Raw genomic sequence first — 71,779 nt, 5'->3', positions numbered from 1 at the left:
TATTGCAACTAAAAATAACAAAATGTGACACCAACCAATAAATTTGGTATTTAGAAATCAGCATATGATCAGTGATCTTGCTGATTGCTTCTTTGAGTTAGCAAATTCCAAGTGAATAGTGAATACAAATGCAAAATGGCAAAGCTTGAGCTAGCAACATCATTTTTAGAAATAAATATGACGATGGTCGAATTCAGTTTACATATATAGATGCTCCAGGCTAACCTGCAGTCACAGCCATCGGAAATCATAACCATGTCTATTTTATATGCCAAAGTAGTGGTGATAATCATAAATCACAAAACAAACTTCTCATGCATTTGTTATTTCAGTGCTCAAGGTGCCCAATGCATAAAACAGGGATATTTCTTCAACAAGAAAAAATGCTGGAAATTTTGACATGACCAATGATAATTATTTAGACATTCCAGTCACATATATATATAATACATAATGACAAGTTTAATAACTATAGACATATGCCAGCCAGCACCGAAAAAATTACAATTAGCTAGTTACACCGTCATGACTTCTGAATACTATAAGAAATTCAGTACTTAAACACTGGAAACACTATTTGTATAACTACATAACCACAGCAGCCTCAATGCCTCCCGTCGCGCGGAGCCAGAATGGCAAGGTCACGCAACACCCAAGCAGCTGGAGGGTGGCACTAGCTGATGCTTGATGCAGCCTCGCTCTGTGCAGCACGGCTGCACACCGCCAGGACACGCACAAACACTCGGTCGCTCCTCCAAGTCATTTATCTTCTCTTAGTCTCTCTCGCATTATTTTTCTCTCCAACTCTCTCACCTGACATAAAAAATAAACTAAGCACAGTTTAACGAAATCAAGGTTCCTCAATCCTCATAATACAATCTTCAAGAAACAACAAACTGTGCAAAAGAAAAATCCTTCTCTACGTGGACGTAAGCAAGCAAAGAAAAAGGCCTAACGTAGATAATGATTTTAAATTTTATTCTAATATCATTCTTCGCCTCATTTACTTCACACCAAAAATATTGAGTACACAAGATGTCTCACTTTGAGAGATAGTCCAAGCGTAATGAGCCATTAATAACTCAAGCCCACCTTACGAATAGCAGCATCAATAGGTGATGATTTTTCACTTCAAAATGATTTGCTCTACTTTCTGAGTGTTGCTTACAAAGGAAATTCAAGTAAGAAAAACACAGTATTCAATGCACATTCTAGCTACAAAACTGCGCAATTCCTGACTGTCAAACACTTGTGAAGGCTTCGTATTGGTAAAAGGAGCAATGATATTCGTGCTCCCAATTGGTTAGAGAGATGAAGTCTCTAGGGTTTTTCTATTAATTTTGTAAAAAAAAAGAGAACCGAATAAGGCAACACATGCTTGTGCTCGTGTTGCTCTCTCTTTAGTTGGTTATGTAGTCTCTTATAACAATAATATCCCTAGACTTCTAGCTGAGGTTGTTTAGCTATATAATATGTTGCCAATTGAATATATGTCAATGGTCGAATTCTTTAAAAAGAAGCTACAAATTTTGGCAAGTCCTATGCTTTTTTTCGGACAACCATGAACAGGAGACAATATGCTTAAAAATGTATGGTGCAGATAGAACTACTCAGGGGTCATTAACCATATAATCCAACGCAGGGCAGTACGGAAATATATGAACTAACGCTGTGCATCAACCAAAGAACATCACTTATTACATCAATGAAACTGCCAAACCTAAACCTAAACCAGCATCACAGGCCAAACCGCACATCAACCAAACCTTGAGATAGGCATGGATACTGACCTAAACCACTCAGACTTAGAGGAAGAAGGGCACTGCTAGCTCCGCTTCTCCGTCCTACAAATAGAATATGCACCGTTAGTGCATCAATCACATGTTCACCACAATTGCGCAAAATAGAAATGGATCTTGAATTTAGAAAAAAAAAGCTCATTAATACATGCTTCACTTGAACTAGAAGTAAACTAACAAAAACGATGCAGCAAGCAATATTGGCATATTCTATTTTTCTAGAATCTATCAGTGAGAACTAAAATTGCTTTGCTCTATTTTCAGCGTGTTATTTATCATAAAAATTCAAGTAAGAAAATAAGAGTACTCATTACATATTTCAGATAGAAAATTCGGCACGTCCTATGCTATTTTTTGGATCTCCACATCACACATGATATATATACTTAAAATAGGAACAAGGTGCACACAGTTCTACGCAGGGCACAGTCAACCATACCATAAATCAGGATTATTTAATAGCTTCTCATTACAAATTTGCTAGAAGAAAAAAAAGTTATATCCATCTTTCACGAGTAAATATGGCAAGCAAAACAAATAAGACACTACAGTAGGAATGCAATGAAACCTGCATTACAATGGGTCTACTTGGACATCACATGGAGAGATCCAAGTGTCTGTTGTAAATTTAAAGAATAATTGCGCACCCATGCTGATGCATGCTAACATGTAGGAGTATAACACAACCTAGCTAGGATCAAAATGACATGGCCACCATAAGGCAATATGTGTTACATGAATATTCTAGTCAAAGTGAAAGTGACATGATTAGTACCTATACTGCCTTGGACGAGCGGCACTACTCCTCCCGTCCAGCTCCAGCAGCTCTTGCTCCGAACTGCGGTTAAAACTTTTAAGACGAGCTAGATGACCTCCCTACGCATAACCAGAGTTTAAAAAACAAGAAATTTTCTTCAACTTCAGGAAGCAATAGTCAAAATCATTCAGGAAACAAAGATAGACCACATCAACATCATGCTTCCAAACAAAAATATGCATCACATGGTAATGCTTGTGAGTATTGCCCAAAATATTTCATATGCAAACTAGCCAGCCAACTATATTTCAGAGACACCATTAAACTTTGTTGGTAAGGGGCCAAAAAGAAGAAAATGATGAGATCAAGCTTCCATTGAACCAGCCTCTCTTTGAGAAAATATGTACCACAAATTCATCGAAGCAAGAATACTAGCTTGCAAGATAAATAAGCAAAGATTTAATCTAGTAATATTTTTTTCTCTTATCCATGTTAGCAATAGAGCAAAACCAAAGCAGCACCGACCATAACGTCTAGGAATAACAAGAAAAATACCATAATAGAAATTTCTTTGATTACAATGACTAGTATCCCTCGTAGATCATAGATCAACATCCCAGTAAGTTAAAACCTACCATCTAGGACTACGACTCCTTGATACCCTTCTTGGTTCCTAACAAATAGTGTTCGCAATTAATCAGTTAGCATTAAATATTTAAATAGCATGATGAAAAAATACAAGCAAATATTCAAGAAATGTTTGCCTTGACAGGCTACAAAAAGCACAAGCGATGTTGGACTCACCTTTCTTGAAAGACTGGGTGATGCAGAATAAGATGAATCTGACCTTCCATGCCTCATGGGGATTAGGAATATAATAGTTTGATTGAAGAAGTTGCACAAAAGTGCAATGATACAATAGCCAAACAGCTAATGTTAGTATTACCAAAAAGACACCTGAATGAAAACACACAGTGAAGTGGGCAACTAGAATGTTCCTTCCAACCAGTAGTTCAGCCTTAAGAACAAACCAACAGGAAGTACGAATCAATTCACTGGAAGCTATCACCAGCATAATCTCTGTGTTTTGCATCAAAGATATATTGATGCATGACTACAGTAACTTCTCTCTTGATTCTCATGCAGGGAAGACATCTTCCACATCAAAGATATCATCAAATTTAACTAGTGTATAGATTCTAGTTTGACAAGTACTCAAATTTAACTAGTGTACTTTTCCAATTGGAGTCAAATCACACATAAAATATTAAATTTGGAAATCAAAACAATTGAATTATTGATGGGTTCTTGGTTTGCTTAACCCAGTTAATTGACATAAAAGCTTGTACTGATCTAATCTATGAATAAACTAGTCCTAGATAATGTGCTGACACCCAAAGAGGTGTGATTGCTAAACTTTGCACATGTATCATCCGTGGGATGAGCCACAACGCCATGAACCCAGCTAATTTTCTTCTCACACACATTGACACCCAAAACTCCCTAATTCTCATGTACAAATATAATCTTAACCACATCCGCACCGATCTTGAGTTCCTAGCACACCCGCACTGCAAATCCTAGTCTTAACCAATCAAACTCAGATTAGAATAAATTATCATATCTCATTCTAGGAGGAAGAGAGAAGAGGAGAGGAGCCTCACCGAACACACGACAGCGAAATTGTTCCGGCAAGGTCGATGGAGGAGACCGTTATGACGAAGCACATCATAGTCGTGTTGCGGCGGAACGACCTGGAGGACACCCGGGGAGAAGGGATCCCATTGGCATGAGTTTCCAAGATCGGCAACGACCACTTAGTGTGGCCATCCTATTAACTTCCTGAACCCAAATCCAGCATGCGCAAACACATAGTTAGGCATGGACGGTTCTACGATCCGCAAAATATGCAAAATTTTGGTCAGCGAACTAAAGAATGGTGTCAACTTAATTACATATTATTTGTTTACATTGATATTTTGCATCAAACACAGTTGTGGCAGGGACTGAAACATCTTCCAAAAAAACAAATAACTCCCAGCCGAACCAGTTTGCGATAATATGAGACGTTGAAGGATGAATCCATAGCACAAACACAACATGGGATACCACCTTAAAATAAAATAACAAATAACACAATACAATCAGTTGACATGCCTTACAAAATATAAGCATAACACCTAACTGAACAAGCAAAACAATCGAGTATCACAATGTAAGTTTCAACCCTTTTGGGTAATGATACATGGTTTAATTGCATCTGCACCCATTGACAAAATAATTTTAAATGACTCACAAGGCTTCGGCGATTTACCACCACAAGTCATCCGAGATGATATCTCATTAATCATAAAGATATCCATAGTTTAATATATAACATTGTATTATTTTTCTCAATCAAGCACAAAACTTACAAATAAAGGTAGCTGTCATGATAAAAGACCTACCAAAATCCATAGAGCAAAAAGAGAGCGACTTAGAACACAGTTTTTGAATGTTGTAACATTCATGCAAGCAAGACACCAAAAAAATTAAACAATGATTTCCAATCAATGATAGCCAAACAAGAAACAAAAAGAGCTACGAATCTGCGGAGAAGTAAAATGAGATAAATAAGTGGCAAAGTTTTAGCTCAATGGGGATTGCAAACAAATATGAACATCACCACCATAGCAGATTTATGCTTGCAAAGTAAATATAGATTATTATTTCTAGGTTTTAATTGTTTCTTGGAGAGAAATTATGACCAACTTGGCAGGAAATGTCAACATGCAAGTTAATTAAACTGAGCGTGGATATTAGAAGAGCCTGCATGGAAGGTAATCCAATATTGTCACAATATTTTTTCGAGCGAGGAACCAACAGTTTACACAATTAATAATCCAGTCAAAGTCTACTTGTCCTACATGATAACTTATTAGAAATGGGAAATACATAACTCGTATCATGATCCCCGTAAAATAACTCCTATCACGAACTATGGAACAAAACTAAAATACAAAAACATCCAAGCAAGAAACATATAACTTGTTTTATCAGAGAAAGCTACAACTTGACTTCATGTACTTTAATATATAATGGTAATAATTATCACAAAAATATCAAGAATACCCAAGAACTCAAGAATACCCAAGTACTTTAATGCATGTTGGAGAAGACCAGAAGCAAAGGGGCTCTAAGAATTTTGAAACAATAAAAAACTTTGGGCAGTCAACAAAAGAAGAGACAAATATGTCTCATTGCTCGTTAGTAAAACGTACACAAAGAGGAATCGGGTTCATATAAAAAACAGAAGAATATTAACCAATAAATAGAGGAAAAGACAGAAAACAATGTTTAATGTTTTAACGATTAAAGGATTTATAAATAGAACTAGGCATGTTCCAGAGTAAAGATTATTATACCACTAGCTAAGAGAGTAACTTGATGATCACTTAATCAAGCTAGATGACCTAGCAGACTTTATGCGCGGAAAATGAGAGCTCGCTTACAAAATAAGCTACATTGTAGCATGCCATCACCATCTATTATTAGATAGAACGATGCATATTTACATAGCATTGGCACCTAAAGCGAAATTGCCACCTGATGACATTTCTTTTGCAACAGAAAGATAGCAACCACAACAATGATGCGGATACCCACAACAACTAGAGCACCAGTCATGCACCATTAATATCAAGCTTATGATCCGATCATGCACAAGTGCATGGACATGAACATAATTCATTATCCTGAACTTGATACATTTTGTCAATCAACCCTCCAAACAAGAAAGGGCATAATACATTTTGTCAATCAACCCTCCAAACTTTCTAGACACCAACCCTCCAAAAAAAATTGCTCAATGGAAACTTTCTAGAAACCAACCCTCCAAACAACAAAAAATGCTCAATGCAACAATAACCAAACAATCCCTAATTAGAGAAGATGAGCTATACTAGCCTTGTCAATGTCTTGACCAAATCCTATTCATACCACCACCACCAAACCTAAACAAAACATCATCGGCTCGAGGACCAGAGAACCGAGGAGCTCACCATAGAGTGCTAGCCAAGGCCAAACATCACACCACTACGACTGCCGCACGACATGAGCCAAGGAGGTACTTGAAGCTTGTGGCCAACTGAGACCACCACCCGTGTGGCACGGGAGGCCCCAGCCAGCCCAACTGCAGAAGCACCGCTGGAGTTGGACCATAACATGTACACACAATTGACAATGGCAACATACTCGAATAGAACATGAACACACAAAATTGACAAGTTAGGTACATGTGATTCACTAACTTTAGAGTTTTTTTATCAAACTACAGCTCACCAATCTCCATCTTCTCATCGACAAGTTCCACGCTTTCATCTCTTACACTCAAGCGAAGAAGGTTCCCTGGCCACATGTTTCACTACAAAAAAAACACCAAATATAAGAGTGTTGATGATTAAAACATGTCCTCATGAGGAAAATATAGAGGGAATGTTTAGGAATGCACGCAAAACAAGAAATCACACACGCCACTTTAACAATATGTTTGCATATACTAGGTTCATAACCGCAAGGATATCATGAATCAGTTATTACGGTCATAATGAATAATTAAGATGCATGATGCTTTGAGCACCATCTCATAGGTCCTATACATATGCATAATTAATATTTACACCCTAGCAACTAACAAGAAGGGAAACACTGAGACATGAATCATGGATGATAATTACAAGAATTTGGGGAAATATAAGCAGCATTCGAAACAATACATTTTAGTACTACATTTCCTCAACAAGCACACATCCATATAAAGCAACTGCAACTAAGCAAACTATAAAAGACCCATTGTGGCCACTTAAACATATATGTGCATTCTACTCCTACATGATCACAATTGAATGCTTACCATGACAATGCAACCTGCAGTCATGCTGGATATAGTTGAAAGCACAGATCTTAAAAAACAAAAGATATCTGATGGGATTTGAAGAATTATATGATAATCTCAAGACAAGACAACTAGCACCTGATGAACAACACGACAAACACCACATTTTAGTATCAAAAAAGAACCACACATTCCGGACCTGGTCTTCATGCTCTGCGCTGCAGCTCTCCTCGGACACCTCCACCCTGCCAAAGTAGAGTCTCGACATTTCAGTCCACTCTGGTCCAACAACGTACGTAGAAACGAAAGTAGATTGAAGTTCTACAACTAAGAAAATGATTTGGAATTATACCGATAATCTACATTGAGAAGTGAAAGGGTAATTTTTTACCACTAGCTAACTACACAAAATATTTTTTTTAAGTTACCAAGAAAAACCAAGCGTAGTCATGTAAATTGCAGTAAGATGTAGAGAGTAGGGTGCAATGAAGTGATTCCGATTTAAGCTACAGATGAGTACACTTAGATTCTATTACTGCTATCTTAGCACAAATCCAACAACTTTGATAATTAGTCCCTTACTTACATGTTTGTCTGAATAAATTGCGAACTTTAGAAATTACTCAAGCATCTCTAAGACCAAAGCGCACAAAAGTGTGGGTCTAAGACCAAAGCGCAGAAAATATTGTATATACATCAATAACAATTAGATCATCGCACAAATGTCAGGTTCAGGCCATATTTACATAGCAGGTTAATATATATAAGGTGTTCCAAAGTTAAATCGAACTTTGATGGTTAACTTTTATTGGTACACCGTTAGTAGCTACAAATCAATATTACCCAAAAGAACTTTCAAATAAAGTACAGTAGCATGATGTCGCCTTAGTGTCACTAAACCAGAAAGTGTTTCACATACAGTACGGTAATAAGTATTAGATCTAATTAACTGAGCAACAATGCTTATATGTATGTAGTGCATACAACATAAAACTATGTAAAAGAAATCATAGTGATTTTATTACCACTGAACGACAAGTGTTTGTCTCATTTTGTTTATGCTGAAATGTTATGTTGTATCGTTTTCATGTAGTACAAAACAGACAACTTATAGCCATCACATGAGCATCATAAGCAATAATAGACCACAAACTGAGCCATCCTTTATATTTCCTAGCGATAGAAATAGCAGCAAAGAAGAACCAAATGCAATGCAGCTACGAAACTTTAGGCCTTCAAATTTCTTTTGACCTTAAAACCGTAGGGTTTCTCCTACATTATTTTTTCAATTAAATGAAAGAATGAGTACTACTGAACATAATTATATGGGGAGGGGTATGTAAAAAGCAAGAAAAAGAACTAGTCTATATAGAGGCTGAAAGAAACAATAGAAACAGACAATCCATTCTGAAAGTGTTTATTTACGCCTGGGTTTAAACCTATGAGCAATCAAAGATATATCTTTCTTAAAAAAGAAAACTCCATGCTTGCATGGAAGGCTGAAAATTTTCAAATATAATACCATTGCGCTGTTTCCAAATACCACCAAAGAGCTGTAGTAGCCACCTCAAAAATTCCTGGTACTATAAAGTGTATTTTTGCTTGTTCAAACCTATCCAGAGAGCCTTGCCTCGAGTCCCATGTGATGCCAACTTTCCTCTCACACTTACGAGCAAAACCGCAGTTGAAAAAATGGTCTCTTTGTCTCTCCTTGAGCTCAGCTGCACATCACACAATTCACCGAGTATCCAGGGTCCAATGCCTTCTTTCCGGGGCCTTCAATTTTCTCGCAATCTCTTCTTTTGAACTGAAGATCTTTTCATGATAATCCAAAACTATGCAAAATATTAAAATTACTTTTCTCAAATAAATGTATGTTTCTATCTCTAAAACGCCATGCTACATTGGCAATAGTACACACAAAATTTGCATCGGTTGATGCATGGTTTATTAGCTGCTTACACAATTGACACGGCAAAGAAACATTCATTTGCACGAATACATGCAGGAGGATAGGGAGCTCACCGGCCGGGCAGCAACTGGTTCAGGGACGCTGCTGCCAGCAACATGGCGGCGGGAGCCCGGGCACGTGGCCCTTGGGATTTGGCAACCGGTAGCAGCACCTCCGGGCAGGCGACCGGCAGTTCGTGAATCATTAAACCCCACTGCCAGTCACACACCACGGCGAGCTCCTCCCGCTATGCTGCGGCAGTAACCGAGCGCCACCGTGGCACTGTCGGCCTCCTTGTCCTTGTCCCTGATGAGCGTCGGAGCCGGAACTACGGGTCTGCGCCGCGTACGAGGTTGGTGAGGGAGGCAAAGGTCTTGGAGAAGCCACTCGTGGCCGGGACGCGTCGCCCTCGACGATAGCCGGCAAGTGATCCGTTAGGGTTTGCTCGGCGGTGCGATTTGATGCGTGGGATGGCAGCTTGGTTGCTTGATTCGAACGGGAGAGTGCAGAGCGGAGGTTGCGCCGGCGATGGAGGGTGGCGGGGATGCGCCGGCGAGGTGCTAGGATGGGGTGGCTGCGGGAGAGAGGTGGAGATCCAGAAAGGAGAACCAGCGATGGTGGATGCGAGAGAATGCGAGAAGGCGCCGCTCCTAGTTGGGACTTGGGAGTTTTCAACGGGTGATACAAGCGAGGTTTGCTCGACCTATTGGCCTGATTTTGTGTGCGTGGTTGTTCCGAATTCCGATACAAAGGTGGTGTGCTCCAATCCCTGCTGTGATGCTTTTGGTAAGCATACCAGACGACGGAGATAATCTCGTTATTAATTGTTGCATGCTCGCTTCAGACTTCCTCCCGTTAATTAAACTTCCTCCCGTTAATTGATGCGCGATAACTAATCCCATCAATTACGGGTTGCATGGTTGCTGGAGTAGTGATAGTAGATCTGGATCCAGTCTCGCGTTTGGTCCGGCCGGTCTGTCTCAAATATTTCTCCCGCGCAGCTGTGCCAAAAAAATCTTGTCTAAATAATTGGTGTCGTTTATACAATCTTTTGGATAAAAGGCTATAAACTATAAAACCTGATTTTTTAAATTAATAAAGCTAGTTAGACCGAACGATACAAGGTGTTGAGCAGAACCTCTAACAAGCACAAAAGCGACCAAGTTACAACTAGAGAAAGCAGAGCACATCTACACTAAGACGAGGAGGAGGTCCTCGCCACTGGGACGACGCTGAAGAAGAACGTAAGCTTGGAGGGCTTAACGACCAAGACCTACGCTACACCATCGAGCACGACCCTTAGGGAGAAGGATTCAGCCCCGAACTAGCCAAGAAGGCACCACCACGAAACGACCAAGCTTGGTACCCAAGATGAACGCGGGAGAAGAAAGATCATGGGTCCCGAGAAGACTACGAGAATGAAGGAAAGGGTGCCCAACATCACAAGGTTGTGTAGAGGCCACCAGTCATGGTCGAACACCATGTCAGGAAACGGTGGTGACAACGCCGTCAGACATGCCCGTGTGTGGATGAACCCTAGCCCACCGCAACACCGACAACGACATTGGATGACATCCCTCCGAATCTCCGATCGTGGGCGCGTCGCTTGGCGAGGCATAGCACCAAGGTGTGTGGCGCCTCCATGTGCAAGGCCGGCCTCCCACGATACACCGGGGCTAGGCATCCACCATATCGTCTCTCTAACTATAGAAAGACATCATATTTGCCACCAAAACAAACATGTCGAAGCTAGAAGAATCTAATCTCCTCAACAGTGCCTCCAAGGAGGGCATGACGCAACAACAACAATGCCGCCACTGCCTGGTCCGGCAAAGCAGACCAAAGTTTTCACCTAAAGCATAACCGAGGAGGGGAGAGTTGGATCCACGACATCGCATGCAAGGCACCAGAATCAACATCGTTGGCCTAAGGTTTCACTCAGCTCCAACACCCACCCACCCCACACCGACAAACACTAGCTTTAGCCCCCACCCACCCCACGCCGACAAACACTAGCTTTAGCCCCCACCCACCCCACACCGACAAACACTAGCTTTAGTCCCCACCCACCCCACACCGACAAACACTAGCTTTAGTCCCCACCCGAGATGGTAGTTTTGCACTATAGGTTTAGAATTTCATGTATGACTGTGAAGAAAATTCCACTCCAAAGTTTTGGATTTTTTATTTTCTTTACACCACGCTTATATACCCCATATTAGAGCATCTCCAATAGGCTCTGTAACCGGCGTGGTATCTAAAAAATACTAGTTTAGCGCGCGAGAGGCGCAAATTGATGCTCCAACAGGTGCTGCAATCGGCGTTGTAAGATAGAGCACGAGGCAAAAGCGCTATCTCAAGCACTATATCTACCACGCCGGAAAGTGCGCGCGGTACAAATCGCGCGCATGAACAACTACCCATTTTTACAGCTCCAAAATTTAGACCTTCTGTTGGAGGTGAATATGGCCTTGGAGGTGAATATGGCCTCACGCGCGAAATACGGATGGAGCATGCTGCAAAGTGCTTTTACATCGCCAGAATTTAGCGCGACTGTTGGAGAGGACCCCATGCAGAATGGGGAGGGTTTTCTACACTACCTCGCGCGATTTTAGGCGTCTCGTTGGGTAAATTTTGATACCCAATTTTGTCCTATAGATGTCATCCGTCGGAGAGTAGGGGAGAAGCGGCCACACCATCAAAACCATCTTCACTGGCCTCCTCGCCGCGGCCAGCACGCTTTCGTGACGCCTCGTTCGCCACCCGGCCCAACCATCGCACTAAGCTTCGCTGCCACCACGTGGCTCGACCATGCATGGTGAAAACACTTTGACATCCTCATTCTCGTGCCTTGGAACATATCAGCTCTGTAGGTCATCCACCATTCTCGTGCCATGGTGCTTCCCTCGAGGTGTCCACGCATACCCTATAACCTCCATCAGAGTCGTTGTGCCTTATTGGAATTATCTTGATGCATATGGATCTTATTCGAAAACAATCAACTGGAAGCTATCTCTAGCGTGACAAGTGTAACGACGTGCACGTATGTGTAATACGTATGTGCATGAGTAGAAATTTCTCATGCACACATTGAGCAAAGCTACTAGCACATTCATCCATACATCTGTTGAATGGTACGTACAATCAGTACGCAAGCATATAAATTCATGCGCTGACTAAACAGGCCGGCACGACCATTTCATTTTGGGGCCACAATTTTAGTTTCGGGCCTAGCGGAAACTTTGGCCCGAAATAATGAGACGGAAATTTTGGCCTGCTCCCACCCAACCCATCCTTCATCTCAAAAGAACCCATTTGCGACTCCTCTGTCACCGGGCAGACCCCGGCCGGCTCCGGCGAGCCCTCGCGCCGCCGCCCACCGTCCCCGAACCAGCTTCCCCTCCTCTCTCTGTTGCACCCCGTAGAACCTCTGAATCGCCGCTCCACCACAAACCCTAGCCGCCCAACATCCCCTCCGGCGCCGGCGTGTCCCCTCCGCCGTTGCCTCGTCTCCCACGCCATCACCCCCTCCTTCCGCCCACCGTCCTTTCTTGCCTCCGCCCCCCGTTCCTCCCGTCCTCCCCTTCCGCATACGATAGATCGCTTAGCCCCAGCCTCGCCGATTCGAGATGCGTCGCCGGCCGGGAACCACGGCGCCGCGGCGGGTTGTTCGCCGGCGCGCCCGTGCACCGGTAGGACGGTGCGCGACGCTCCGCCGAACTCCCTGCCCGCGTCGCGCGTGTGGCCGACGGGTGCTGCTGCACTCCGGCGTGGCGTTGCTGGCCAGTAGGACGCGACGGCGCCGCCCGTCGCCCGTCTCCAGCAGCAGAAGGTATGATGTGCCCGAACCCCAGCCCCCAATCCTATTCTCCCCTATGTGAAAATTCGAAATTTTCTTGAGCAGCCAGAAACGAAATTTGAGCAAATAAATTGACCTGTAAACGAAATTCAGGACACTTGGTTCTGATGCAGAGTAATGGAGTTTTCGTCTGATGTAAAACAACAAAGGACAATTTTTTAGCGCTTGTTGTTATTTGAAGACCATGTGTTCGGATTTTAGCAGTACACATATGGTGCATTCCCAGATCCTGTGTCTCGATGGTCACGATGTACGTCATGAGCTATTTCTGTTTGGGCAAACATACTAGCACATGTGTTATTGGTATCTTGCAGTTTTGCTACGGAGACTGACATTGTGAATAGATATAGGATTGTTTTCTGTGCAATGCCAGCAAAACGCTCCTAGTAGAAAATGAAAATGTTTTTTTGATGATTGAAAATGGAATATAACAGGTAGACTTTCTTCCAAGTAGATTCTTTGATGGACCTTGCTACCGGGCGGCGCCGCATATTCGTCGATCCGTGCGGCGGCACCTAATCTCGTCCCGCTTTCGTCTGAAAAAGCGCATCAGCCCCTGATGTCTCTTCCACGTGCCCCTACCCGCTGCCCCGCGCATCAATTGGTACTAGGCATGCGTCCTCGAAACGAGCCATTTGCATGCCCTAGCACATCGATACTAGAAAGGCGTGCATGCAACAGTACTACCACTACACAGACCGACATTGTGAATAGAGATTGGATTGTTTTCTTTCTGCACAATGCCAGCAAAACGCTCTTCTAGTAGAAAATGAAAATGTGTTTTGATGACTGAAACTGCAATATAACAGGTAGACTTTCTTCTTCCAAGCAGATTCTTTGATTCACCAGTTCAGGGTAGTTGCTGATCTGAACTTTGAAAATTTTCTGGGTGCCATAGCTGAATTTCTTTAGATCAACGATTACGTGTCGACGTGTCGCAACTTGTCGCTGGGGTACCGATAAGCAGACAAGTCGTGACAAGTCTAGACAAGTGCTAGACTTGTCGATGTGTTGTCGACAAGGAACTACTAAATTTTTTGGTATACTGGAATATATATTGATGGCATAGGGAGTGAAGACAAACCTGATACTGTGACAATTGCGTCCAGTGACCAGGGACTCCACTTCTCCATGAGCCAAAAGGCTACAATCAAATGAAAACCAATCAGATTTGTGCCTTCAAACTGGCTAAACGCTCCAGCAGATCAGCAAGTTACATGAACACTTGAACAGAGCAAACAAATTGAGTCCACACTCCACACCACCCAGGTCCAGCATAAGTTACATAATAGATAGAATAGGTTCAGAACTGCCACACAACCACAAGGCCCCAAGGCCACACAACCACAAGTCCACAAGAATATAAATAAGTTCAACAAAACAAATAAGGAAACATGTGCAGATTGCTCAGATCAATCAAAATCCACTTCAAACTCTTGATCTTTGTCCTGTGTGTCATCATTTCCATCAACATCGCTCTCCAGTTTAGATTGCTTGAAGGGGAGAAAGCTTGTAGCGAGTACGCCTTCTGCTGGTGTAGTCGGAGTAGTATTATTTACTTTTGAAGTCCTTACCTAGAAACATTTGCTTGGTTAATTTCTTCTTGTTGTGAGTTGCACTGCACCAAATGAATATATGTTGAGCTACTGTTACAAGTATATAGCTGACTCGGGAATATACATACCTTTTTATGGCCGATGCATCAGCTGGTCCTGATTTCTTCATTCCCCTGTAGTCAGTTCTTGAATTTGTTAATCTAGTCGCACAAGCATAAAAAGTAGCCAATTTGGATAGTCGTGATTAGTATTTGGAACTGTTTTTTTTTTATCTGGCACTCTGTTGCAATTCGCATAGAAGAAACACTGGATGGTGAGCTCATGGGTGTTGCATCTTGATTGAATTTCAATATTTCCATTAAAGCGGCAAACAACATGAGATGGTCAAATAATGTGGATCATCAGCAAGGCCTAGTGCTAGTGATCAGTGGTTTGTTGTGTAGAGCAATGAGTAATGATGCATACCATATCAAAGAAACAGCAGTGTTTCTGTTTCGATACGATTTCTTGAGTGTAGTAGTAGTTTTTTTTTTTGCTGTCAATACTTTTGTTGGCCAAATTAAGATGGTTTTGCTTGCTGCATTATCCTGATGTTGAGCTTTGCAATCTACTACCTCTCCAGGGAAGTGGGAGTGTGAGATATGGTAGAAGCTGCTGCCGCTGCTGCTGCTTTTCTAGAGGAGGAGGGGAGGGGGAAATAGTTAAGCCTAGGAGGAGGGGGGAAACACTATGTGCGTATTTGCAAGCCAAGTGTGGTTCCAATTCCATGAGGGAAAAAAGGCGAGCGCAGGTACTGTAGTATTTGCGTACGGTGGGTGAATTAACATGTACGGCCAGGCCGTTTAGGAGCGAATTAAAAGCGACGAGGCTCGCAAAAAAAAAGGAATTAAAAGCGACGAGGGAAAGAAGGACGCGCTTCGTCGCTCGCCCGCCTGCCACAGCGAGCGCATCCTCTCGAACGTCGTACGGAGGGAGAAAAAAAAAAGGATCGACGGAGGGAAGGTGGTGGATGGGTCGATCGCTTGCGTACGTGTCACACGCGGGCATCAGCAAAGCAGATTTTGGACACCCATCAGCAGCTACTGACTTCTACACGCGGGCATGCAATTGAAGTACGGTACCTGGTATGCCTCCGCCTCCTGCACGGAACCAAAGCACCCATCAGCCGTACGTGGCGGAGAAGGATTCTTCAAAGTTTCGTAATTTAGTTATAAACCACATCCATCGTGGCTAAGAAATTAAATCCATGTTAATCAGCCTATTTTTTCTGTTAATAATAACTGTACCAAACCATAATAGCAATCCAGATCAGATCAACCCGGGGTTCCAATCATGGAGTCACGGCCGTCCAAAGTCGGGCAAGATAGAGATCGAATCAGCGCATTACCGGACGATCTCCTCCTCGGAATCCTTGGACGCCTCAGCCTGCATGAGGCGGTCCGCGCCGGCGCGGTCTCCACGCGGTGGCGGCACCTCCCGCACCAGCTCTCGCGCGTGGACCTCGACTCGACGACTTCCAGTTCAAGGGCAGAGCGCCGCTCGAGACCATGGGCGCCTTCACGGGTGCGGTGTGCAGGTTGCTGCCAACGTCGTGTCCTCCGGCGGAGTGCAAGTGCGACTGCAACAGCAGGCGTTCCGTCAAGACCCTCCGCCTCCGCTTCCACCTGTCGGCCCCTAACCTGAGCTCCATCGGCCGCGCCGTCGAGGACACCGTGAGCCGTGGCCACACCGAATGCCTCGAGTTCGAGGTAATACCGCCTACATCTGACTCTGACCTGACAGCCGTCGGGCGCACTGAGCTTGGCCAGCAATTCATGTCGTTCTCTCATGCCTGCCCCATCGCCTTCCGGTGGCTCACGGACCTATCGCTCACGAGCCTCGACCTCGGGGACGCCGACCTGCCCAGCCTCATGGGCGCTTGCGATAAGCTCCAGCACCTGTCCTTAACATCCTGCAGATTCGGTTGGCACTCTGCGCTCGAGATCGACGTGCCCAACTCTGCAATTCAGAGCCTCGACTTCGTCCGCTGTAGTTGCATGCGGATCGAGCTTGTTTCTCTGCCAAAGCTGACGCATCTCATGTGCGAGTCTTGGAACTCCGAGAACGCCCCGCTGCGCCTCGGCTATGTACCTCAACTTCGCTCCGTGATCCTCTGTTCTCATGCAGGGGTGGGGCAGGCGCCCTTCGCGCTCAGCGAGTGCCTCACAACGGATGTCACCAGCCTGTCGCAGCTGCATCTTAATTTTAGCTGCCAAATGGTAGTCTCTTTAATTTCTACTGCACCCTACATACAGTATGTTATGTTCTTCTCTACCGATTTAATCTATGCGTTTGTCTTCTTCCTGCAGATTTGGATTAAGCCTGAACATCCGAAACTGCTCACTCCTATATTCCGCAATCTCAAGGATTTGTGGCTTTGGCATATCTTTCCTGAGTGTGATCTGAACTGGACTCTGTTTATCCTTGAAGCTGCACCTGCCCTGCAAATGTTTATAGTAAGTCTGCTAGCTCACCTTCCTGTAAATCTGTTACCTTATATTTTTACTTTTATTTGAAAAAGAGCAAATCCGTGCGATCTGCTTCGAGTAATAGTGTAGTACACATCACCCGCATTATTACAAAGTATCATGGTCGAAGCGAACAGCTTAACACTTACCTGTAATATATACAGCTGTAACTTGATAGGAATCCCTGAAGCATATGCATTTGCCTTGGTGTATATGGGGTTTTGTTCATGCAAATTCCTCCAAACACTCTACAGGGAATCTCAAACTTTAATACTAGTGTTGATCGATGATGCGATTCTTTTTTTGGCAAAGATATACTTGACTCAACTTTTGCTACATTCTTTTCTCTTCGGTGGGTGTCCATGCGTGAAGTTAAGCCGGGCCCGTCATTCCTGCGTCAAAACGACCGAGTTCAGTGCCGAGAAGGTCAACGTGGTGTGGGAACCATCCAAGGATCTGAAGCACCTGAACTTAAGGTTGCTGGTGATGATAGGGTTCGAGGAGGAAGACAAGGCGACAAACTATATAAGATTTGTCATGGAACGAGCTGTGGGGTTGTGTGGAATCATGTTGTGTGGTAGTAAAACTTGCGAGGCATGCGATGCCATCGACCTCGAGTCCCCGACAAGATACGAGGCGGATAAAGCCTGCAGGCGTCGCATTAAGGAGCGACTCACACATGGATCCTCTTCGTCCGTGAAGATAATTAACTGCGATCGAGATGGAAATGAACTGGTAATAATTAATCTCATAGATGAAGTGCTCAAAAGTCACAGCTGTTGGTGGAGTGATAGCGTATGAGGGTCAATCAGTCGCAATTTACTTTTATCTTACTTATATATAGGTAGCCAGGAAATACTTTAATTCATGTGGTGTGTTGACTGCAGTCGTCTCTTAGGAAACATTTATGAAAACATGTAGATACAGAAAAACATTAGCATGGCCCTGATGGAACTTTAGTCGTGCCGATTCGGACTTACCTTCAGATTATAAGCCATTTTTATAAATCTTAGGCTCACTTTTCGTTTGTTCAATTAATGATCTGTTGTGAGAATAGGAAAAGGATCATCAGACGAAATCTGATTACTAAATGGTGCTACCATATTTAAGTCTGCAATGTCGAAAACAATCTGGTACAATGTCACGTCAATCTGAGTTCTGAGAGACTGGATTTAGCTCCCTGCCATATCCAAACAGGCAGGTACTTGCTTTAGCTATTTTGTGCTGAAGTGGCCCAAAGAATCAATGTATGTACTCTAGGAATCTAGTACTTCCTCGGATTCATATTACTTAACACTAATATAGATGTATCTAGACACATTTTAATTATAGATACATCTATTTTAGTGGCAAGTAATATGGATCAGAGGGAATATATATCTCCACAGATTCAAATAACACATTTTGTAGGAGCTGGTACACAGTACAGAACAACAATGAATACAAAAGAACAAGTTAATGCAGGCGGTTTCTTTTGTTTACTTCATACTTGTGCATTTGAGGTGAAACTGCCACATACACTGTACATACAGGTGTTCACACAAGTCAAATCAATTCTATTTGGACCATGATGAGTCACTATATTAACAAGAGGATAAACAGCCATAGAACCCAATAACATCAGCTACTCTTCAGCTATCACTTCCACATCATTCATTCATCCTCATCCTCGTTTTCACCAATTCCTACCCAGCGAGTGAATGCAAACAGAAATTCCTTGAAGGTAACCATCCCATTCTTGTCCCAATCCATCTCCTCTAGTACCATGTGAAAAATGGACATATATTAGCTAAGGAGAAGAAAAAAATAGAAAACTTGCAGAATAACAGTGCAGATCATCCACTTTAAGGTACAAGATCTAGCAGCTGAGTAAAAGGCAAGGAATTCAAGAATACAAAGTATGTTTACAGCTAATGCTGTTAAAAAGGCGGCGTCACGTAGCTACATTTAGTGGACATTTAGTTTGCTTCATCTGTGGGAACGGTAGAAAGTGAGCATGAGAAAAGGCCAACATTAGAGAGCTAGTCATTTTCCTGAGTAGGCGTGTCTGCCTTTGGAAACAACTCAAGGGAACTAACTCATTAAAAAACGTGGCTAAAGGGGGACCGATCCCACCCTTCACTGTAAATTACTATTTAGGTAGGCGATGAGAACTATCCACAATTTTTTCACGAGGGTAACACCCCTGGATTCAAATGCGGGTGGGCAAGTTCACCACCATCAGCTCTACCCACCAAGCCAGCGCTTGGTTCTCAGGGAATTAACTCATTTGAAGAGCTCTTTTGTACCACATAACGTTTTTTTCTTTCATTGAACAACACAACATAAGGGGAAAAATTATGGTGGCTCACAAGTGCCTTGATAGTGGTTCAATGAAAAGGACACACGTACGTATGTACATGCCAAATTTCGCACTGAAATCAAAAATATGTAGCGTAGGGAAAAATGACAAGTTTACAATGAACGGAATGCCGTAAGTTTCAGACAAGCCTGTAACTTACTGCACGGACATCATGTAACTTAAAAAACACTGTAAGTATAATCGACTTCGGAACTGTAACTGTTCTAATCAGGTTCAGCAGTACCTAGATTCTAAAAATTCCTTTATTTTCATCGTACCCGTCATGGTGGTGTTCCAGAGCTCTCAGTGTCAAGCTCTGCAGTTTGGGAGGAAATGATCATTTCAGCTATTTGTTCTCTTCGAAATATAAACTTACTAATTTGAATCCAGCTATTTGTTTCAGCAGTAAGCAAACATAAAAAAATGCAATTGACTCCATCCTATTTGACCCTATCATAAGCTTTACCTTCTAAACAGATCTTGTCTTCCTGCTGCCATAAGCTGAAAAGAAGGGATGCTTAACGGGATTGTACAGAAAAAAAAAATACTAGTAAGACCTTGTTAAGTTGTAACATGTGATGTGCCACTTTAATCCTTGGTTCATAGCAATTACGTGAGTAACTAAAAGACATGTAAACTGAAGAAATAAATTTACCTTATGCTTATGATCAGAAACCCCTGGACGCTCGCCTGAGGATAATCCATTACTTGCTGCCCCCAAGGAAGGACGCCTTCCCCAACTCTCTCTATTTGAACTTGTGTGCTTCTTCTTCTTCTGCAGGGTGCTACTCATCTTCAAATGTCGCTATATAACTAGTGTCTAGTTTGCTGGTAGGGAAAACGACTCTTGCTCGCGATCGCCCAACACCTCGCATCTGACTTGATTTGAACTAAGATATGTTGTAAAGGATTATACTTATTTTCTAAGACCCTCCCATTCCTCTCCCGTCAGATACTCCACACCGTCAGCATAACGACCGTGTTTAGACTCTTTTGTTGAGTTGTGCAGAACGAGCTCCATCATATTCTGAACTAGATCTGTCACAGGCTCTGTTTCGGTGCTTCAGCCCAGGTGGTACGCACTCCTGGCGGAGCATACCTCATTCTTCTCCAAGTGCCAGGCGACACAATCATCGACGGCGGGAGGCGGAGAGGCGGAGGAGCGGATGGGGTTTGGCCAACCACACGCGACGCACGCGTTAGATACACCCCTTCTAGTATATATAGACTGGTGAGGCCAAGGTTGGAGTTCAAAATTTCGAGGGACAAGGGAGTGCTATGGCGGGAAGATGAGGTTGGAGGTAAATTTTCGCCCCTCTCTCTCTCTCTCTCTCTCTCTGGGCTGTTGTTAGGCGCATTGACGCATGGATACAATCAACCGCCGAGATTGGATGCATCGTGCACTATCCAGATCGGTGACGTGGAGGTATGTGAGTCTAAACAACGGGGCCTGGCTAGTGGTTGCGATTGATTCTTTGCTAGTAATCACGGATTGATTGTTTCCTACTAACTGTTTCTCTAGTAATCACAACACGTATTCTACGGAGCTATCAAACGGAGTCTCACATCAGCTCCGATATAAGCGGAAGCCAATCAGTGCCGATGTTAGCGGAAGCCCATGCGTAGAAAACTGCATTTGGCTGACCGATTCAACGTTTCCGTGGTATCTTTAGTTGCCTTTAGTGTAAAATGGAGCCAGATTAAGCTACGGTTGATAGGTTCCAGATCGTCCAGGGATTTAGATCTCCCAAATAAAAATGGAGCCAAATTGAATAGATTTTTAGTAAGTGCATTTGATCAGATCTCCTGATGATAACTAGTATCCAGGAAATTTGTACTGTCACAACTATAAAAAAGAAAATGAGAAAAACAACCGATAAATTGGGTATACTCAGAAATCAGCTCACGTATGCCTGGCATGCGTAGCTAGAATATGATCAGTGATCTTGCTGATTGTTGCTTTGAGTTGGCAAATGCCAGGTGAATAGTGAATACAAATGCAAAACAGCAAAGTTTGAGCTAGCCATTTTCAGCCACGTTTCTTATTTCAGTGCTCAAGCTGACCGATGCATAAAACAGGAAGATTTCTTTAACAAAAAAAAAAGTGCTGAAAATTTTGACATGACCAATGATAATTATTTGGCCATTTCGTTCACATATATAGCAAATACACTGTGACAAGTTTAATAAGTATAGAGATTTGCCAGCCAGCAAACAAAAAACTACAATTAATTAGGTAGACAGTCATGACTTGTGAATACTACAAGAATTAATACTTACAATCTGCAAACACTATTTGTATTATTACTACATAAACCCAACAGCCGCCTCCCGTCCCCGGAACCAGGATAGCAAGGTCATGCAGCGCCCAAGCAGACGAAGAAGAGGGCACTGCATCTTCGGGGCACACGCCACACGGACGGTGCTTGCTGCAGCCTCGCTCCGTGGAGGCTGCAAGGTAGCACACCGCCAGGACACGCGGCACCACCCGGACGCTCCTCCAAGTCTCGCATTCATCTTTTCTCCGTCTCCCTCGCATTCTTTTTGTTTCTAACTCTCTCATCTGACCTAAAAAACAAATTGTGCACAGCTTAGCGAAACCAAGCTAGGTTCCTCAATCCTCATTATACAATTTGCAACAAGCAAACTGTGCAAAAGAAACAAAATAAAATCCTTCTCTATGGTACATCATACTACGGTACATGGAGAGATCCAAGGCTCTCTTGTCAAATTATAGAATAATTGCACACCCATGCTGAGGCATATATCACAAGCTAGCTAAGATCAAAATGGCATTGCCATCGGAAGGAACAACAATATGTGTTACATGAATATTCTAGTCAAAGTGACAGTGACATGAATATTAGTACCTTCCCCGCCTTGGACCAGCATATTACTACTACTCCCGTCCAGCTCCAACAGCTCCTTGCTTGGAACTGTGGTTAAAAAAATTAAGACGAGCTTGATGACCTCCCTACACATAACCATATTTAGAAACAACAAATTCTCTTCAACTTCAGGAAGCAACTAGGGAGCATTGGCGCGGCGGCACGCCGCGCCCGTGATGCTTATATGTTGGCATAAATGGTTAGTGTTATCTATTTTGGAGTCTACAGAGTAATGCTTGATACGTGTAGTAGAGCAGATTGTTTTTCTTGTCGGCACTACAATGTTTACCTCTGATAAGCAGGGTGACTCATGAGCAGAGGGTAGTGTAGCTTTAATACGCAGCAGATGCTCCGTGTTGGGACATGCTGAAGGCTCATGCTAGCTGAAAGCTTGGAACAGTAATTAGGTCAATAATATACATAACATTCAGAGTGGTCAACTCTAGCAAGCAGACTATTACAGGAGAAGAGTGCATCTGAGAGAATTATACATAGTTAATTAGCAACTATTTAACTTGCAGTACGTCGAGAGCACTTGCTGGCTAGGACGGTAGGCAAGTTCGCAGTACTACTTTTTTGCTTTGGGTTCTCAAGCTGAATTGATCTGTTCTTGTAGATAGATCTCCGGTGTGCTGTGAGCAAAAATAAAAAAAGATAAATCTAGCATGTTTTGCAAAAATGATGATTGATGTGTTCAACTTGTGGTTAACTGTAGTGTTTACCTCGGAGTGCTAACAACTTTATTTGTGTGGGAAGAGTTACTCGTTGATCTGCTTCTTGGTTGGTGTAGCAGCTGATGACTTGGCCTTTCTCTTCTTATTTTCAGTCGTGGAGTCCTTCAGAAGAGATAATCATTGTTGTAGATGTGTTTATGTAGAAATTGTATGGTGAGAAAGTTTTGGTCCAAGAAAATCCAAGTCATAAATAACCCAGTAATCTTTACTTATTTCTACATCCGAGGCTGCTGTCTCCATGATATCTCTGGCCGGCTGATGCCTTGGCCTTCCTCTTCTTTTTTCCAATCGTGGAGCTGACATCCTTCAGAAAAAAAAAATTGTTGTTTAGTAGATGTGTTTATGTATATGCTGGGCAAATTTTATTCCTAGAAAATCCAAGTAATAAATAACCCAGTAATCTTCATTTACTTCTACATCCAAGGCTACTGTCTCCATGATATCTCTGGCCGGCGCAGCTCCTCAAGCTTTGCTATCTTCTGGTGCATTTGGCATTTCTTCAGGCGGAGAGAGTACTGCAGATTTTTTCTGGGTCTGCTGGGGTTTGTGTGCTGCTTCATGATGCTACTGCTAGAGAAGTAGTTCCGATTAGTTCAGATACTGAAACACGAAATGTTCGGTATGCGCAACTGCTATGATACGAATAGTTCATTAGATGCAAGATGCAAATAGGGAAGCTAACTTTCTGAATATGCCAAGATCAGTGTTTATTTCCTGCAAAACATTAAAGCAAATGCATATATCATACTGTAGGCATTGCTTTAAGGATCAGTTCAATTTTTCAAGAGGAAAAATGTATGCACAAATAGGCATTGAAGGGAACCTTGTACATCAGAAAGTATAAATAATTTTTTTCTGGCCCTGTCAATCTTCACTTCTTCAGATTTCCGTTCATCTGCATAGACCAACAAAGTCTTGAACTCGGTTCATGTCAACCACAGCCAACTCAGCATTGAATATTCTACATGAAGCAAAATGACAGCCTAACAAAACTAACCTCTAAACAGGAAAAAGAACATGTATCTGAAATGATAACCAACCTACGCAGCAGCCATTGCTCCATGAAACAGAGCATTACAAAATTAAAACAGTAGCACACACACAAGCATATATATAGTAACTCAACAAACCAATCTTACAAATGTATCTTATAATTCCTCACCTCCATAGCCAAAATAAAACAGCAAAATGAATGCCAAGTTGAGACATGCAGGCAGAAGCTTACCTTGTCTTATAAGATGAACACAATAATACAGCAGCAGGAAATAATAGGCATGCACAGAGGTTGACATGGCATCATTTATAAAATCCAATAGCTGAGAAAAAAATTCGATTATGATGCATAACTGTGAAGCATAAGCTAACAAAAGAAAAAGTATGCCAGAACATACTAAGAACAGATCAAAGTTACTCCAAATAATCATTCTGAAGCTAGGTATGTCCGTTGTCATTCAGTTCAAGTGAACTAAAAACCAACAAATATATTACTGTGGAGTTATAGTTAATCATAGTTCTAAACAACATATCCTAGACTGTTATGAGATTAGTGAAAATGACACATAATCCATTCCTTGATCTATATGCACTTAGTTCTTTTATTCATGTTAAGCAATACAATGATTTGAACTTCTAAGCTTTACCGAAACAGCCTCTATGCCCAAACAGCTGTTCGAAACAACCTTATGACAATGCAAACTATTTGCTACAAATAGTGCGGGTGCAGCGTATTAATTTCCAAGGAACTACGCAGTACAGTATACATCGAAGCATTAAACCAACTTTGCCCCTGCAGCTTTTATCCGTTTTCCCCTCTATATGGACCTCCTGGCTTTAGGTCTAAGTTTGATCCTCCATATCTCCTCATTGTTCCCAACCATCCTACAATACAAATTAATCCAAATAATACCACCAGGTGCAGCTACAACCATGGTATGACATTTGCTCACAGTAAGAACACACTCACAGACTACAATATCTGATGATGATAATTCGAGGAAAACATATAACTTGGTATTGAAAAGTTTCAGTAAGAAGGTTGGCAAGTGCACACAGGTTTCAGCTGACCTTCTGAAGTGGTATTCTAGAGGAGGCAGCACATCATCCTTCAGGACGTAGTCGACGACTACCTAACGCTGTAGTCCGACTGCCGATCTCGACGCCCAACAGCAGACCTTACAGCCTTAGTCGACGACAACCTGCTGCTGTATCCCAACGAATATATCAAGGCTCACACTGGTGTCTTCCCACAGATAGCAAACTTGCATCTACTCCACTGAAGAAAAAACTTGACGCTGTATCAGTTGAACAGACAGTCAATCATTGATTTGCACCATCCATCATGTAATCATTGCTGGACCAAACAACTCTAATTCATCGAACAATCACATATTCAATTGAAAAAAGAGGAAGACAATGAGAAACCGAAAATACTGGAGCACCGTGATTCTCTCTGCCTCTCGAGATTGTTCAACAGCCCTGCTGACATTGGCGGTCACCTCTCAAAGGTGTTCTCCACACTTACAGCGCGCCGGCCGTCCAGCGTTGTCCCGCGAGATGGAAGTCCTGAACCTCCCGCTGTATCCAAGGAACTACCTCGACACGCCCAAGAGCGCGAGCCCACTGGACGAAGATGAAACCTGGCGGACGCAACCGCGCAGCCAGGATGAGGAAGAACAGACAGTGACGCACTGCGCTACCGTCCACACTGATTCAATTGTAGAAAAAGGAAGAAAATGGATTCAGTTCCAAAAGGATATGGAAAGGAGATGAGAAATTAAGACCAACCTTTTTCTCCAATTTGCTGCCGGCACAGCCAATGTCAGCCACCCCCTCTACCTCTACATGAGGAAGCCGCGACACCACGACCGACAAAGAAAACATTGGGCCCGGAGGTGTTCTTCCATGGCGTTGTGGTTGAGCACAACCAGGTGAGCTTGATGCCGGAAGCGGGCTGGGGCAACATCACCTTCACCGGAGGAGGGTAGGCACGTCTCCTACTTTGCGTCTCCGGGATTCGTGTGCATCCATGATGGATACCCATGGAGCGGATCAAGAACAGAGGCACTTGCCCAACCACGCACGAACTGAAGCAAAATTGACGAAATTTAGGCAGAATTCAAGGGGGGCATGAATCCCCAATAAACGACCTCCTGAGACGACGAACTCGCCCAAATTTTGGGTCCCAATATCTGCAAATTAATCCTTTTCTCGAAGAAAACCTAGCCGCGGAGGAAGAAAGAGAGGGGCCTGAAGTCTGAAGAAGAGTCGACGTGGAAATCAAGAAGGCGCAGGGAGACAAAGTGGCACCAAATTTTTCTAGAGAGGACGCGTGAAAAAAATATATACTTAGTCAAAGCGGTGGGAGGATTCCTTCGTTCTCTTGGCCGTTCCATGGTAACCGGCAACCGGGAACCGCCCAAGAAAATAAACAGCGGAAAAAAAAGTTACAAATGAAAAGTTAGGGAAGAGATAAGGAAACAATCTAGAAAAAACCTACGCGTCACACAATAATTGAAGGAAGGAATGGATAATTCACCTATCTACAGTGCTCAAATCACTATGGGGTAGTAAATTTGTTCAACTTTTATATAGTGTATAATAGTCAAAATCATTCAGGAAACAAAGATAGACCATATCAACATCATGCTTCCAAACAAAAAATATGCATCACATGGTAATGCTTGTGAGTATTGCCCAACTATTTTCATATGCAAACTAATGTAATTACAAAAAATAGTCATCCAGCTATATTTCAGGGAAACCATCAAACTTCGCTGGTAAGGGACCAAAAAGAAGAAAACAATGAGATCAAGGTTCCCACTGAACCTGCCTCTCTTTGAGAAAAAAATATGTACCACAATATTCAGGGAAGAAAGAGCACCAGCATGCAAGATTAATAAGCAAAGATTTAATCTACTAATATTTTGTTCTTATCCATGTTAGCAATAGAGCCAAACCAAAGCACCAACCATAACGTCAAGGAATAACAAGAAAGATGCCTTAATAGAAATTTCATTAATTACAATGACTAGTATCCCTCCTAGATCATAGATCAACATCTTAGTAAGTTAAAACCTACCAACTAAACAACCATCATAGGCACATACCAATATGGGGGGGAAGATACTACCACAAAACATGCAAATTATACTACGAAAGAGCAGACACTAGCTACCACATAACAACAAAGTATAGTGCATTGCTAGCTCAAGACGCAGAAGCTATCGTGGCACCAAGGCCGTGACCCAAACCACAACACACGTAACACTAATGTATAGCACAAGTTCATTCAAAGGGAGCCGATGTTGACGAGGGCCTGGACAATGGCATCGAGGTCGCATCGGCAGCGTAGAGCTCCTCGACATGTAAGCATCACCAGATTATTAACAAAAACAAAAGTGTCTTAAACATAGAATCACGCCCATCCAAAGTAGAATTACTTTATACTTTTATATGTGATGATCAAGGTTGGATGATAATTGATCGATCCAATAGTCAAATCATTTAGGAAATGAAGATCAACCACATCAACAGTTTCACACATCATGCTTTCAAATGACATAAAATTAAACTACGAGTTTGCCTACAATGCCAATTAGAAGAGAAGTTTTACCTGCCAATGTCACACATAACATAGACTTGTACTTGCACCAGGGAGAAGGCGAGCTCCTCGTCCTGCTACCGCCAGAGATGCTCCTTCCTCTAGGACCCCTGAGATGTAACATTTTAATTAAGATGCGCGGGTTGCTACATTATCTTTATGTCTGGAAATGATAAAAAAACACACGCTAATGTAACACCAGAACCTACCATCTAGGACTAGGACTCCTTGATACCATTCTTGGTTCCTGACAAAGTGTTCACAATTAATCAGTTAGCAGTGAATAGCAAGATTAGAAAAATGCAAGCAAATATTCAACAAAATGTTTGCCGTGATAGGCTACAAAAAGCACAAGTGATGTTGGACTCACCTTTCTTGATAGACTAGGTGATGTAGAATAGGAAGAATAGGATGAATATGACCTTCCACGCGTCAATATGGAGGTCCTCGGCCCCTGACACCACAACAAGGATTAGGAATATAATAATTTGATTGAAGAAGTTGCACAAAAGTAAGTGCAATGGTAGAATAGCTAAACAACTAGTGTTTGTATTACTAAGAAGGCACCTGAATGAAAACACACGGTGAAGTGGGAAGATTGAATGTTCCTTCCAACCAGTAGCTCAGCCTTCAAGAATAGCCTAACATGCAGTACGGCTCAATTCACTAGAAGCTACCACCAAAAAAATCTCTGTCTTTTGCATCAAAGATATATTGATTCATGAATGCGTTCACTGCTCTCTTGATTCTCCTGCAGGGAAGACATCTTTCACTTCAATGATATCTTCAAAAAAATGATCATAACAATCAGAATAGATGACAAACACAAAGTTATGAAACAAAGAATTATTTAAGCTGCAACTAAGATAATTCTGACTCCACATTATATCTAATGTGAATTTCATCATGATTCAGCACCCAGCATTGGAGCAAAAAAAATTAGACCTACTAATTAAGCATGGTATCACAAGTTTCCCTGCTTATAAAATTCAAAATAATAGAACTCCACATCTTACAAACTGACTTTATAAGAAATTTGAATCTCCGTAAAAGAGTTGTTTTAAATAGCCACTACTCCAGTAGTGATAAATGAAGCAGTATGACAATAAACATTTATAGATAAATATGAAGATGATCAGACTAAAAACCCAAACAAGTTACTAGCCATAAACTGTTCCTGCAAATCCAACAATATTAAATGGAAATGAAGTCACCATACTGATTCATCTGACTCTCTTCACTGATCTGTGTCTAAGGCCACCATAAAAAAAAAATTATACAGTACTTATTCCATTGACTAGTATTTCTACTTGTTGGAAGCAGTATAACACCATGCAAGAATGATTGAGCAAATTTTATTGTCTCTTGAAGAAATACTTTGTAGTAAATTATTGTCATAATAACTTGTGAACTCCAATGTAGTATGGTGCTTCTCAATTCCAAATTCCATAAATGCTAGTGGGAAAAGACTACAAGAAACATTGTCTATATTCTTAAAAACAGTACACAGACTTGGTCTCCTCAATGAAAATATGTACAGAGTTCAAGCGCTTACCTCATTGTTGCATTGGCATCTCTCAGTTTCAGTGTGTAAATATATACCGATCTACAGTTCATCCCAAAGTATTGAAACGACCCAATATGTAAACAAGTAAAATGCTAATCAAAATAGTTTTCTCATTAATCATAGTATGCATATGAAGCTAAGCACAAATGCTCTCTGAAGATGCATCTTTGTAGATTTCAACGCTTCAACAATTGCAACCAAACAAATTCATTGAAAGGATGCTATCACATAAATATATCATTTACAAAAAATGGTAACATAGTGTCTAGATATTTCTAGTGCAACCCCAAGAGAGGCCCGAAATCCTTCATATATGTAGCGTGAGATAGAAAATGTCATTTCATTCCTAGTTAACTAATACGGCACAAGAATGCTTTAGTATTTCTTTTTTACCAACAATGTAGCTTAGGACGTCGGTGAGTGAAGCAGTGAGCTAACCCAGCATTACAATGGCGACTTCCGGTGCCCGTGGCAGTCAGCTGCACCTCAACAGGCTCCTGAGTTGCAGCATTGTCTACCACCTCCTCTGCAGCCTCCTCCATCACCTCCATCCAAACGGGCGGAGGAAGGGGTGAACCAGTAGTTCAACTTGCATCAAAAGAATGTAGGAATGAAACTTTGCTAAGGAGGGAACCGGGAAAGAAAAGCCATAAAAGCGGCACAACGGAGGATGCAATACTCCTTCAAAACAAATGGATTATGATATTCTACTATCTCAAATTATTTATACAACCGCAAAGAATAAAAAGGCAACATAAACATTCCAGTTTGACAAGTACTCAAATTTAACTAGTGTAATTTTCCAATTTGAGTCAAATCAAACATGAAATATTAAATTTGGAAATAAAAAAATAATTATTGATGGGTTCTTGGCATGCTTCATCCAGTTAATTCACTTAAAAGCTTGTATTGATCTAATCTATGGATAAACTAGTCCTGAGGTGTGATCGATAAACTTTGCACATGAATCCCGCTAATTTACTTCTCACACACATCCATACCTAAAAGCTCCCTAATTATCATCTAAAAATATAATCTTACCCACATCCGCCCTGATCTGGAGTTCCTAGCACCCGCACTGCAAATCCTAATCTTAACCACATCTCCAATCAAATTCAGATTAGAATAACTTATCAGATTTCGTTCTAGGAGGCAGAGAAGAGGAGAGGAGCCTTACCGGCCACCCAGGAGCTTGTTCCGGTGAGGTCGACAGTGGAGACTGCTAGGACGAAGCTCGCCGGAGTCTGCAGCGGATCAAACTAGAGATTGTCTGAGGAGGAGGGATCCCCATGGCGTGAGTTACAAGCTCGGCGATGACCACTGAGTGTGGCAATCCTTTTGACTTAATGCACCGAAAATCTAGCCAGCACAAACACATAAACACATAGTTCGGCATGAACGGTTCTACGATCCACAAAATATGCAAAATTTTGTCAGCGAACTAAAGCTTGGAGTCAAGGAAATTACATATTATTTATTTACCTTGATATTTTGCATCAAACATAGTTGTGGCGGGATTGAAACATCTTCCAGAAAAAACAAAAAAAACTCCCTGCCAAACAAGTTTGCATTAATATGAGACGTTGAAGGATGAATCGGTAGCACCAACTCAACACAAGATACGACCTTAAAATAAAATAACAAATAACAAATAACATAATACAATCTGTTGGCATGCCTTACAAAATACAAGTATAACACCCAATTGAACAAGCAAAACAATCGATAAGTTTCAACCATTTTGAGTCATGATACATGGTTTAATAACACATGAGCCCATTGACAAAATAATTTTAAATGACTCACAAGGCTTCAGCTATTTACCACCACAAATCATCCAAGATGATTTCTCATTAATCATCAAGATATCCATAGTTTAATATATAACATTGGATTATTTTTCTCAACCGAGCACAAAACTTACAAATAAAGGCAGTTGTCATGATAACAGATCTACCAATATCCAGAAAGCAAAAAGAGAGTGATTTAGAACTCAGTTTTCGAAATTGTTGTAACATTCATGCAAGCAAGCCACCACAAAATATATATAGTAAGCAGTGATTTTCAATCAATGATTGCCAAACAAGAAACAAATAGAGATACGAATCCGCGGAGAAGTGAATAATGAGATAGATAAGTGTTAAGCTCATTTTCAGCTTAATTTAATCAGATTGCAAACAAATGTGAACATCACCACCATAGCTGGCTTATGCTTGCAAAGTAAATATAGATTATGATTTGTAGCTTTTGTCTGTTTCTTGGAGAGAAATTTGGACCAACTTGGCAGGAAATGTCAACATGCAAGGTAGTTAAACTGAGCATGGATATTAGAAGAGCCTGCATGGAAGGTACATGCCAATATTGTCACATTATTTTTCCGAGCGAGGAACCAACAGTGTATACAATTATTAATCCACGCAAAGTCTACTTGTCCTACATGGTAGCTTATTAGAAAATGGGAAATACATCATGACCCCCACTAAAAAAACTCTTGTCATGAACTATGGAACAAAATTAAAATGTAAAACCATCCAAGCAAGAAAGCTATAACTTGTTTTATCAAAGAAAGCTATAAATTGACTTGACGTACTTAAATATATAATGGTAATAATCATCACAAAAAAATCAAGAATACCCAAGAACTCAAAGTAGACCACCTCACCAAGGCAGTTCATTAGGCTCTACATATGACAGGTCCCTAAGGCTATATGCCAATTCTTATGCAAACATGTTGGTAAGACCAGAAGCAAAGGGGCTCCAAGGATTCTTAAACAATAAGAAACTTTGGGATAGCAAAAAAAAGAAGAGACAAATATGTCCGATTGATTGTTAATAAAACGGACACAAAGAGGAATCGGATCGGATTCATATAAAAAAACAAAAGAATATAAACCCAAAAATAGAGTAGAAGAAAAAAACGTCTAAAGTTTTGTCGATTAAAGGATTTAGAAATAAAAGTAGGCATGTTCCAGAGTAAAAAAATTATTATACCACCATATAAGAGAGCAACTAGCTAATCACTTGATCAAGCTATATCACCTACTAGAACATTTTAAATTTATAAATTTTGAATACATGTTGCTTACATCTCAGATTTTGTGCCAAGAAAATGAGAGAACAATTACAAAATAATCCTAAAAGTAGCATGCCATCATCATCTATTATTAGATAGAATGATGCATATTTACATAGCATTGACACCTAGAGCGAAATTGACACCAGATGACATTTCTTTTGCTGCAGAAAGATAGCACCCATGACAATGATGCTGATACCCACAACAACTAGAGCACCAGTCATGCACCACTAATATCCATCTTATGATCCTATCATGCACGGCATGGACATGCACATAATTTATTATCCTGAACTTGAAACATTTTTCCAAACCAGAAAGCCCCAACATTTTTAAAATGCACAATTTCTAGACACCAACCCTCCAAACAGCACAACGAGACAATTCCTAATTAGAGAAGATGAGATATACTAGCATTGTGAGTGTCTTGACCAAATCTTAGTCATACCACGGCCACCAAATCTATAAACCATAGTTCATAAGCTCGAGGAGCAGAGAACTGAGGAGCTCACCGTAGAATCGTAGCCGAGGAAAAACATCACACCACTGCGGTTGCAACACAACAAGAGGCGAGGAGGTAGTTGAAGCTTGTGGCCAACCGAGATATAACCACCGCGCGACACGGGAGGCCACAATCAGCTCAACAACAGAAGCACTGTTGGATCCGGGCCATAACCTAAACACACATTTGACATATGGAAACATACTGGACCAGAACCCGAACACACGAAATTGACAATTTAGCTACATGTGATAAATAGGAGAACATTGCTTGAATTATTACAGGTTTATGTCGTCACTAACTTTGGAGTTGTTGTCAAACTGCAGCTCACCAATGTCCATCTTTCTCATCGACAGGCTCCACACTTTCATCTCTTACAATCAAGTGAAGAAGGTTCCATGGCTACATGTTTCACTACAAAAAAAAAGCATGGATATAAAGATTATTTTATAATTAAAACATATTCAGATGAGGAAAATAGAGAGGGAGTGTATAGGAAGGTATGCAAAACAAGAAACCACACAACACTTAAAATATATGTTTGCATATACTAAGTGCATATCCACAACGACAACATGAATCAGTTATTATGGTCACAATGAATAATCAAGATGATGCTTTGAGCACCATATCATATGGCCGTATACATATGCAGAATTAATACTTACAATCTAGCAACTAACAAGAACAGACATGCTGAGACGTGAATCATGGATGATAATTATAATAATTTGGGGAAATATAAGCTGCATTTTGAACCAATGCCTTCTAGTACTAGATTTCTTCAACAAGCACACGTCCATATAAAGCAACCGTGACTAAGCAAGTTTTAAATGATCCTTTGTGCCCACTCAAACATATATGTGCATTCTACTCCTATATGATTACAATTGAATGCTTACATGTCAATGCAACCTGCAGTCATGCTGGATATAGTTCAAAGCATAGATCTATAAGATCACCACAAGAAATCTGATGGGATTTTAAGTATTCCATGATAATCTCAAGACAAGACCAATCAAGATTAACATGCCAGGATATATTAAGAAATGAACCCAGCAAATACAACTAGCACCTGGTTAACTACACCACCAACAACACATTCTAGTAGCAAAAAAGCACCACACATCCCGAACCTAATCGCCATGCCCTTCACTTCATCGCAGCTCTCCTCGGACACCTCCACCCTGCCAAAGTAGATTCTCGATATTTCAGTCCACTCTAGTCTAGCAACGTACATACAAACTAAAGTAGATTGAAGTTTTACAACTAAGAAAATGCTCTGGAATTATACTAATAATCTACATTCAGAAGTGAAACTAGTGATTTTTTTACCTCAAGCTAACTGAACAAAATATTTGTTTTATACTTAACAAGACTAAGCGTAGTCATGTAAATTGCAGTAAGTTGTAGAGAATAGGGTGCAATGAAGTGATTCCCCTTTAAGCTACAGATAAGTACACTTAGATTTCATTCCTGCTATCTTAGAACAAATCCAAGAGCTTTGATAATTAGTCCCTTTCTCACATGTTTGTCTGAATAAAGTGTAAACTTTAGAAACGACTCGAGCATCTCTAAGACCAAAGCGCAGAAAAGTGTGGGTCTAAAGTTCCGTTAGAAAAGTTGTTGTTGTATATACATGAATAACATTTAGATTATCACAGAGAGGTCAGGCTCAGTCCATTTTTACATAGCAGGTTGATAAGGTGTTCCAAAGAAAAAAAAAACAAACTTTGGCGATTAACTTTTATCGGTACACCATTAGTAGCTATAAATAATGATCATGCAAAAGAAATTTCAAATAGAGTATAGTAGCATGATATCGCCTTAGTATCACTAAAACCAGCAAGTTTTACATATACAGTGTGGTAATTGAGTAGTGCATACATCGGCAAACTATGTAAAAGAAAATCATAGTAATTTTCTTAACACTGAACGGTAGGTGTTTAAATCTCATTTTGTTTATGCTGAAATGCCATGTTGTATGGTTTTCATGTACCAAACGCGGCAGTTTATAGCAAGCACATGAGCATTATAATCGAGCAATTTTAGACCACAAATTGAGCCACCCTTTATATTTCCTAAGGATAGCAATTGCAGCAAACAAGGACCAAATGCAATGCAGCCACGAAGCTTTGGGCCTTCAAATTTTATTTTGACCAGAAAACGTAGGGGAAACCCCTATGGTATGATTTTTCAATTAAATGAAAGAATGAGCACTACTAAACATAATTAAATGGTGAGGGTCAAGTAAAAAAAGCAAGAAAAAACAATAAAAGCAACTAGTCTATCTAGAGGCCGAAAGAAACAATTAAACCTGGCAATCATTTCTAAGAGTGCTTGTTTACGCCTAGGCTTAAACCTATGAGCAATCAGAGATAGATCTTTCTTCAAAAACATATCTCCACACTCGCATGGAAGGCTGAACGTTTTCAAAAATAAGACCATTGCGTTATTTTCAAATACCCAAAGAGCTGTAGTAGCCACCTCAAAAAAAATTGGTCCTATAAAGTGTCTTCTTGCTTGCTCAATCATATCGAGATAGTCTTGCCTCGAGTCCCATATGATAACAACTTTCCTCCAACACATACAAACAAAGCCATAGTTGAAAAAAAAATGGTCTCCTGTCTGTGAGCTCAGCTACACATCACACAATTCACGCCAGTATCCAGGGCCTTCAATTTTCTCACGATCTCTTCTCTTGAACTGAAGATCTTTTCATGATAGTCTAAAACTAATAAAAACATTAAAATTACTTTTTCCCTCAGCGTTGTATCACCTCTTAGGGGGCATGTGACCTCAGACCTCCTATTTGTTCAATGAAATGAAACGCAAATGCTTTTTGCCTTTTCTCGACAAGACACCATGATACAATGGCAATAGTACACACAATATTTGCCTCGATTGATGCATGGTTTACCAGCTGCTTACACTTTTGACATGGCAAAGAAAGATTCGTTTGCAAGAATACATGCAGGAGGATAGGCAGGAGTGGATGCAGTGTAGGTTTAGAGGTAGACCACAGAGAGAGTGATCTTTGGTGGTGGTGGTTTGGTGGTAATAGGGTTTCTTGGCTCCATATCTTTGTAACCCTGTATTTGTTTCCTCTCCATTTCACTTAATGCAACGATTCGCAGATCTCCTACGAGTTCTCGAAAAATGCAGGAGGATAGGGAGCTCACCGGGCAGCAACTGGTTGGGGGACGTGGCCCTCAGGATGTGGCGACCGGCAGCAGCACCTCCAGCCGGGCAGGCAACCGGCTGATCGTGAATCGTGAAACCCCGCCGCCATTTACGCACAGTGGAGAGCTCCTCCTGCTAGGTTGTGGTCGTCACCAAGCGCCACCGCGGCACCGTCAGCATCCTTGTCCTTGTCCTGGATGAGCGTCGGAGCCGGAACTACGGGTCCGCGCCGTGTAGGAGGTTGGGGAGGGAGGCAAATGGCTGGGAGAAGCCACGCGCGGCCGAGACGCATCACCCTCGATGACGGCCGGCAAGTGATCCGTTAGGGTTTGCTCGGGGGTGCGATTTAATGCGAGGGATGGCGGCTTGGGTGCTTGAATTAATCGAACGGGAGAGGGCGGAGCCGAGGTTGCGCCGGCGATGGACGGTAGCGGGGATGCGTCGGCGAGGTGCTCGGATGGTGTGGCTGCGTGAGAGCATGTCTAACAGGCCCCGTATTTTTTCGCCCCTTAAAACACGAGTAGAGGGCCCTGTATTCACTTTTCGCCGGCCGAAAACTCGTCCGAGCTAGCAGACCCCGTATCCTCACCCCGTAAAACAGAATCATACGGAATATTCTGTTTTACGGGGTGGGGATACGGGGTCCGCTAGCTCGGACGAGTTTCCAACCCCTCAAAACAGTGTTTTTGACAACAATTTCAGACAACTATTCATCATAGTTTGATCAAATATAGCAGATAAATACACAGGTATTCCTGCCAGCATGGGTGGCAGTTGTTCAACACACACACTCACCGAAGTCCCACCTATTATTCAGTCTTGACCATAGACAACATTACTTCTGCCTCATATCAGGAACGAAGAAGCATCCAACCCCGGAACACACAATTGACAGTCAAATTCAGAGGCCACATAATCAGCAGTAAAAATAACTGTATCAACAAGCTGAAAAATTAAAGACACACAAACTGCAGCCATGAAACATACAGTTAACCAATGCAGTTCGCGTGGCAAAATCAAATCCGTCTTGGCGAATGACTTGAGGGAGATCTCGATTTGCTTGCCAGGACGGAGCTCCATGCGCGGCTGTTGGAGTAATTGGCGATGAGCTCCATGCGGCTCAGCACCCGGATCCCCTCGCGCCTGGGCGCCGGCGGCCTGACGAATAGGAGCGTCGCGGCGAAGTTGACCTGCTCGTCGTGAGGGCATACGTACCCGGACACGCCGAAGCCGTAGTCCACCTCGTCGAACCCGAGGCGGCTCCAGTCCAACAGTCGCCGTGCTGTAGTCCAGCGGCACGTCGGCGCGATCGACGCCGCGCATCCAGTCCGCGAACCCCGCGGCGACGGCCGCATGCGACGGCGAAGGTGAGCCGGACCTCGGCGTCGTCCGGGAGCCACGGGCGCGCCCGCCGGCGGAGGCGGGAAACACGAGGAGCTCGCCGGAGCGGATGGCCGTCCGCGGACATCGCCGGTGGTGCGGTGCGGAGGAGATCTGGCGGGCGGCGGTGGCGCGTTGGGTTTCTCGAAATCCTTCGCGCGCAGTGGATGAGAGAATGATGGTTCGGCCCTGTATTCCCCTTCCCACCCCGCACAAGTAGGGGGCGAAGAGCCGCCCCGTATCCAAAACTGGGAAAAATTGACGCGGGGGCCATTTTTACGGGGCCTGCTAGACGGCCGGGTAGAGCCCAACCCCGTATTTTGGCGGTTATTATACGGGTTTGCCCCTTTTACGGGGTCTGTTAGACCTGCTCTGAGAGAGGGAAAGAGGTGGAGATCCAGAAAGGAGAAGGAGCGATGGTGGATGGGAGAGAATGAGAGGAGGCGCTAGGTTTTGGGCTCGGGAGGAGAGGGGTTTGATCTGTTTGCAATGCACGGATCAGATCGTTTTCAATGGGGTGATCCACGGGAGGCTTCCTCGCGTGACCTGCTGGCCTGATTTTGCGTGCGTGTTTGTTCCGAATTCCGATACAAAGGTGTTCTCCAATCCCTGCTGTAAATCTGTAATGATTTTGCTAAGCATACGAGGCGACGGAGAAAATGTCGTTAATTGTTGCATGACGCGCTTCAGACTTCCTCCCCTTAATTGACGCGCGCGCGGTAATTAATCCCATCAATTTTTTTTTTTTTTTTTTTTTTTTTGCGAAACACAGTACAATCAAAGACGCTCATACATACGCGCACACACTCACCCCTATGAACGCACACACGCACACCCTACCCCTATGAGCACCTCCAAGAGACTGCGTTGAAGAACCGATCCGGCGGGTCTTGAGATTGACGAAGTCACCACGAGCGCCTCAGCTGTCGACGGGAACGTCGCCTCCCACTGAAGAATATTCCGCCTTTATGAGACACCAAAGTGTCAAATCCGGGATTTGAACTCTGGTGAGCTGGGGGTGCCACTGCCCTCCTAACCATCCAACCACAGGTTGGTTCTCATTAATCCCATCAATTAAGATTGTATGCATGGTCGCTGGAAGCTAGCGATATATCCGGATCCAGTCCCGCGTTTGCTCTAGCTGGGCTGTACCAAATATTTCTCCCGCGCGCAGCCATGTCTAAATTAATTGTGTTGTTTAATTATAGCATGATGGTGCGTCTGGCTCACGCTCCCACACCCACCGAGCATCCAAATGTAGCTTCACTGGTAGGCAATGTCGTCCAATATACTCCTACGTATCCTGCAAGCCCCCACTTTAATTAATTACGTTGGTTAGCCAAGGAGCTCTCTTGGTTCGAGCACTGTTTCAAGCTCTCTATATGCATCCAAGGCAAACTTCAATGGTGTACTGCTCTTCATGTACGTAATGGTCTGCCAAAAATTGGAGCTAGACATCTTCTCCATGACATAGTTAGTTTAACCCGACCTGAAGGTCCCGCTTTAGTACTAGGTAGTCAAATATGGCATGAGTAGGTTCCGATAAAATGTCATGTTTATATATCGAATAAAACATGGATTTAGCAATCTTTGGTTGAAGCAACTAGGAGCAGCTAGCTAGCTGGAGCTAGTTCAATGTGGATGTTTCTACTCCCTTCGTTTCATATTACTTATCGCCAATATGGATGTATATAGAACTAAAACGTTTCTACATACATCTATATTGGGGAAGGTTAATATGGATCGGAGAGCCAGAACGTTTCGTCCCTGGGCTCCCGCGAGTCCCAGGGCGAAACCCTAAATGCGTGCGCCGCCAGAGTCCCCCCTCCCACGCTTCGCCGCCGCCAGGCGAAGCTCGGGGGCACCGGCGGTGGCGGGGCACCTCTTCCCTCCTCGCGGTGTTGCCGGCGCGGGCGATTCCATCGCGACGGGGCGCGACGCTGGTAGGGGACGTGGCGGCGCGGCTGCGCAGCGGCGGCGTGGTGGCTCCGCGTGCTGGGTGCACTCAGGGCGGCAGCGGCTCCCGCGGAGGCTTCTGCAGTGCTAGACGGCGCGAACTCGGCCGGCGGCAGGCAAAGGGCGACGAGCATAGCGGCGCAAGATTCGGCGGCCATGCTCGGGCGGGCTGGCGGTGGCGAGACCTGTAGGGAAGGAGCAAGGCGCTGCGTGGGCTGGGTGGCCTTCCTGGCCGCCTTGCGTGCGGGTTGGGGCAGGGGCCGGGCCCTGCCAGGCCCACTTCATCCCCAGATCTGGTACCTGGCGGCCATGGTGGCCGCCGGCTGCCTCTCTGGCCTTCTCTAAGGTTTGTATGTCGAACCTCGTGGTGGTGGTTCTTGTATCACTCAGTGCTGCTGCGGGCGGAGTGGGACGCCGGCTCGGCGGCCCTAGAAGGGGGGAGCTTTCTGGTTTGCGGGCGAGCTAGTAGCTCAGGTCCTGGTCGGTGCCATGGTCGTGAGGGCGACATGGTATTCAGCGAGTTGAGTGATGTGGGGTGTAGATGGCGGTGATTTTGCCAAAGAGAAACCTTTGCCCCTTGGGCCATGGCGGCAGCATCCGCGGACGGCGTTCCCTTGTTGAAGGCGTCGTGAGGCCAATCTCCGTCCCTCTACTTCGTCCGGGTGAAAACCCAAGATTCTCGGATCGGGTGGTGGCGGCACTCCGGTGTCGTGCTCTTCTTGAAGACACCATCTTGGAGCACACAACACGAGGCTCACCGATGGTTGTGACGGAGGTGATTCTTCGGCGATCTCCGGCAAGGCTTGCTCAGTGCCCTTCCCTTGTCGATCTTCCTTGGTGATGCTTTTCGGTTTGTGAGCAATGTGGATTGGTCCCCGGTGGTGGTCGGCTTCCGGTGGCGTTTCTGCGACGGAGGAGTTCTGTTGATGCGCGCGTGAAAAATGGCTCGCTCTCGAGTGAGCTCCGGCCCAACACTGTAGCTTCCAGCTCTGCTCCGAGTCCTCGTAGGCGTTTTGGCTGAGCATGTTGGTCGCGCTTTTGGTTGTAGTTTCTTTGGTAGTTCGTGTGGGTGTGTGGCTGCGTTTTGTAAGCTGAGTTCAACACTTTGTATCGTTTTCACCGTTGGTGGTTTTATTAATTTAAAGTTGGGCACTTGAGTGCCTTTTTATCTAAAAAAAAGGTTAATATGGAGAGGGGGGGGGGGGGGGGATTACTTCTTTTCAATGGCTGGAACTGGTTCAGCCTAGACTATAGTAATGCAACATGGGTACTCAAAGTTTGTATAAGTAATAGCCGGTATTTGGTGCTAGCTTTGTTTAGCCTAGGAAAAGTACGTACTACCCAACAGGGATAATGGAAACTTTAAACCAAGTGGGAATGTATTTGGTCACCCTAACTTCCTGATGTGGACAACACGTGTGGTGACGGTCTATATAGCTACACTGTGCTCTAGGACAACAAAGCCATCGCAGCACCTGCTACATGCGTCCTACTACAGCTCCGTAGGTCCTCCACCATTCTCGTGCCACGGTGCTTTCCTCAATGTGTCCACACCTACCCTATAACCCCCTCAAAATTGTCAGAATTATCTCGACGGATCTTATGTAAAAACAATCAACTCGAAGCTATCCCTCCCTAGTGTGACCAGTGCAATGACTTGCATATATGCAATACGTATGTGCATGAGTGCAATATTTTCATGCACACATTTAAGCTTGAGCTAAGCTATTAGCACATTCATCAATAGATATGTTGAATGGTACGTACAGTCCGTACGTATACCTAGCTGAGTAAAACAGGCGCCAAACGAAACTTGATTTGTTGGCTAGAGAGGCCGCCACGGCCATTTGATTTTGTGGCTACAATTTTAGTTTCGGGCCGAGCGGAAATAATGAGACGGAATTTTAATTTCGGGCCTACACCACCCAACCTGTCGTCCTATCCCTCTCCCGGGGGATGGAGATCAGGTGACATGCAAACGGCATGTCACCGTGTACCCAGCGGCCTCCAATCCAGCGTCCAACCAGCATCCAACGGAGGGACACGCAGCACAGTACTTCAACGCAAAAAAGGCAACCAACTGAGTCAAAGCAGGACCAAATCGTGGAGGGCGCGGTCAGCTCCTCTTCTCGCGCGGGAAGGCGGGGAAGAGTGAGGGATTGGCGCGACGATTCGCCGGCGCCTCCTCTTCTCGCGCGCTTCGCCGGCGGCCCCGGCTCTCCGCCGCGCCAACCCGTCGAGCGCCGCCGCTGAGGAGCGCCGCCCGACAACCAGTGTCGTCCGCCGCGCCAACCCGTCGAGCGCCGCCGCGGGAACCAGGGACGAGCGCCGGCCGCCGCGGGAACCAAGGGACGAGCGCCTGACGACCCAAGGACGAGCGCCGGCCGCCGCGGTAGCCAAGGGAGGAGCGCCGGCCGCCGCGGTAGCGCGCCTGACGGAAGAGCGCCCGACGCTTCACGGGTAAATTCTGTTTCCAACTTGTTTTTCTCTGCAGTTGATTAGATTGATTAGATGCAGGCAAATTTAGAGTAAATTAGAGGATTGTAACTACTCTGGTTGGCCTGTTTTAGATGAGATGCTTAACCACTCCCTTGCATATTAGTATTCTGCTATCATCGACACAGTAGCAGACTAGTTTTTCGTTTCAGTTTCCAGCGTTTATAAGAACTAGCTGTTCAAGCTCTGAAGCATCCCTGCCATAGCACAATCCCAGTGAAGGCGTTTACCCAGTTTTGATCGGCTATTTCTACATTTTATCTAGAACTTCAGAAATTATATGTAGTGTTGCTTTTACCTTGTTCCACTAATTTGTATACACTGTTTATTAATTTGGCAGAATTGAGTGTTGTGCGATGGGATCGATTGGCAACAGGATACCCGAAGTTGGTATGCGGTTCAGAAATTCGGATGAGGCTTGGGATTTCTGGGTGCAATATGGTGGTCACATAGGCTTTGATGTGAGGAAAAGAAATACCATCAAAAGCAGAACTGATGGAACAATCACTTCATGTAGATTTGTTTGTTCCAATGAAGGCATTCGAAGGAAAAGTCAACTAGATCATGAGCCGAAGCGCATTAGAGCTGAAACAAGAACCAATTGTAAAGTTCGGATGATTGTTTCATTTGATCGAGTGGCATCACAAAGGAAGATTTCAGATGTGCAAGCTTTAGAGATAGAAACAGCCGATGATTCTGGAATTATGCCAAAAGCTTCACATGAGTTTGCATGTCGTCTAGTTGGTGGGAAGTTCAATGTTGGTTACACTTTGACTGACCAGAAGAATCATCTGCGAACCAAGCGGCAGCGGGAGATGGCTTATGGACAGGCCGGTAGTATGTTGAAGTTCTTTCGTGACAAGATAGGTGAGAATCCATCATTCCAATATCATTTGCAGTTGGATTGTGAGGAGCATATAGCCAACATATTCTGGGTTGATGCTAAAATGCTACTTGACTATGCACACTTTGGTGATGTTGTCACTTTTGACACTACATTTGGCACGAACAAAGAGTATAGGCCATTTGGTATTTTTCTTGGGCTCAATCAGTTTAGAGAAACAACCATTTTTGGTGCTGCATTGATGTTTGATGAAACACGCGACTCATTTATATGGCTCTTTGAGACATTTCTAGCCGCACACAATGGAAGGCAGCCTAGAACTATCTATACCGATCAAGATGCAGCAATGGGAGGAGCCATAGAGAGGGTCTTCACAGAATCATATCATGGACTGTGTACATTTCATATCATGCAAAATGCTGTCAAACATTTAACTCAAGTGGGAGTGGAGGATGAAGTGGAGGATGAAGTGGAGGATGAAGAAAAAGAGCCTCATATTCTCACAGATTTTGGTGCTTGTATGTATGGATATGAGGACAAGGCGGCATTTGAAGAAGCGTTTGACAATATGAGGCTCAAAGTGCATAAGCAAAGTTGGTTAGATAGCATCTACAAGGTGAAAGAAAAATGGGCAGAATGTTATATGAGAGATGTCTTTAGCTTGGGAGTGAGAAGTACACAATTAAGTGAGAGCTTCAACAATTCGTTGAAAAATCATTTGAAATCAGATTTTCATATTCTTCGGTTCTTGATGCATTTTGAGAGGACGGTGGAAGTAAAAAGAACAAAGGAATTGCAATCTGAATTTAATGCAAAAAAATATATACCAAGAATTAAGATGTTCACTCCTATGTTGGTGGAAGCAAGCAAAGTGTACACTTCGATTATATTTGAAGCTTTCCAAGGTGAGTATGAAAGATCAATGGCTGCATGTTGTAGAGCATTGGATGGAAATAACAGATTTGCTGTTGCTATTGCGAGTTTGCATGGTGATTTAGAGTTTGAGGAGGAGCGCCTTGTGGTGAGGATGATCCGTTCTGGCGTGCAAGCTCGCTAGAAGTATTTTGGACATAGTTAAGTATAGTATTTTGGGCTAACTATAGTCGTCTTTTGGGGCCTAAGTGTACAAATCAAATGGCACTAAATGGCTGTGAAGAGCTCACTGAATTCACTTGACAGTGGTACTGAAACTTCTGAATTACTTGTGATGAAGTGGGTTTGTACTGTTGTTTGTACTGTTTCCGGACTGGCATGTCTAAATTTCTTATGAATATGAATGGAAACAGTATATTTGACTGTTGTTTGTACTGTTTCCGGACCAAAAGGCTGATGTTTATATTTTGTATTGTTCAAAACTGAATTTCTTGTGAATCTGAGTGCAAACAGCGTTTTGACTGTTGCTTGCACTATTTCCGGACTAACAGGTTGATGTTTATATTTGTTTTGTTCAAAACTGTTGTTTGTACTGTTGAATGACTGAAAGATTTATATATGTATCATATAAAGTTTAAAACTGTGAAGTTTCATAGCAAAACCGTGAACTTTCAGAGCAAAACCGTGAAGTTTCAGAGCAAAACTGTGAAGTTTTAGAGTATCTGGGCTGAAAACTGTGAAGTGAATGTTGTTTTTGTCTTAAACTACTGCTGTACGTTGGATGGTGGTTGGACGTTGGATTTGAGGCTGCTGGGTACACGGTGACATGCCGTTTGCATGTCACCTGATCCCTGTCCCTCCTCCCGACCCCATTTGCGCTTCCTCCGTCTCCGGGCATACCCCGGCCGGCTCCGGCGAGCCCTCGCGCCGCCGCCCAGCTCCCCTTCCTCTCTCTATTGCACCCCGTCGAACCTCTGAATCGCTGCCCCACCACAAACCCTAGCCGCCCAAGATCCCATCCGTCACCGGCATGTCCCCTCCGCTGCTGCCTCGTCTCCCACACCACCGCCCCATCCCTTCCGTTCGCCGTCCTTTCCTGCCTCCGCCCCCTCCCGCATCCGATAGACAGATGCAGCCCTTTTCTCTTCCTCATTGGGGGATGCATTCTCTTTCTCTCCCTCATTGGTGCATGCAACCCCTTTCTCTTCCTCATTAAATAAAATTATGCCTTAGAGGTGAGGATTATGGGACAAATAGTTTTTGAAAATATGCCTTACACTCTAGGACGGAGGGAGTACCTTCATAGTGGGTAGTAACTTATATGTGGTGTCATGCATTGTGTCATTTACTATGGTGTAGACTCATCTTGTCTTGGGGTGTGTGATGTTATGGTAACATAGCTAGTTACCACCTCACTCTCTTTCTTCATTCATTGTCATGCCATGTCACCAAAATATCTTGGGTTGTGTGATGTTACTAGCTAAGTTACTCCCACCATGAGCAGTCTTACAAAAGTGAACGGAGGGAGTAAAAGCGACCAAGTCTCGACCGACCGGAAAGAAGTCACGTGTCCGTCCCGACGAAACAACGCAGCGAGAAAACAAAAAAAAAAGAAAAGCGGACCCACGTCCGGAGGGAGGGAGGGAATTGATGGGTGGGCATGCAATTGAAGTACGGCACCTGGTATGCCTCCGCCTCCGCCTCCTGCACGGAGGAAGCAAAGCAAAGCAGATTATTCTGTTAATAATAAACTGTACCACCAAACTACAATAGCAATCCTGATCAGATCAACCGGGGTTCCAATCCAATCATGGAGTCACGGCCGTCCAAAGTCGGCCAAGATAGAGATCGAATCAGCGCATTACCGGACGATCTCCTCCTCGCAATCCTCGAACGCCTCACCCTGCATGAGGCGGTCCGTGCCGGCGCGGTCTCCACGCGGTGGCGGCACCTCCCGCACCAGCTCTCGCGTGTGGACCTCGACGTCGATGACTTCCATGGCAGGGCGCCGGTCGAGAGCATGGACGCGTTCGCGGGTGCGGTGTGCAGGTTGCTGGATTGCAAGTGCGACTGCAACAGCAGGCGTTCCATCAAGACCCTCGGCCTCCGCTTCCACCTGTCAGCCCCTAACCTGAGCTCCATCGGCCGCGCCGTCGAGGACACCGTGAGCCGTGGCCAGACCGAACTCCTCGAGTTCGAGGTAGTTCCGCCTACATCTGACTCTGACCTGACAGCCGTCGGGCGCACCGAGCTTGGTCAGCAATTCATGTCCTTCTCTCGTGCCTGCCCCATCGCCTTCCGGTGGCTCACCGACCTATGGCTCACGAGCCTCGACCTCGGGGACGCCGACCTGCCCAGCCTCATGGGCGCTTGCGATAAGCTCCAGCACCTCTCCTTAACATCCTGCAGGTTCGGTTGGCACTCTGCGCTCGAGATCGACGTGCCCAACTCTGCAATTCAGAGCCTCGAATTCGTCCGCTGTAGTTGCATGCGGATCGAGCTTGTTTCTCTGCCAAAGCTGACGCATCTCATGTGCGAGTCTTGGAACTCCTCGGCTATGTACCTCGGCTATGTACCTCAACTTCGCTCGGTGATCCTCTGTTCTCATGCAGGGGTGGGGCAGGCGCCCTTCGCGCTCAGCGAGTGCCTCACAACGGATGTCACGAGCCCGTCGCAGCTGCATCTTAATTTTAGCTGCCAAATGGTAGTCTCTTTAATTTCTACTGCACCCTACATACAGTATGTTATGTTCTTCTCTACCGATTTAATCTCTGCGTTTGTCTTCTTCCTGCAGATTTGGATTAAGCCTGAACATCCGAAACTGCTCACTCCTATATTCCGCAATCTCAAGGATTTGTGGCTTTGGCATATCTTTCCTGAGTGTGATCTCAACTGGACCCTGTTTATCCTTGAAGCTGCACCTGCCCTGCAAATGTTTATAGTAAGTCTGCTAGCTCACCTTCCTGTAAGTCTGTTACCTTATATGTTTACTTTTATTTGAAAAAGAGCAAATCCTTGCCATCTGCTTCGAGTAATAGTGTAGTACACATCACCCGCTTTATTACAAAGTATCATGGTAGAAGCGAACAGCTTAACACTTACCAGTAATATATACAGCTGTAACTTGATAGGAATCGCTGAAGCATATGCATTTGCCTTAGTGTATATGGGGTTTTGTTCATGCAAATTCCTCCAAACACTCTACAGGGAATCTCAAACTTTAATACTAGTGTTGATCGATGATGCGATTTTTTTTTTGGCAAAGATATATCTGACTCAACTTTTGCTACATTGTTTTCTCTTCGGTGTCCATGCGTGAAGTTAAGCCGGGCTCGTCATTCCTGCGTCAAAACGTCCGAGCTCAGTGCCGAGAAGGCCAACGTGGTGTGGGAACCATCCAAAGAAATGAAGCACCTGAACTTAAGGTTGCTCGTGATGATAGGGTTCGAGGAGGAAGACAAGGTGACAAACTATATAAGGTTTGTCATGGAACGAGCTGTGGGGTTGCGTGGAATCATGTTGTGTGGTAGTAAAACTTGCGAGGCATGCAATGCCATCGACCTCGAGTCCCCAACAAGATATGAGGCGGATAAAGCCTGCAGGCGTCGCATTAAGGAGCGACTCACACATGGATCCTCTTCGTCCGTGAAGATAATTAACTGCGATCGAGATGGAAATGAACTGGTAATAATTAATCTCATAGATGAAGTGCTCAAAAGTCACAGCTGTTGGTGGAGTGATAGCGTATGAGGGTCAATCAGTCGCAATTTACTTTTATCTTACTTATATATAGGTAGCCAGGAAATACTTTAATTCATGTGGTGTGTTGACTGCAGTCGTCTCTTAGGAAACATTTATGAAAACATGTAGATACAGAAAAACATTAGCATGGCCCTGATGGAACTTTAGTGAATATTTATGAAAACATGTAGATACAGAAAAACATTAGCTTGGCCCTGATGGAACTTTAGTCGTGCCGATTCGGACCTACCTTCAGATTATAAGCCATTTTTATAAATCTTAGGCTCACTTTTCGTTTGTTCAATAATGATCTGTTGTGAGAATAGGAAAAGGATCGTCAGACGAAATCTGATTACTAAATGGTGCTACCATATTTAAGTCTGCAATGTCGAAAACAATCTGGTACAATGTCACGTCAATCTGAGTTCTGAGAGACTGGATTTAGCTCCACTCTTTCGCCATATCCAAACAGGCAGGTACTTGCTTTAGCTATTTTGTGCTCAAGAAGTGGCCCAAAGAATCAATGTATGTACTCTAGTAATCTAGTACTTCCTCGGATTCATATTACTTGACACTAATATAGATGTATCTAGACACATTTTAATTATAGATACATCTATTTTAGTGGCAAGTAATATGGATCGGAGGGAATACTTATATCCACAGATACAAATAACACATTTTGTAGGAGCTGGTACACAGTACAAAACAACAATGAATACAAAAGAACAAGTTAATGCAGGCGGTTTCTTTTGTTTACTTCATACTTGTGCATTTGAGGTGAAACTGCCACATACACTGTACATACAGGTGTTCACACAAGTCAAATCTATTCTATTTGGACCATGATGAGTCACTATATTAACAAGAGGATAAACAGCCATACAACCCAATAACATCAGCTACTCTTCAGCTATCACTTCCACATCATTCATTCATCCTCATCCTCGTTTTCACCAATTCCTACCCAGCGAGTGAATGCAAACAGAAATTCCTTGAAGGTAACCATCCCATTCTTGTCCCAATCCATCTCCTCTAGTACCATGTGAAAAATGGACATATATTAGCTAAGGAGAAGAAAAAAATAGAAAACTTGCAGAATAACAGTGCAGATCATCCACTTTAAGGTACAAGATCTAGCAGCTGAGTAAAAGGCAAGGAATTCAAGAATACAAAGTATGTTTACAGCTAATGCTGTTAAAAAGGCGGCGTCACGTAGCTATATTTAGTGCACATTTAGTTTGCTTCATCTGTGGGAACGGTAGAAAGTGAGCATGAGAAAAGGCGAACATTAGAGAGCTAGTCATTTTCCTGAGTAGGCGTGTCTGCCTTTGGAAACAACTCAAGGGAACTAACTCATTAAAAACGTGGCTAAAGGGGGACCGATCCCACCCTTCACAGTACATTACTATTTAGGTAGGAGATGAGACCTATCCACAATTTTTTTCACGAGGGTAACACCCCTGGATTCAAACGCGGGTGGGCAAGTTCACCACCGTCAGCTCTACCCACCAAGCCAGCGCTCGGTTCTCAGGGAAGTAACTCATTTGAAGAGCTCTTTTGTACGACATAACGTTTTTTTTTCTTTCATTGAACAACACAACATAAGAGGAAAGATTATGGTGGCTCACAAGTGTCTTGATAGTGGTTCAAAGAAAATTGAATGTCAGTAGTTTCCGAATAAGAAAAAGGAGAACTCACCAAATCTTTTCATGGCTATACGGCCTGAAGAGCGTTCTCCTGGTATGCTCTCATTTATTGCTTGAATCATCTCATCCTTACTGACGTACCCATCTTTATTCTTATCCAAGAAGACAAACGCATCAACTAAGGTCTCAAAAGTTGACTCGAGATCCCCTAATCCCATCTTTGTCTTCTGTGTATTAGGTTAAGGGAGCAGTACAACTCGTAAGAGATAAAAACGAATACTGCATAGAGAGTAAGAATATTTGAGACATACCATCTACGAAATCTTTAAATCAGGTGATAATTTGTTTTGTGGAAAATGGTGTTCTGTTAGCTTAAGATACTGCAGTATCCTCCAACTGTTGGCAAGAAGCAAAAGAACCAGCATAATAAAAAAATCATATTTAGTTGACATAGCCCTCTAGCAATGATAACGATGCGATACCAAATTAACAATAAGAGAAGGATCGGCCTGTTGGTGTATAAAGTATGAAGGATACTGCTTCCGACGCGGCCGGTTCATTGAGAAGATAAACAAGGCATAGAAAGACAATGAACTCATTGAACTTCATGCCCATATCTTCATTTATGTCACAAGCTTCAAAGAGATCGCTTATCTCCTCCTCCGCGAATGAGATTTCCAGCTTCTGAAAACAATTCTTCAGTTCTTCTTTATCAATTTCACCATTTGAATCTTCATCTGAGAAAGGTAGGAAGCAAAAGAAGACAGTTCTTCAGCTGTTTGATATACACACACACACAAAAAAAAAAAGCATAAAGTAATTGTGGAAGTGCTACATATTTCCGCAGTTTTATAACGCCACTTGAATTCAACAATTTTATTGACAAGAACTAGTGAAACATGATTATGTACTGATCCACTATTCCACTTCCATTTCAAAATTAGTAAGATGACTACCGCAACTGTCTTCAAGCCAAGATCACTATCGCAACTCACTAACTATGAACATAGAAGGACAAGGAAAATGACTAGAACACAAAGAAACAGGGCAGCAGGGCTCACCGAACTGCTCAAAGATAGCCTTGCAGTTCCTCAAGCCCTCGTCGATTCTTGGGAACTTCATGATGATGGTGTTGAAGGACTTGACCGAAGTCCCGTGCGCGGCTCTCTGCCGCATGGACTCCACCATCTTGCTCTCCAGCTTGAGGCCATGCGAGCCCCGCTTGGTCGAGTCGAGGCGGCCAAACACGCCCCCCATGCCGGCAATTCACTCGGTGTCGACAACTGGATAGACACGGAACAGTAGCACCTGTAATGAGCAGTGCTTGTCAGCTTGCCACCCAGATCTCAAAGCACGGCAGCTGCTTCATGCAGTATAATATTGGGTTCTGCAAGTAGTTGGAGCCAAACTCAGCCCGCCCGCCCGCCGCTAATTAGCAACATATCATCGACGAGTCACAGCTGACAAGAGAGTACTTGGTAGCAATATAATAATCGACGCGAATACAAGCTAACATGGGGAAAAAGAAAACCTAAGCAAAAGAGCCCACCGGATTCCGCCTCCCTACCTAACCACCAACCCGGCCCTGTTCAGCTGTCGCGGACAGCCGAACCATCGTCTACCAGAGAGCGAAGCTTTGGGCGCCTACGGCCTACGCAAGCGCTAGACGAACAGGCTAGGCACAGAACATTGCAGAATCAAACCGCGAGGGCGGATTAAGAGCAGAAGGGCTTGCCTTGCCTGGGGCTTGGAGGATCGGCGATGCGGGCGAGGTTCGCCGGCGGGGCGAGGTCCGGCGAGCTCCAGTCGGCGGCGGGGATCGACGAAGTGCGATTTGGTTCTCCTTTCCGCCGCTTGGGGATTGTTCGAGTGTGGGACGAGGGAGAGAAGCTTTCCTTTTGGGTGCTGGTGCTGGTGAGGATGGGCGAGAACGGCGTGACGCGGCGGCAGCGCGGGCCCACGAGGGCTCGGTGTGACTGACACGTGGGGCAGGAAGGAGTGGGACCCAGATGTAAGGGAGTGGTACGTGGAGCGAGGGGTGTGGTGGCTCGGTTGCGTGGAGAACTGGAGATCGCCGTGACTTCGGGGAGATGACACGCGTGCCTCGTGTCCGGAAGAGTCAACCTCAGACCGCTGTCGCCTCGCTGTCGCCGTTTCCATTTCTTGAATTGTTTTAGGCACCACCTAGCAACAGCATACCGTCGGACGGGAAATATCACATCGTACCACTTTTCAAAACACACATGTAGGAGTACAAGATACTAAAAAGTTTTAAAAAATCCGAGTGTTCAGAAGACCTGTGACCCGTGTAATTTTTAGGACCAATTTCAAAATGCACAAAGAGAAACAAAAAAAAAAAATCCATATGTGAATACTATCATTTGTGCTTTTAGTCTTTTTTACACTATCCTTGTTTGTTTTGTCTTTTATTGTTTCTTTGTGTATTTAGAATCTGGTTCTGGACAATTTAGGGATTGCAAACACAGTCCGGCATATGATGCTCAACAAACCCACTTGCGTACCAAGGGGCAAGGCGTATACCAAAGAATGTCTTCCGTCATGCACGCCGGGTTAAGGGCGAACGTTAAAAGGTCATCAAACCTCCTCTTAAGACCACATGGTTCCCATTCCACCTACATCTTACCACGATGATATCGATATGAGAATACAATTGAGCTATGGAAACAACTCACGCCCTTAAGTGGCAGCACAACTCATCACAAGTTATTTAATCTACCAAACTAAAATCAGTCGCTAGAATTGGACAAGGCCATAAACGGAAGTCGGTACCTATAAGGTTTTGAAAGGTACAGACGGACATACGAGCTAATCCCGTCACAATTGGATGCATGCGTAGATGGGTTAACAAGATTATCAAGAACAATACCTTGTTCTTGAAAGTCAGCGGCACGGAAGTTCCAAGAACAGGAGGCAAGTCGTCACGAGCATGAGGCGGAGCAACACCACGTTAGAGCTCTCGTAGTCTCATTGTTGCCACGACGTCAGAGTTCTCGCCATGCCATCTCTCGCCGTGGGTCTTGTGCATGTTTTGTCGCCGCCTCTCGCCACAGATCATGTGTGTGTTCCGCCGCCACTGCCTCAACATGCAACAGGAGAAGCTCACCCCACCCCAATCTAGCCACTCGCCACGGGCAGCTCGATTGCTCCTACGGCTGAGGTGTGGTTCTACCCTAGGGTCGAAAGGTACGGGTTCACATTGGACCTAGTTTTTTCTGGATCGACCCCTTTCCCTATTGGTAACAAGTTGCAGATCAGATCCAGCGGGTCGGTGGGCTGAAACAAACTCGTTGAATCATAATCAAAATTAAGCCCAGACTACCAAACGCGCCTTACTACGTCATACCGGTTCTAGAAAGATTCATAGAATTAGAAGAACTTCTTCTCTTGGACGAGATGATAAAAAAGAAACTAAAGACAGATGCACAAAAATCTCCTATAGAAATACACAAACTAAAGACGCGTGCACAAAAATCTCCTATAGAAATACACAAAGAAATAATGCAATTGGTGAAAATAGATAATGAGGATCGTCTCCACATCATTTTGCATTTCTCGAGAAATATAATTTGTCTAGCTATTCATTAGCTTTTTTAAAAAAATCAATAGCACATATATTCATAGTAACAAATAGTACATGGTAGAGATACATGAACTGACTCCAACGATTATAAAATAAAGTATCACAGATAGTAATTGAAAGATCGAGATGTCGCCTAGAGGGGGGGTGAATAGGCAATTACAAACTCTTGCGGATTTGTCTTGTAAGAATGCGGAATTAAACTAATGTTTAGTTTACAAGCACAAACCCTAAATATGCTAAGCTCAACTAAGTGTAACAATGGCAACTAGAGCTAAGCAAGATGGGCACAAGATATATGTAGCACAAGTGATAGCAAGATATATGTACTTCAAGCACGATGGCTATCACAAGGAAAGAGAGCTCGGGTATAGAAATAACCGAGGCACGCGGAGACGAGGATGTATTCCCGTGTTCCCTTGCTTTGCAACAAGGTACGTCACGTTTGGAGGAGTGGAGGTCCCACGAAGGATTCCCCGCGCCACGAAGGCTCACCCTATTCTCCGAACCGCACCCACGAAGGATAATGGCCCTTTCCTTATGGTTAGCTTTTCCTCCGCTCCGGAGATGGCAAGCTCCACAACCACTTCACAAGCTCCACGAAGGAGAAGCCCGGGCCTCTTCACAATCTTCTTGAAGAGATCACCGGAGCACCAACCGCCAAGCCAACTAGGAGGTTTCCCTCCAAGAGTAACAAGCTCACGGTCTCTCACTCGAACTAATCGTGGTGGAGAGCTCAACACAATGCAATGATGCAAAGCAAGAACACTAGAGGTGTTCAAGTCCTTCACTCTCAAATCCCACCCAAACAACAAATGCTAGGATGAGATTGGAGAGGAAGAACAATGGGGAAAGTCAACAAAAGACTCCAAGATCTGGATCCCAAGAGATTCCCTCACTTAGAGAAGAAATGGATTGGTGGAAGTGTAGATCTAGATCTCCTCTCTTAGATCCCTCAAGAATGAGCAAGAATGGTTGGAGGAATCAAAGGGGAGAGCAAGTTCAAAATGCAACAATGGAGGAGAGAGAATGGAAGAACTAACTCAGCCCAAGGTGGAAGAAGGGCTATTTATAGCCCAAGAGCAAATATAACCGTTGGGGAAAAGTTGGGCTGAGTAAACCGTCGGGGAGGCCGGTCAACCGGGCCTGGGACCGGGCCGTCCGGTCCAGGGCCCGGTCAGACCGGGCCACAGACCGGACCAGCCGGTCCAAACCGGGCGGCAGACCGGACCACGACCGGGGTCACTTTGCGTCTTCAGGAGGTCATCCGGTTGGCACCCGGTTGGCGCCCGGTTGCCGACCGGTCGACCGGACGGCACGCCGAGCCCGCCGGTTGGTAGGCCGGCTGACCGGGCGGCAGGCCGCGGAGCTAGTCCGGCGCACGGGCCGGTCCGACCGGGTCCCAGACCGGGTGAGCAGGAAAACATGTTTATACAAAAACTGTGATAACTTTTTTGTCCGGACCCCGATTGACATGAAACCAATTTTGTTGGAAAGATAACGACGAATAGAAACCAATTTTGTTGGAAATATGGAGACTCCTCACAGAACATTTTTAGATGATTTTAGAGAGGGAGTCTCCCACCGTCAAGAAACGGTGAAGACGTCCAAACTCGAAAACGCAATAGAAGATGCATGCGGATTCCGTTTCGATGAACTTGGGCTTGTTGTAAAGCTAGCAACAAGCTCAAGAACCTCACACAGAGAAACACCAAGAAGCAATAGGGAAATGCAAAGTATGCAAAGGATTGAGCTCCCTAAGACGATGCGATCAAGTTACCCAACCGAAAGCCCCTCTTGATAGTGCGGCTATCTATCCTATAATCCGGTCTCCCAACAACCACCTTGAGACCGGTAAAAGGAAAACCTAGCAAGGCCATACCTTTGCCTTGCGCATCCCGCTTGATCTTGATGATAGCTCTTCAAGCTCCACTCAAGCCGGAATGCCTCACTTGATCATCGTCGCTTCGTGAAGACTCACAAATGCTCCCCATACACCATGATGGGAAAGCTCTATTGATGCACATCTTCACATGTACATTATCACCAAATGGACGGCAAGCTTCAAGCATGTGATCCACTTGAGATGCTCATCTTGAACTTGCCCGACTTAACCTTGTATCTTCTCATACTCTATCGTACTATCTTGAGATGTATATAGAGAATTTTTCACTTGGAATCAAGCTCTCAAGATCTTGATCATCCATTGCTTATCATATAAGATAGAGTATGGCTAATATTGAGTTCCACATAAGAACTCCATCTTCATTTCTTCTTCTTGATCATATCACATATATATCTTCAAATCGATGATCTTGATGCCAATACACAAGGTGTATATTTATCTTCATGGCATCCATACTTGAATCCAACACATGGAATACAAGAAGTACCTATAGAATATTCCTTCATATAAACTCAATGAAAACATTAGTCCATAGGGGTTGTCATTAATTACCAAAACCACACATAGGGGCAATATACCCTTACAGTAACAAATCTTCGAGGTCTTCAAATTCTTTCTTCTTCTAGAACACAATCTTATACTCTTCTAAAGGCAGCCAAAGATAGATAATGAACCATAAATCTGTAAATACCGACGAAAGTTCTCTAATAATCTTTTCAGCCGCAATGTTAAGGCTACGTGCACGCACGCAACCATTAAAGCAGTCATTCAACATCAGCAAGAGTACCAACACCAGTATGTCAGAGAGTAATAACCGACTAGCTCTGTCGTCGTCGATGGAGAGCCGAGAATACGAATCACCATTGTCGAGGACGTAGCAGCCAGGATAAAAACTGCGAGGATAATCCTTCTTCCGGCAACAAGGACAAAAGATCCAAAATTGATATGGCGAAGCAAGATCTGAAGGCCCATACGTAGAAAATTGTAATCGTTCAACAACACCATTGATGTCGGAAGAAGATCTCGTCAAACAAAAGGCCGAAGATCACTTATTGTAGATGATACCATCTCCATTGAGGAAAAACCAACAAGCAAACGACTATCAAAATTCTAACATATCTAATAAAAATAATATTTTTATTGTAAACTCCACGTATAGATCGGGTTCCCCACTCCTCCCGACGGCCGGCGAAGCCAACCGAAGGAGGAGCAACCGATCTATGGAGGAGGATAGGATGAACCGGAGGCGGCTATTCATAAGCTTTTTTTTTCCTCTTCCCGAGCGAACCAGAGCTAGCCGCGGCCGCCAGAAGCTGGACTCTCAAATCAAGCACGGGCCACCGCCGCAGCGAGCTCACCGAAAACCAAATCGAGCCCGACGCCACCCCAGCTACCAGCCGCAGGCACAAGATCGCCATCATCGCAAGCAGCCTGCCGCCGCCTCGAAGAGCTTCCCGTCGTTGTCTCCAAGAGATCCCCGCCGCCGCCTCGAAGACCTCTGATTTTTTTTTTCCGTCTGGCTCACCCTGCTCGCCCCCGACTAGGGTTCCCACGGGGAGGGCTCGAAGTGGAGTTTCTGGTGCGGGCCGGCTTGCGTGAGGAGCGGCCGGTGGCAGAGCTTGGGGCGGAGGAGAAATGGAGGCTGCCGGCGCGGCCGCAGTCACCGATTCCCATCCAGTGCTCCGTTATGGTGCTGGTCTCGCGCCTGTTGGGATCCGGCAACACGGCCGCAGTCACTGATCCTGTCAATGGCAGTGGTAGCCTCTCGGCGATTTACACAAAAATAACCCTTTGTTGAAAAAAACGCACAAAATGACCTTCCGGGCAAACTATTTCACGTCTCTAACCCTTTTGTGTGGCGCCCTTCGCAAGGGCGCCACACCTGTCTATGTGGCGCCCGTGGGAGCGGCGCCACACATTGTCGGCAGACAAGCTCGAGCCGCCACGTATGACAGAATGTGTGGCGCCCTTGCGAAGGGAGCCACACAGAAGGGTGTGGCGCCCTTGCGAAAGGCGCCACATAGAAGGGTGTGGCGCCCTTGCGAAGGGAGCCACACAAAAGGGTTAGAAACGTGAAATAGTTTGGCTGGAGGGTCATTTTGTGCTATTCTTACACAAAAGGGTTATTTCTGTGTAAACGGACTAGCCTCTCAAGGCCGCCTGTTCTGGTCGTACTGCAAGGAGACAATTAGCAGCAACTCTCAGTGAATGAGTTTTATCGTGGCATATTTTTCATCATCACGGTAAGCTGATGCCAGAAGCTAATGCTAAAAGTATCAACCTCTTTCTTGGAATGGACTTGATAGATAGTTCAGCTGGGAGGGCTGAAGACAAAATCATCGAAGATCCCAAGAGCCCTTTGACCAGAGATTCAGAGATGCAATGCAAATGGATCAGTGGGGTTCAGCGTCCCGTAACAAGGAACAGATAGCTGATGTATAGATGTATGTACTTCGTTCCTTTCTTGATAATGCACCTGTGACAAATACCTACTTCACTCCTGTTCTTGATAATCCGTTTAATTCATGTTATTTATTTTTCAGGGTACTCATAGCTGGTGGGTGTTTTGCTTGGGCAGCACAACCGATTTATTAGCACGAAGAGGCCCAGCAAGAGACAAGAAAAGGTAATGATACTTTGTGGTAAATTTGTTTCCATAGGGTTATCATATACTCAACTCCGCCTATGTTGTCTCAACATAGCCGGTCCCAAGCCCGGGTAAAGGAGGAGGGTTGTGATAGGCGAGGCGAGCCAACGTAAAAAACCCAGCCACTCTTATGGAGATGAAACCCAAAGGAACCTCGTTGGGGCGTAACCCTCTTAGCGACGCGCCACATCGGAACCCGGGTGTGGTGTCAAATGGGCAAGGGCCGGGCCGTCACCCCCTTGGTGACGCGCCGTATCTTGATCTGGATACGGTGATAAGTGAGCAAGGGTCGGGTCGCCGCATCCTTAGTGGCGCGCTGCACCGACGCCCCGGTGTAGTGAAAAATGAGCAAGGGTCTCCGCATTTGACTCGACGAGTGCGGAGGGTAAGGAAGTTAGCCGAGCCTAGGAGGATACGCTTAGGTAGCTGGAACGTAGGATCCCTGACGGGTAAGTTACGGGAGTTAGTTGATACAGCGGTGAGGAGGCGTGTTGATGTCCTATGTGTCCAAGAGACCAAATGGAAGGGACGAAGGCGAAGGAGGTGGAGGATACCGGTTTCGAGTTGTGGTACACGGGGACAACTTCAAACAAAAATGGAGTAGGCATCTTGGTCAATAAGAGCCTCGAGAATGGAGTTGTGGACGTCAAGAGGCAAGGGGACCAGATGATCCTTGTCAAGCTGGTTGTTGGGGACTTAGTCCTCAATGTTATCAGCGCGTATGCCCCACAAGTAGGCCATAATGAGAGCACCAAGAGGGAGTTCGGGAAGGCCCGGAGGACTTGGTTAGGAGGGTACCTATTGGTGAGAAGCTCTTCATAGGAGGAGACCTCAATGGCCATGTGGGTACATCTAACACGAGGTTTTGAAAGGGTGCATGGGGGCTTTGGCTATGGCATCGGGAACCAAGAAGGAGAAGATGTCCTGAGCTTCGCTCTAGCCTATGACATGGTCGTAGCTAACACCCTCTTTAGGAAGAGAATCCCATCTAGTGACGTTCGGTAGTGGTCTACACTCTAGCCAGATTGATTTTGTCCTTTCTAGAAGAGAAGACAGACGCGCTTGCATTGATTGTAAGGTGATACCCGGAGAGAGTGTTGTCCCTCAACATAAGGCTGGTGGTTGCTGACTTTCGCTTTAGGATCCGTGTCCAGCGGGGTAAGCGCGCCAAAGTCGCTAGAACAAAGTGGTGGAAGCTCAAGGGTGAGGCATCCCAGGCTTTCAGGGAGAGGGTTATTAAGGAGGGCCCTTGGGAGGAAGGAGGCGATGCAAACATGATGTGGACGAGTATGGCGACCTGCTTGCGGAAGGTCGCTGTAGAGGAGTTTGGGTTGACGAAGGGAAGTAGAAGGGAAGCTAAGGATACCTGGTGGTGGAACGATGAGGTCCAGAAGGTTATTAGGGAGAAAAAGGATTGTTTCAGATGCCTATATCTGGACAGGAGTGCAGCTAACATGGAGAAGTACAAGGTGGCGAAGAAGGCTGCAAAGCGGGCGGTGAGTGAAGCAAGGGGTCGGGCGTATGAGGACCTCTACCAACGTTTAAACACGAAGGAAGGCGAAAGGGACATCTATAAGATGGCCAAGTTTAGGGAGAGGAAGACGAGGGATGTCAATGAAGTCAAATGCATCAAGGACGGAGATGATCAGCTTCTTGTGAAGGATGAGGCGATCAAGCGTAGATGGCGGGAGTACTTTGACAACCTTTACAATGGAGAGGCTGAGAGCTCTACCATTGAGCTAGACGACTCCTTTGATGATACCAGCATGTGCTTTGTGCGACGTATTCAGGAGTTTGAGGTTAAGGAGGCGTTAAGGAGGATGAAAGGCGGCAAGGCGATGAGTCCTGATGGTATCCCCATCGAGGCGTGGAGAGGCCTTGGAGACGTAGCGATAGTATGGCTAACTAAGCTTTTCAACCTCATTTTTCGGTCAAACAAGATGCCCGAAGAATGGAGGCGGAGTATTTTAGTACCAATCTTCAAGAACAAGGGGGATGTTCAAAGTTGTACTAATTACCGTGGAATCAAGCTGATGAGCCATACTATGAAGCTATGGGAGAGAGTCATTGAGCACCGCTTAAGAAGGTTGACAAGCGTGACCAAAAACCAATTTGGTTTCATGCCCGGGAGGTCTACCATGGAAGCCATCTTCTTGGTACGACGACTGATGGAGAGATACAGGGAGCAAAAGAAGGACCTTCATATGGTGTTCATTGATTTGGAGAAGGCCTATGATAAGATACCTTGGAATGTCATGTGGTGGGCCTTGGAGAAACACAAAGTCCCAATAAAGTACATTACCCTCATCAAGGATATGTATGATAATGTTGTGCCAAGTGTTCGAACAAGCGATGGCGACACTGATGACTTTCCAATTAGAATAGGGCTACACCAAGGGTCAGCTTTGAGCCCTTATCTTTTTGATTTGGTGATGGATGAGGTCACAAGGGATATACAAGGAGACATCCCATGGTGTATGCTCTTTGCGGATGATGTGGTGCTAGTCGATGATAGCCGAACGGGGGTTAATAGAAAGTTAGAGTTGTGGAGGCGAACTCTCGAATCGAAAGGTTTTAGGCTTAGTAGAACTAAAACTGAATACATGAGGTACAGTTTCAGTTCTACTAGGCACGAGGAGGGAGAGGTTAGCCTTGATGGGCAGGTGGTACCGGAGAGAGACACTTTTCGATATTTGGGGTCCATGTTGCGGAAGGATGGCGATATCGATGAAGATGTGGGCCACCGAATCAAGGCTAGCTGGATGAAGTGGCGCCAAGCTTCAGGCGTACTCTGTGACAAGAGAGTGCCACAAAAGCTAAAAGGCAGGTTTTATAGGACAGCTATCCGACCTGCGATGTTGTATGGCGCTGAGTGTTGGCCAACGAAGAGACGACATATACAACAGTTAAGTGTAGCAGAGATGCGCATGTTGAGATGGATATGTGGCCACACAAGAAAGGATCGGGTACGGAACGACGATATACGGGAGAGAGTTGGGGTAGCACCGATTGAAGAGAAGCTGGTCCAACATCGTCTCAGATGGTTTGGACATATCCAACGGAGGCCTCCGGAAGCGCCAGTGCATAGCGGACGGATAAAGCGTGTTGAGAATGTTAAGAGGGGTCGTGGTAGACCAAACTTGACATGGGAGGAGTCCGTTAAGAGAGATCTAAAGGTTTGGAATATCGACAAAGATTTAGCCATGGATAGGGGTGCGTGGAAGTTAGCTATCCACGTTCCGGAACCATGACTTGGCTTCGAGATCTTATGGGTTTCAACTCTAGCCTACCCCAACTTGTTTGGGACTGAAAGGCTTGGTTGTTGTTGTTGTTGTAGGGTTATCATATACTCATGTGTCAAGTTACACTGTTATTATTTTTTTCACATGAGAAATCCATATTCATTTATCTGCTAATTTAAAGATCTAGCGCCCGAGTAAAATATTCTTTTATTTACATTATCCTGCATTGCTGTTCAAATTTACACATTTATAGGTTTCCTATTGACCAGTAATTTAAGGAAGTTCATCTGGGCTAATATGAAACGATTCTGGCACATTGCTACAAAACTCTGATCTCGAGCTACATGGCCAAAAACAAGACAGCACGTATTGTATGTGTTTTTGGTTTGGTTGTATGCTCTATTCTAAATTCTGGGTAGTATTGAATGTAATACGAATTTTGACCCGAAAATCAAATTAACCTGACGATTTGGTCAATTAGCATCCCCACTCCTCCCCCAACGATTTATGAAGGCCTTCGTGCTTCTTCTACTCCCGACACTGAGGGAGGCAAAGGCCTTCGTGCGTAGTGGGGTGAGGTGGTGATGGCAGTCCATGGCTTTGCTAGCTCTGACGCCTGTGTATTGAGTTGCCTGGCTGAATTGGCGGGCAGAGATGACAGTTTCAGTACAACGGAAGTTAGCTGTTTATTGTGACATGTAGCCGCTGAATGAACTATAGCATGCTTTGTGCATATCCACAACATAGATTTTCTCTCCCGTTGCATCGCACAAGCATTTTTGCTAGTATTATTAAAAAAAACACATATGCCGCGTCGGCCCAATCAACATAAACATAGGCCCTACCCTATAGATCAGGCACGCTTGCGCAATGCTTATTCAAGTTGCGCGCAGAAATGCGAGTAGAAATTTTGAAAAGAAAAAAGTTTTAATTTCTCTTAGCTCATAGGTGTAGATGCACCTAGTGTCCAAAAAATATCTTTTAAATTGTTAACAAAATCTGAAAAAAAATCGAAGTGTATACTCGGACATTACACAAAATTTCACGAAAGTGACTTTTTTGTGGCTTGTGCAAAAATATAATTTTAGGTGCTCCAAAGTAACTTCTCACGAGATTTTTTTTGTCTTTTTTACACAGCCCATAATCATTTTCCACAAAATATTGTGTGTGAACATAGCATGTTGGAGTGTACACCGAGAATTTTTTTCAGAATTGTTTGACATTTTGGAATACATTTAAAATAACTTTTTGTAATATATGTATTTGATCTATAAGCTAAATCGCCATGTCCAAAATTTTAAACCTTGTGCTGGGTGTCAACTAGGCAATTCTCGGTCAACAAACTACGCACTTGTTGTTCAAATCCTTGGAACTAAAACGTACCAAGTAGAGGAGGACGGCTCAAGTCGTTGAGTCACACCTACAGGGCACTGGATCTGTCCCATTCTCCCATCATGATCCAGTCCACCCTCCACGCTCCACCCTGTTTCAAATGGGACTTGATCATGCAGCAATCAAAGGTTTCAGCAAAATTAAGCCATTCACTCCACCTGCTACACAGTGTCACTCACATTATAATACTACTCTGTACGTATGAGCACATCATCGCAGGCGGATCATCTTCCTCCTAGGTCCTAGCTCCTGCTAACAAGCTCAATCGTCTAAAAATGGTGCCACCACTACCACAGAAGAATCCTAACATATCCACTCACCATTTCTGCTTCCTTCTTCTTATGTCCCCCACCACCTCTCCGCGGCTGTTTCCACAAATTTCTACTCCTCCGCCTGCCCCTCTCTGACACTCGCCCGCCACACCGATGCCGCTAACGCCCTTTCACTTGCCCGCTCCTTCCAAATAGCAGCGTCGATTAAAACCGATCGGACGGAGTAAATGTTAATATGATTGTAATCACCGTGATCTGGTTTGATAAGATCGGGGTTAAGTTTTTTTAAACCAAGTTGTACGTACCTATGCCGCTTTAGCCCCAATCAACATGAATATACAATGATGTGCCATATGGGTCCAGTGTCAGATTGTCATTTCATATTTGCAACGGCAGTTTTTTCCTTTAGAGGATTTGCGCCTTGAATCTTGTTTTGGTTTCAATTATGCAGAATCTATATATATTCGAGTTTATGAGGATATGAGGATAGGATTGATCTACTCAGGGCTGCTATTGTTGGGCCTGCTGAAATTTTATATCATGATGGTATGTTCTTCTTTGATGTTCACTTTCCTCCTGAATACCCTCGATGTCCACCGGTATGTTCCAAGATGCAATCTGGTAACAAAAATCTATTCAATATGCACAGAAAGTTCATTACCGTTCAGGTGGAGTTCGGATAAATACAAACCTCTACGAGAGTGGAAAACTTTGCCTGAACACTTGGTTGGGTTCTGGATCTGAGAAATGGGGAAAGTCAAAATCCACCATGCTCAGGGGCGATCACAAAGGAAGATAAACAGAATGTGTTGCTTCAACACTTCAAGGGCATCATGGGCACTAAGGCTCCTCGTCTCCTGAGTCTGGATTGGGAGGGCTTGAACTATCCCTCCCATGATCTTTCCGACTTGGACGCTCCCTTCGATGTCGACGAGATTAAAGACGCGGTCTTCTCGCTTCCATCCGTCAAGGCGCCTGGCCCCGACGGCTTCATCGGGGCCTTCTTCAAAGCGTGCTGGGACCTTATAAAGGCTGACATTACGGCGGCTATCCTTCACCTGGCAAATCTGCGTGGAGGCTGTGCGAGTCTCATCAACTCGGCCAACATCATCCTCATCCCGAAAAGACCTGATGCGGCCGGGCTTGCGAATTACAGGCCTATCAGCCTTATTCATAGTCTGTCCAAGATCTTCTCCAAGCTTCTGGCTAATAGGCTCGCACCGATTCTGCCCGACATTGTCTCCAAATGCCAAAGTGCATTCGTCAAGAAGAGGAGTATCCATGACAACTTCCTTCATGTTCAGAACCTTATCAAAGAATTACACTCCTCCAAGACTGCCTGCCTCTTCCTCAAGCTTGACATCTCCAAGGCTTTCGACTCCGTGGGATGGGCTTACCTCCTTGAGGTCATGCGTGCGCTGGGTTTTGGTCAGATATGGAGGGATTGGGTCTGCATGTCTTTGGCCTCGGCCACTTCGCGGGTTCTCCTTAATGGAGAGCCGGGCACGCCCTTCCAACATGCAAGGGGCCTTCACCAGGGGGACCCACTTTCCCCCATGCTGTTTATCATTGCCATCGACCCGCTGCAGCGCATTCTTCAGCTTGCTACCAACCGCGGCATCCTAGGCCCCATTAGGTCTCGCACGACGCAATGCAGAATCTCGCTTTACGCTGATGACGCGGGCATTTTCGTTAACCCGATCAAGGAGGAGATTCAAGCCATTTCTGCAATCCTGGACTGCTTTGGCAAGGCTAGTGGCCTTGTCACGAACGTTGCCAAGTCTGAGGTGTTCGCGGTTCGCTGTGACGGGATGGACCTCAACGACATTATGGCCGGCTTCCCCGCGAAGATCATGGCCTTTCCGGGCAAGTATTTGGGGCTGCCCCTGCATTTCCGTCGTCTCCGCAAAGTGGATATCCAACCTCATATCGACAAGATGCGGGGAAGCTGCCGGGTTGGTTTGGCAAGAATTTGGCACGTCCTGGCAGGATCATCCTTGCAAAATCTGTGCTCATGGTCACGGCCGTCTATCACGCCACGGTTCTTCCCCTGTCTAAATGGGCACGAGACAAGATAAACAGGATTGCGAGAAACTTCATCTGGGCTGGGGATGATGCAGACCATGCCTCCGGGGGGCACGCGCTAGTGAACTGGAAGACTGTGTGCAGGCCAAAAGAGTTGGGAGGCCTCGGCATGCCGGACCTCGAACGTACTGGGCGTGCCCTCACGCTGCGTTGGCCTTGGCTTCAGTGGACTGACCCTCAACGGGCCTGGGCGGGCTCCAAGCTTCCCATGTGACGATGCCGACATGGACCTTTTTAGGGCGGCTACGAAGATCACCATCGGGAATGGGGAAATTACTTCCTTCTGGTTCGACTCTTGGTCTGATCGCGGGCCCCTAAGATTATGGGCTCCTGATCTCTTTAAGGTGGCCACCAGAAAAATGAGATCCGTCGCAAAGGAATTCCTCGAAGACAACTGGATTCTCTCCATTGCTTCCCTCACTACTCCGGTACAGCTGACGTAGTTCTTGGAGGTCTGGAATGTCGTGGCGTCCACCCATCTGAATCCGGATATGACTGACTCCATTGCATGGAGTCCGAGCCCCCAGGGGAGTTACTCTGCGGGATCCGCTTACCATCTCCAGTTCCTTGGCAGTTTCCCCAAGTTCGACGCCGCCAAGATTTGGCTTGCACATGCGGAGCCGAAATGCAAGATCTTTGCATGGCTTGCCCTCCATGCTAAGCTTCTCACCGCCGACAACCTCGCCATTTGTGGTTGGCCACATGACCCTGTCTGCCCTCTGTGCTTATCTGCCCACGAAACGGCGTCCCACCTCTGCAAGGATTGTCCTTTTACCACTGCTATCTGGAACACCATCCACCACGACGTCGACGACAACCATGCAACGCACGGCACCTCCTTCATGTCCATCAACGACTGGTGGGACAACATCATCGAAGGCAAATCGGTTGCGATTAGGCGAAACCTCAGTGGACGCTTCCTCTATGTCATCTGGAACGCCTGGAAAGAAAGAAACAGATGTATCTTCACGGGACATCGTCTCACTTACATCGAGGTGGCTGCTATCGTCAAGGAGGATATTGCGCAAAGACAGCGGGCTTTTGCGCCTGCTAGAGTAACCATCCCGGCTGAGCCCGACTAGGCTCTTTTGTTTTTGGTTTACCTTGGTGTTTTCCGGCATGTTTTACACCGCAATCTAAACATGCCATCTTTGTACAGTGTGTGTTTTTCCCCCTTGCTTATATGAAAAGGCAGTGCTCCTGCCGGTTGCTCCAAAAAAAAAAATCCACCATGTTGCAGGTGTCGGTCTCCATCCAAGTTGCGCGAGAAAATCCGAGTAGAAATTTTGAGAAGTAAAAAAATTCGAACCTTATGCAGGGTGTCAACTAGGCACTCAATATTCACAGTCATCAAAGACGGCACTTACGGCTCAAATCCTTGGACTAATAACGTACCAAGTGGACGAGGACGGTTCTAGTCATTGAGTCGCACCTACAGGACAACAGTCGATCTGTCCCATTCTCTCATCATGATCCAGTCCACGGTCCACGCTCCACCCTGTTTCATCAAATCAGCCTAGATCGTGCAGCAATCAAATGATTCAGCGAAGTCAAGCCATTCACTCCACCTCGCAGCAGTAGCAGCAGCATGATCCGGTCCACGGTCCAGTCTGCTACAGAGTGGCACTCACATTATATGAGCACATCACGCAGGGTCGCAGGCGCATCATCTTCCTCCTATCTCCGGGCTAACAAGCTTAATCGACCAAGAATGGTGTCACCACCACCATTGAAGAATCCTACTTACTTGTGCACTTACCACATCTGCTTCCTTGTTCTTGTGTCCACCACCACCACCCTCTCCGCAGCTGTTTCAACCAGCTCCTACTCCTCCGTTTGCCCCTCCGTGGCACCTGCTTCCGACCGCCACGCCGACGCTGGCGACGCCCTTTCTCTCGCCCGCTCCTTCCAGGTATACGACGGTTACTTCTCAGGCGGCGCGGACAGCCTCTTCTCCCACGACGATCAACTCCACAACAACTACCGCTCATTTTCCCTCTTCCCCGACAGCGCGAGCCGCACCAGCGACCCCGCTCTCATCCACGTCGCCGCCACCCTCACCCTCACCGGCCCCCGCAGCATCAGGTATATGAGCCATGGACGCCGCCGCAATCACACCTTCGCCCAGTCCATCTCTTTCGTCCTCGACGGCTACTACTCCTCCACCTCACTCCAACTCTGCATGGTTGGGACGGGCACCGAGCTCGCCGCCAACAGCTCTAGTCTAAAGCAGTACTTGGATGTCACCCTCCGCCTCCACGTGCCCAGTCCTTCCAGCCTCACCGATCCCTTCGTGACTGGCACTCTAGATGGCTCCTCCGACTTCAGGGCCATCCATCTGCTCGCGTATGCCGAAGGGGAAGATTACCGGTACGGCGAGCGCGCCACCTGCAGCTTAATCGAGGTGCAGCAGCCGGCCACGGGCTCACTTCAGGCGCTCGAGGGCAACTTCGCATGCGAAGCCTTGAGAGAGACCTCTTACAGGCTGCTGGATCATCGCGGTGGCGGCCCGGCCAAGCTTCATCGGATGCACGTCAACCGGATGCAGTGCGGCGCGGACGGCGCCGTGCACGCGTACATGGTGCTCTCCAACGACACCCGGTCCGGAAGGCGTGGCTACCGTGGCCGTGGGTACTACCACCACATGGTCAACGACGAGGCGATGGTAGCCGAAGGGCACTGGGACTCAGATCGGAGGATGCTCTGCCTGAGAGCATGTTGGGTGGTGCGCTCCCGGCCGTCAACTCTGGCGGTGCTCGAGTGCGGCATCGGGATGAGCTTCTGGTTCCCGGCCGTGTGGACGGTCCTCGAGCGGAGCACCGTGGCCGGCGTGCTTTGGAGCTCCAGTGTCAACATTGGCGCTGGACCGATTTCTGGCGTGATATCGGCGTTCAGCTTCGATGACCACAGAAGAAACCTCTCCGACGTGACGTACAGCTACAACGACACGATGCTTGAGGTGGCGAAGAAGCAGTATTATCTGAATATTAGCAAGGGGAAGAGAAAAGGTTCGTTCCCAGCCCAGGGTAACTATGCTTACCACGACTTCAGGCTTCAATTTTACATGAAAAATGCGGGGACCGGAGACGCCTACCCCGTCACGATGGGCTCGGTGATGCTAAACGAGGATGGGTTCGTCGCCGATGATTCCTCCTCCTCACGGCCAGCGGTGGTTGACGACTTGCTGAGCATCAGCTACGACATACTCCATTATGCGCCTCCGCCCAAGAATCAGGTGAACGTGTCGCGCTCATACACCCTTGAGGAAGGACGAATCTCAGCAGAGGGTGTGTACGATCCCAAGAGGGGCATCCTGTCCATGGTGGGCAGCCAGGAGCACAGCGGCTCAACGGACTGCGAGATATTGATAACCGTGCAGTTTGCCGCTGTGGGTGACAGAGCTGAGGGACTCGGCAGCAAGGGAACAATCAAAAGCCTGAGGAACAGGACCGACGGCCTTTTCTTCGAGAAGATGGACATCACCCTTTACAGTATGTACCCAATGGAGGTGTCGGAGGCGATATCGAGGATGGACCTGGAGAGCGTCATGTTGGTGATCTCCTCAACGTTGTCGTGCATCTTCACCATCCTGCAGATCCTCCACACAAAGCGGAACCCCAAGACAGCTCCGGCGATGTCGATCACCATGCTCGCCGTCCTCACCTTGGGGCACCTCGCCCCTCTCGTGCTCAGCTTCGAGGTGATGTTCCGGAGCAGAAGGAGCCAGTACTCTCTGTACTTGATGGATGGCTGGCTGGAGGTGAATCAAGTGATGATGCGGGTGCCTACACTGATCGCCTTCCTGCTGCAGCTGCGCCTTCTTCAGCTGGGGTTGTTCGGCCGCCTGAGATCGGGCGGCCACCAGAGCGAATCCGTTGGTACACCGTCGGTGGCCGTGTCGGAGAGGGTCGTGCTGCAGGTGTGCCTGCCACTGTATCTTCTCGGAGGAGTCCTTGCCGTGATCTTCCACATGATCAATGCCCACTCTACTGCAGGCGATGTTGTTCTCGTTGGTGAGGATCCGGCGACGCTATGGGACGACCTGGTGTCGTACGCGGGGCTGATACTGGACGGCTTCCTCCTCCCTCAGGTCATCCTGAATGCGTCCGTGTCAGGCTCCAAAGTTCGAGCGATTTCACCTTGGTTTTATATGGGGGGCAGCGCGATCCGAGCGGCGCCTCATGTGTATGATGTGGTCAGGGGGCGTATCTTGGAGCAGCTAAGCGTGAGGCTCACCAAGGTATACGCGAGCCCTCGTGTCGACCTGTTCGGTGTCGCGTGGGACATCGTTATACCCTGTGGAGCAGCTTTGCTAGCCACGGTCCTATTCTTGCAGCAGCGGCTTGGGGATGCCTCGGAGAGACGGAGATCAGGTGGTTATGAGATGGTATCTCACAGCTAACTTAAGTAGTAGTAGTATGTAACTTTGTTAATGCCAACAATTATCCTACTGCACTGAAGTCTCATCTCGGATAACGCTTGTGTGAATAAGAACGGAGCAGATCAAACTTTCTTCTCCCAAGCATATCAGAATGCCAGCTGTTGCTTCGCTCAAAGGCGATTCTGTGAAGGTCAAGAGATAGCTCAAGCAAGAGGCCTGAAACGATTCATTCGCAACTCCCAAACAACAATACAAACGATGTGTTATGTGAAGGGTTTTGCTCCAGTGTCCAATACAATTTGATCTCGAAAGCCTACTGTGATGCTGATGATAATGCAGGGTTCCTAGCAGTTCTGTCTGGGTTAATGACCAGTGGTCACACACTCACACTAGAATTCTACAAACCTTGGAATCTACAAGACCAACGTGAACATGATACTTATATGACTTGATTCACAGGTTCAGTAGGTAAGTATACAACAGGGTCAGCGCCCGTGAGTGAGGTGTGTTTCTGTCGGTGAATCATCGTGTTCCTAGCAGTTCTGTCTGGGTTAAACTGAGTATTCAAAGTTAGTCAAGACGACTTTGTTCTCTTGTCCTGAGCATGGCCCTGGATGCACAGCCTAAAGTGCTGGGTCAGCTCTCCCCCATATCATGCCCCGCCTCTTCCATAGAGACCTATTTTTCCTCTCCTTTGAAATAGTGAGTGGTTTCCGCGGAGCCCCTGCAAGGTGGTCCGTTAAGCACTTTCAAAAAGCATTTGAATTGCGCCGCATTCGATTTACCCTCTCAACTCAGGTAAAAATCGTATTTCCCGATCTCCAAAAATTTGTATAAAAAAATTCGCATGAAAAGGACACACGTACGTATGTACATGCCAAATTTCGCACTGAAATTCAAAAATATGTAGCGTAGGGAAAAATGACAAGTTTACAATGAACGGAATGCCGTAAGTTTCAGACAAGCCTGTAACTTACTGCACGGACATCATGTAACTTAAAAAACACTGTAAGTATAATCGACTTCGGAACTGTAACTGTTCTAATCATGTTCAGCAGTACCTAGATTCTAAAAAATTCCTTTATTTTCATCGTACCCGTCATGGTGGTGTTCCAGAGCTCTCAGCGTCAAGCTCTGCAGTTTGGGAGGAAATGATCATTTCAGCTATTTGTTCTCTTCGAAATATAAACTTACTAATTTGAATCCAGCTATTTGTTTCAGCAGTAAGCAAACATAAAAAAATGCAATTGACTCCATCCTATTTGACCCTATCATAAGCTTTACCTTCTAAACAGATCTTGTCTTCCTGCTGCCATAAGCTGAAAAGAAGGGATGCTTAACGGGATTGTACAGAAAAAAAAATACTAGTAAGATCTTGTTAAGTTGTAACATGTGATGTGCCACTTTAATCCTTGGTTCATAGCAATTACGTGAGTAACTAAAAGACATGTAAACTGAAGAAATAAATTTACCTTATGCTTATGATCAGAAACCCCTGGACGCTCGCCTGAGGATAATCCATTACTTGCTGCCCCCAAGGAAGGACGCCTTCCCCAACTCTCTCTATTTGAACTTGTGTATGGGCAGCACTCCTCATTTTGTGCTTTATCCCAAAATGGAGAAGAACTTCTGATCAGTAAGATTGCAAGATCATTTCTCAGAAAGTAAGCCAGTGAAAGTTTACAGATTGGTACGTTTCAACATCATTTCGCGGAAAGCATGAACGTTCAATGGCTATTTTCCATCTAAACTTTACATGCACCGATCTTTTTGTTGAAGAGTGGGTGCTTGATGAATTCGGCACACTAACCATGAACATGATACACGGAGGAGGTGTCAATTGTAGTACAATCATATGTTCCTTCCATGGCACACTCTTCGCACTCCATGACAGCAATTAAAGTGCTAGCTGCTTGGCTTTAGCAGTAGGATATATATTAAACATGCAGTTTATCTGAAATTAAATCGACTTGGGGCCTGTAGAGTGACATAACATGCGAGCATACCAGTTGCAGGTGTATATTCCATGCAAATATCTTACCCACTGAAAAATAATAACCTTATTCGAGGCGAGCTAGGTAATGACATAAAGCGTGATATTACTATGCTTTCAACTACTTTTAAGCTCGCCGTTGTTGCTAATTCAAGATTGCAAACTATGAAAAGTGATATATATATCCTACGCAGTATATAGTTTTATAAAGGTCAGTTGCAATTTAAACAACCTCGCTGATGCTATTATATGCATGTCTCGTGCTATTATACTGCTGAAGATGCCGAATGGTACCAACTGGACATTGGATCCGGCCCGTTCTCCCATCATTAATTCATGATCTAGTCCACGTTCCACCCTGATTCAGCAAATGAGCATAGATCGTGGGAGAAGCGTTTTTCTGAGCATCGACCCAAGTGTACATCATCCCTATGCCACAGTACATTCACTCAAAGATTTCTAGAGATTAGTGATTCCCTGCCATGGATTTGCTGTGCGTGAAGTTGACCGTGGAGTCCTAAAATCCTAAATTGACTGGGTCCCGATCGACCAGCTTGTCCTTTTCTTGCCATTGTTTTCTTTTGGTGGCAGAGAGTGTGCAGCCATGTGCGAGAGAAGACAGAGCTTGCTGCATGCGTTCTCTTCCCGGAAACTACAATCCGCAACTAGTTGTAGGTGCAACTCTTTTTTTTTTTACATTTTGAGATTTTGAAAAATGTAAACTGAAATAATGGGGTGCGTCCGCAGCTAGTTGCTTTCCGGAAACTACAGAAAACAACTTCTCTCGGAGGGCGATTTCGCGGAGAAAGAAATCAGATTTTAACGGGAAGGAGTGAGAGGAAGTATCCGAGAGTAAATTTTAGTGAGGATCTCTGGAGAGATAGACAGCTCTTGAGAGAGAAAAAGATTCCGTGCAAGAGAGAAGAGCAACAGCTAGCATGTGTCTGACTTCTCCTCACGTACTCCCTAGGCAAGTTAATTGAATGATACATATATGCGTGTGTAGCTGAGTATTGTATAACTTTTCTCGTTGCAGCAATGAAATGTTTCAGCAAAGAGAATCTTTGGAGAGAGGGTGAACGTCGAGTCACGAGTCCACCCTGCTACAAAGTGCCACTCACATTACTTATA

At 45.0% G+C, this 71,779-nt stretch overlaps 3 protein-coding genes, 2 long non-coding RNA genes and 1 pseudogene across 17 annotated transcripts; 4 read left to right on the top strand and 2 right to left on the bottom strand.

The window, feature by feature from the left end:
* Positions 1 to 16,055: 16,055 nt before the first annotated feature.
* LOC124695944 lies at positions 16,056 to 18,234 on the top strand (annotated as a pseudogene).
* A 3,873-nt stretch (positions 18,235 to 22,107) lies between these two features.
* LOC124695966 lies at positions 22,108 to 26,559 on the bottom strand. 12 transcript variants are annotated; one of them, XR_007000621.1, is made up of 9 exons: positions 26,050 to 26,559; positions 24,263 to 25,969; positions 24,089 to 24,160; positions 23,659 to 23,979; positions 23,475 to 23,569; positions 23,254 to 23,367; positions 22,821 to 23,163; positions 22,514 to 22,579; positions 22,108 to 22,211 (listed from the first exon to the last, which is right to left on the bottom strand). It is a non-coding gene; the product is annotated as an uncharacterized LOC124695966 (long non-coding RNA). The 12 variants fall into 12 exon arrangements; XR_007000609.1 differs by having other exon boundaries at positions 22,821 to 22,914; positions 23,023 to 23,163; positions 23,659 to 25,969; XR_007000622.1 differs by having other exon boundaries at positions 23,659 to 23,832; positions 23,948 to 25,969.
* Positions 26,560 to 45,507: 18,948 nt separating this feature from the next.
* LOC124695955 (FBD-associated F-box protein At5g56370-like) lies at positions 45,508 to 47,760 on the top strand. Its single transcript, XM_047228755.1, has 3 exons — positions 45,508 to 46,446; positions 46,537 to 46,683; positions 47,064 to 47,760. Exons 1-3 carry the CDS (start codon positions 45,553 to 45,555, stop codon positions 47,490 to 47,492), a joined length of 1,470 nt encoding a protein of 489 aa, XP_047084711.1. The 5' UTR covers positions 45,508 to 45,552; the 3' UTR covers positions 47,493 to 47,760.
* A 425-nt stretch (positions 47,761 to 48,185) lies between these two features.
* On the bottom strand, positions 48,186 to 51,011 carry LOC124695931 (probable calcium-binding protein CML21). Of its 2 annotated transcripts, none has more exons than XM_047228740.1 (5): positions 50,868 to 51,011; positions 50,194 to 50,440; positions 49,670 to 49,869; positions 49,185 to 49,359; positions 48,186 to 48,518 (listed from the first exon to the last, which is right to left on the bottom strand). In XM_047228740.1, exons 2-5 carry the CDS (start codon positions 50,387 to 50,389, stop codon positions 48,415 to 48,417), a joined length of 675 nt encoding a protein of 224 aa, XP_047084696.1. In that variant the 5' UTR covers positions 50,390 to 50,440; positions 50,868 to 51,011; the 3' UTR covers positions 48,186 to 48,414. The 2 variants fall into 2 exon arrangements, with proteins under 2 accessions (XP_047084696.1, XP_047084690.1); XM_047228734.1 differs by having other exon boundaries at positions 50,873 to 51,011.
* Positions 51,012 to 57,014: 6,003 nt separating this feature from the next.
* On the top strand, positions 57,015 to 62,937 carry LOC124683914. Its single transcript, XR_006996859.1, has 4 exons — positions 57,015 to 57,080; positions 57,180 to 57,262; positions 62,641 to 62,735; positions 62,839 to 62,937. It is a non-coding gene; the product is annotated as an uncharacterized LOC124683914 (long non-coding RNA).
* Positions 62,938 to 65,985: 3,048 nt separating this feature from the next.
* Positions 65,986 to 68,676, top strand: LOC124660121. Its single transcript, XM_047197915.1, has one exon. It carries the CDS (start codon positions 65,986 to 65,988, stop codon positions 68,674 to 68,676), a length of 2,691 nt encoding a protein of 896 aa, XP_047053871.1.
* The last annotated feature ends 3,103 nt before the right edge of the window (positions 68,677 to 71,779 follow it).

Source organism: Lolium rigidum, chromosome 1 (genome assembly GCF_022539505.1).
Source record: "Lolium rigidum isolate FL_2022 chromosome 1, APGP_CSIRO_Lrig_0.1, whole genome shotgun sequence".
Lineage (NCBI taxonomy): Eukaryota > Viridiplantae > Streptophyta > Magnoliopsida > Poales > Poaceae > Lolium > Lolium rigidum.
Note: the sequence above shows the minus strand (reverse complement) of the source record. Positions and strands in the feature narration are given on the sequence as shown.

Bases quoted from the DNA above. Each gene is read 5' to 3' on its own strand.
- LOC124695931 (XM_047228740.1), bottom strand. From the start codon at position 50,389: ATGGGGGGCGTGTTTGGCCGCCTCGACTCGACCAAGCGGGGCTCGCAT. The intron at 49,870-50,193 runs GTGAGCCCTGCT...TACCTTTCTCAG, and splicing joins GGCTATCTTTGAGCAGTTCG to ATGAAGATTCAAATGGTGAA. The intron at 48,519-49,184 runs GTGAGTTCTCCT...ACATGGTACTAG, and splicing joins TATAGCCATGAAAAGATTTG to AGGAGATGGATTGGGACAAG.
- LOC124695955 (XM_047228755.1), top strand. From the start codon at position 45,553: ATGGAGTCACGGCCGTCCAAAGTCGGCCAAGATAGAGATCGAATCAGC. The intron at 46,447-46,536 runs GTAGTCTCTTTA...TTCTTCCTGCAG, and splicing joins TTAATTTTAGCTGCCAAATG to ATTTGGATTAAGCCTGAACA. The intron at 46,684-47,063 runs GTAAGTCTGCTA...CCATGCGTGAAG, and splicing joins CTGCCCTGCAAATGTTTATA to TTAAGCCGGGCTCGTCATTC.
- LOC124660121 (XM_047197915.1), top strand. From the start codon at position 65,986: ATGGTGTCACCACCACCATTGAAGAATCCTACTTACTTGTGCACTTAC.